The sequence below is a fragment of the Anomaloglossus baeobatrachus genome, chromosome 4, assembly GCF_048569485.1.
Source record: "Anomaloglossus baeobatrachus isolate aAnoBae1 chromosome 4, aAnoBae1.hap1, whole genome shotgun sequence".
Taxonomy (NCBI): domain Eukaryota; kingdom Metazoa; phylum Chordata; class Amphibia; order Anura; family Aromobatidae; genus Anomaloglossus; species Anomaloglossus baeobatrachus.
Genome location: NC_134356.1, coordinates 402,357,544 through 402,429,026, shown reverse-complemented (window position 1 = coordinate 402,429,026; position 71,483 = coordinate 402,357,544). Strand labels below are relative to the sequence as shown.

Below are 71,483 nucleotides of genomic sequence, written 5' to 3'. Positions count from 1 at the left end.
CTGGGTATGACTTTAGAAACCGCTGAACCACGAGGTTGAGCACATGGGCCACGCATGGAACATGTGTCAGCTGGCCTCGCCTCAAAGCCGCCACCAGGTTCCGGCCATTGTCACACACGACCTTTCCTGGCTTTAGGTTCAGAGGTGTGAGCCAGTGATCTGCCTGCTGTTTCAGAGCTGTCCACAGCTCTTCTGCATTGTGGGGTTTGTCACCTATGCAGATTAGCTTCAGCACAGCCTGTTGCCGCTTCGCCGAGGCAGTGCTGCAGTGCTTCCAGCTTGTGACTGGTGTGGAGGGTACAGTGGATGAGGATGCGCAGGAGGAGGAGGAGGCTGAAGAGCATGACATTCCGGAGCTGTAGAGTGTGGGTGAAACACTGACTGAGGTAGGGCCTGCAAACCTTGGTGTGGGAAGGACGTGTTCCGTCCCTCGCTCAGACTGGGTCCCAGCTTCCACAATATTAACCCAGTGTGCCGTCAACGAGATGTAGCGGCCTTGCCCACAAGCACTTGTCCACGTGTCTGTGGTTAGGTGGACCTTGGGTGAAACAGCGTTGTTCAGGGCACGTGTGATGTTTTGTGACACGTGGTTATGCAACGCGGGGACGGCACACCGGGAGAAATAGTGGCGGCTGGGGACCGAGTAACGTGGGACAGCTGCCGCCATCAGGTCACGGAATGCTTCTGTCTCCACCAGCCTAAAAGGCAACATTTCCAGCGCAAGCAGTCGCGAAATGTTAGCATTTAGAACTGTGGCATGTGGGGTGTTGGCAGTGTATTTGCGCCTGCGTTCAAAGGTTTGCTGAATGGATAACTGAACGCTGCGCTGGGACAAGGACGTGCTTGATGATGGTGTTCTTTCTGTGTAGGCAACTGCAGGTGCAGGAGTGGAGGAGGCTTGTTCGCAGGCAGCATGGACAGGGGATTGGCTCGCATGCACAACCAGCGAAGACGTAGCAGTGACATCAGCAAGCACTGCTCCTCGACTCTGTTGTACTTCCCACAAAGTCGGGTGCTTGGCTGACATGTGCCTGATCATGCTGGTGGTGGTCAGGCTGCTAGTTTTGGTACCCCTGCTGATGCTGGCACGGCAGGTGTTGCAAATGGCCTTTTTTGAATCATCTGGATCCAACTTAAAAAACTGCCAGACTCGGGAAGACCTAACATTTGTACAGGCACCTTGTGTCGTCGTGTTGTTCCGGGGAACGGTTGCCTGACTTCTGCCTGGGGCCACCACCCTGCTTCTTACTGCCTGTTGTGATGCTACGCCTCCCTCCCCCTGTGCACTGCTGTCCTCGCTCTGCATATCCTCCTGCCAGGTTGGGTCAGTTACTGGATCATCCACCACGTCGTCTTCCTCTTCCGCACCCTGCTCCTCCTCCTGACTTCCTGACAATTGTGTCTCATCATCGTCCACCACTTGTTGAGACACGTTGCCAACTTCGTGAGAACGTGGCTGCTCAAATATTTGGCCATCTGTACAGACGATCTCCTCATGACCCACTTCAATATGAGCTGGCGAGAGGCCAGAATGTGTGAATGGAAACGTGAACAGCTCTTCCGAGTGTCCAAGTGTGGGATCATTAATGTCCGAGGAGGACGTGTACTCAGCCTGGTGGTAGGAAGGAGGATCAGGTTCAGAAATGTGCGGTGCAGTATCACGGCTACTGACACTTGACCGTGTGGAAGACAGAGTGTTTGTGGTGGTGCCAATCTGACTGGAAGCATTATCTGCTATCCAACTAACAACCTGTTGACACTGGTCTTGGTTCAAGAGCGGTGTACTGCTGCGGTCCCCAAGAATTTGGGACAGGACGTGCGAGCGACTAGATGTGGCCCTTTGTTGTGGCGAAATTAGAGCTTGCCCACGACCTCGGCCTCTGCCTGCACCACCATCACGTCCACTTCCTTGTTCCTTGCCAATGCCCTTGCGCATTTTGCAATGCTGTGCACTGCTGACGTGTATATTCACTACTTGTGCGTTATATCAAAGTTTGTGGAAATTGCACACAAGTGCACCTGTACGCTGCCACCAACAGGCACACACGTGCGGTTTTAAAAACCAAGCACGGACGCAATAAGAACCTAACAGGTTTTTTTGGGGAGCGACAATTACAGACAAGTCAGACACTATCTGGACTGTTTTACACTGTGTACACCAGCCCCAGATATGATGAAGGCTGGTATACGGTCACCACTACCCTGCCTGCCTGCCTGCCTGTATACTGGTACAATAGTCCTGACAAGGACTCTTCTGGTCACTAGCCTGTATTCAGACCTGGCTATACCCTGCCTGTATATAGCAACAATAGTCCTGAGAAGGACTCTGCTACTGTACTCCGACCTGGCTATACCCTGCCTGCCTGTATACAACTAGAATAGTCCTGAGAAGGACTTTTGGTCACACTGTTTGCAGCCCTGCAACTGAAAAAGCTATAAAGGGCCGCAAAGCTTTCCCTGAATCAGCGACACTCTCCCTGCATTGACTGTCTGGATAGCTGTGAGCAGAGCACAGCGCGCCGGCCGGTATAAAGGCTCGGTCACGCTGTGCAGGCCGGCCAATCACTGCAATTCCACAACTAACAGGGCTGTGGCATTGCAGTGGTCTGCCAGCCAATCCCTGCATGAGGGCTGGCTCTCAAAAGAGCGCCAACATGCAGAAATGAAGACCACGAGTACAGCACGAGTATCGCGAGATTACTCGGTCCCCGCCGAGCAGCCCGAGTACAGCGATACTCGTGCGAGTACCGAGTAGTTACAAGCATGCTCGCTCATCACTAATGATTAATCTAGGATTTAGTGGCAGCTATGGGCTGCCATTAACTCCTTATTACCCCGATTTGCCAATGCACCAGGGCAAATCGGGAAGAGCCGGGTACAGTCCCAGAACTGTCGCATATAATGTATGCGGCAATTCTGGGCGGCTGCTGACTGATATTGTTAGGCTGGGGGGCTCCCCATAACGTGGAGCTCCCCATCCTGGGAATACCAGCCTTCAGCCGTATGGCTTTATCTGGCTGGTATTAAAATTGGGAGGGACCGCACGCCGTTTTTTTTTAATTATTTAATTATTTATTTCACTGCACAGTATAGACCCACCCACCGGCTGCTGTGATTGGGTGCAGTGAGACACCTGTCACTCAGCGTGGGGGCGTGTCTCACTGCAACCAATCATAGGCGCCTGTGGGCGGGGAAAGCAGAGAAAACGAGATTGTTTAATGAGCGGCCGGCTTTTTCAAAATAGTAAAAGCCGCCGCAGCAGTGTGAATGCCGTGCAGCGCTGCATCGGGGAACGGTGAGTATGAGAGAGGGCTGCTAACTTCAGTCACTCCGGGGATTAGCGGTCACCGGTGAGTCCTTCACTGGTGACCGCTAATCAGGACGCGACACAGACATAGCCGCAGCATGACAATGAAGTCTGGTGAAGTTCACCCAAGTTCATTCTGATCGTGCGGCTCTGGCTGTGTCTGCTGTCATCTGCCATTCAGCTCTGCTACATGGCTGTCTGTGTCTGCTGTCAGCGGCCATGTAGCAGAGCTGAATGGCAGATGACAGTAAAAAATACGCATTACACACGCTAGTAAAATCACTAATTTATTCAGAAAAAGCATTGCACTTGCGTTGCACTTGGACCTAATGTGAACTAAAATCAGCCGAGTTTTTTTCAGCCCAGTCGGACCGATTTTACTCGCATAGATGTGTTTCCAGCCTTACAGAGAGTTTGTCCATCAAGTCACCATGGCTTGAGTTCAAGCTGTAGGCCATTAAAAAATAAAAAAAGAGTGCAGCAGACAACTGCCTCTGTTACCACTTACTCCGTAATTGTGGACTGTTTGCATGTTTTGTTGGGAGCTTTTTATACATGTCAAGGTATATTATGTGATCAGGTATAAATATTATTAGGAACAGTAATATATATGTCTATATTACTACTGTAATAGTAAAAATGCTTCCTAAAACTGAACATGGACAAAACAGAATTCATCATCTTTCCTCCTCCTCACTCAACCCCCCCCCCACCTAACATATCTATCAATGTCAATGGCTGCTCACTTTCCCCAGTCCCACGTGCTCGCTGCCTGGGAGTAAAGGCCGCTTTACACGCTGCGACATCGCTAGCCGATGGTAGCGATGTCGAGCGTGATAGCACCCGCCCCCATCGTACGGCCGATATGTGGTGATCGCTGCCGTAGCGAACATTATCGCTACAGCAATGTCACACGCACATACCTGCTCTGTGACGTCGCTGTGACCGGCGAACCGCCTCCTTTCTAAGAGGGCGGTTCGTTCAGCGTCACAGCGACGTCACAGCAGCGTCACCGAACCGCCGCCCAATACAAGCGGAGGGGCGGAGATGAGCGGGATGTAACATCCCGCCTACCTCCTTCCTTCCTCATTGTAGCCGGCCGCAGGTAAGGTGAGGTTCCTCGTTCCTGCGTTGTCACACATAGCGATGTGTGCTGCCGCAGGAGTGACGAACTACTTCGTACACCGAGCAGCAGCGATATTTGAGAATGGGGGGCATGTCACCGATGAGCGATTTTGACCGTTTTTGCAACGATTCAAAATCGCTCATAGGTGTCACACGCAAAGACATTGCTAAAGCGACCGGATGTGCGTCACAAATTCCGTGACCCCCAACGAGATCGCTTGAGAGATGTCGCAGCGTGTAAAGCGGCCTTTACTCTAGAGTCTAATCTCTCTTTCAAGCCAAACATCCAAGCCCTCTTCACCTCCTGCCACCTCCAACTCATAAATATTTCCCGGATCCGTACATTCCTTTCCCAAGAAGCTGCAAAAACCCTAGTGCATGCCCTTATTATCTCCTGCCTGGATTATTGCAACTTCCTGCTCTGTGGCCTCCCTTCTAATAGTCTATTCTAAACTATGCTGCCTGGCTAATCCACCTGCCCTCTACTCCCAGCCTCTCCTCTCTGCCAATCCCTTCACTGGATTCCCATTGCCCAACGACTACAGTTCAAAACCCTAACCACGAACTACAAAGCCATCCACAACCTGTCTCCTCCCTACTTCTGTGACCTGGTACTCCCGGTACTTACTTACCACGTAACCTTCGATCCTCACAAGATCTCCTTCTCTAGTCCCCTCTCATCTCCTCTTCCCACCATCACATTCAAGATTTCTCCCGTGCCTCCCCCATACTCTGGAATGCTCTGCCACAACATATCAGACTCTCGTTTACCTTGACAAGCTTCAAAATGAACCTGAAGACCCACTTCTTCCGACAAACCTACAACCTGCCGTAACCCTCAGTCTGATACAGCGCCGCACGACCATTTCTACACTCACCTATTGTATCCTCACACATCCCCTGTAGACTGTGAGTCCTCGCGGGCAGGGACCTCTATCCTCTTGTACCTGTGTGTGTCTTGTATTGTTTATGATTATTGCACTTGTCCCTATTATATATATTACTTTCACATGTAAAGCGCCATGGAATATATGGCGCTATAATAATAATAAATAATAATAATAATGCTTTGCAACAACGTTTCTTCATATCAGGCAGTGGTAAAAGGATGTTTTCTGGTTGTACAATTACACTTTGTATTTCTTTAGTAAAATGCTTCCACAGCAAGCCACATAGAATAATATGACCTGATGTGATGGGTTTTATGTTTTATTCCCAAATTACAGAGCAGGTACTCAATTCTCCATGTAGTTTGTCACCAGATGTGGCACGGCATTGTGATATCCTTCAGGAGGAGTTTCTCTCACTGATCCATCTAAACAGTATGACAGATTTTACTTTTTACGTATTTTTCTTTTTGCGGTATTATTACCTATTAGGAAATGTTTAGGCCATCGTAAGACCTCGATCCTTTATCATCACAGAGAGGGCACTCATGGCTTCACGTAGTCCATCACCAGATGTAGCACAGCAGCCAAAGATTCTCCAGGAGACTCCTTCCCACTGATCCAGCTGGAGGTCCAGAGCTAGATCAGATGGATTTTTTACATTGTCTAAATCCTGTTTGTTAGCAAGTACAAAAAGCGTCACTCCTTCCAAATCCACGGCACCTAATACCACGTGTAAGAGCTGCTTGGCATCAGCGTGTCTTTCAGTGTCTTTGCTGTCCACTACAAACACAACCCCCTGTGTGTTAGCAAAATAATGCTTGTAGAAAGGCCAGGTATTGGGGTTCATGCTGACATCCCACAGCGTATACAACACACCGTCAATGGGCCCCAAGGTCTCCACATTAAATCCAACACTTGGCATGGGGGCAACGTTCTCATTTAACTTCAGTTGATAAAGAATGGTGGTCTTACCAGAGTTCACGGGACCAAGAAGTAAAATGCGGGCTTCCACCGGGTAAACTCCAGAAAGGTACACTTTAAGGCTGGACTCACACGAGCGTATGGCATCCGATGCGAGAGCATTGGATGCGATATGCTAATGACCCACGGCTCAGGCTCTGCTGCGAGCGTGAGCCGAGTGTCATGCGACTGTAACTCGATCTTGCGATCGGGTCACAGCTGTGAAGCTGAGTGCGGGCGCTGCGGAGGAGAGGGAGGGGTTAATCCTCCCATCTCCTCCACTGTCAGCCTGTGCATATAGCGCACTGCACTGGGATAACATCCGAGTGCAGTCCGATGTATCTCTCGCATCCATTCACTTGAATGGGTGCGAGAGATATGGCGGTAGCAGAAAAACGCAGCATGCTGCCGCTTTTCTCGCATCCAGAATCTGAATGCGAGAAAAGCTGACCCAACAGCTCGCACTCAAAGAATAACATTGGTCCGAGTGTAATGCGAGAATTTCTCGCATTGCTCTCGTCCGTATTTGTCGCTCGTGTGAGCATACCCTAATTCTACTAATCAGAGTGCCCATGGTCAGACTGTGTAAGAGCCAATGCTTCCTTAGTCATGGTCTTATGTGGGAAAAGTGACGAGCACAACACTGCACTTCTGGACCAGCAGCCTGCCCTTTGGTTCAGTGTGATCCTGCTCTGCTGGTTTATGGCTTTAAGCGGACTTTACATGCTACAACATATCTAACGATGTATCGGCGGGGTCACGTCGTAAGTGACGCACATCCGGCATCGTTAGTGTTGTTGTAGCATGTGACAGCTACGTGCGATTGCGATTGAACGTAAAACCGTTCATCGCATACATGTCGTTCATTTGCTAAAAATTGAACGTCAGGTTGTTCAATGTTCCCGAGGCAGCACACGTCGCTGTGTGTGACACCCCGGGAACGATGAACAGATCTTACCTGAGTCCCGCCTGCAATGCGGAAGGAAGGAGGTGGGCGGGATATTACGTCCCGCTCAGCTCCGCCCCTTCGCTTCTATTGGCCGGCTGCCGTGTGACGTCGCTGTGACGCCGAACGTCCCTCCCACTCCAGGAAGTGGATGTTCGCCGCCCACATCGAGGTCGTATGGAAGGGTAAGTACGTGTGACGGGAAATAATCGTTTGTGCGACATAGTCAACAAATTGAACGTGCCGCACATACGATGGGGGCGGGTCACATCGCATACGATATCGTATGCTTAATTGTAAGGTGTAAAACAGGCTTTACACATATCACCCATTGGCTGCGGCAGCTTTCATGACTTCTCGAGATCATATTTCAGATTTACTGTGTATTACACTATGTGTTAGGAAAGCAGGATGGTAAGGGAACAACGGTATCTATTACTTAGGAAATACGACCAAACTAATGAAAAAGAAGCTTTCTGTTGCAGCTATGCTACAGTTTGATAAATGCCAGAAATTAATTATAATAATCAAAGAGCATGTCTACTAGGATATTGATACGCAATTTTATTTTTAAAGGGGTTGTCCACTATTTGGATGACTCTTCCTTAAATGCTGTAGTTCCCGTGTAAAAAAAAATAAAAATAAACATAAACTCCTTAGACTTCCCTCTAGTACTGGTGCGGCTCCAGAGATGTCGGTGCACTCCTGCGACATTATTATGCCACATGCTCCAGCTCCTCAGATCACACCGCAGCTCTCATCACTGCTGGATTCACAGCTACTCAGCTCAGTGCAGCTGTACAATGCCCTCCATGATGCTGCTGATTGTGTCTGTGTGCTACACAGAGGAAGAAAAGAAGGAAGCCATCTCTGCATTTGTGCGAAATCATAACAGCTAGTTCCCTCTCACTAGCTCGGCAATAATGAAAAATAGATCCTGAAGAGGGGAAAACTGGTGAAAAATGCAGGATAGGAATCCTATAACAGCTATAAATGGTGTTATTCCCCGTGTACACACACACACAACAGTTATCCGGAAACATTGCCTGAAGTCACAGGCATGCATCAGACTCAGGCCGCGAGCCACATCAGGCCTGCAATATTTGGCCCATGAGAAAATACCAAATGTCTATTAGAGCTGGCCTGCCAGTAGACAGCGCATGCTAATACTAAATACTACAAATCCGGTCTGGCGCTGGTTATGACCAGGCTCGTTCCAACATGCCCCATAGCAACGCACTCCACACATATGACACTCTTCCTAACCGGCAATTCCCTGCTTTTCACCCTTTATCAGCATGCACCCCCTTGTGCTCTCCCATACACCTCAGCCCCCCTAAATACGCCTCTGTACCCGAGTCTATCTCCTCCACAAGCTGGGCACAGGTAAGGCATTGACCAGGTGCGCTTGTGCCATGATTTAATACAGTTTTCCACAACCACAAAGAGAGATGAGTGACCTGGGAAGGGTATATTGTCTAATCCAAAAAGCCCAAGTGATGTAAACATAGTAAAACATACTCCTTGAGGTCATTAATAACTTGCAAATCGAAAGGGGTAGTGTATAGGTAAGTTGTGGCTGTGGGAAGTTCTATGTGGGCAAGACCATTAGAGAGCTGAGACGCAGAGTAGGGGAACACAAGAATGATATCCTCAAAAAAAACGATACACCAGTGGCGAGACACTTCTTCAATGCCTTTCATAATGGTGATCTGGGAAGCTTAAGGGTAATTTGCATTGACTTGATTCCTCCCCCCCTACATGGTGGGAACTGGGATAAGATCATCCTCCAGAAGAAATGCTTCTGGATATACAGTCTGGACACTATGGTGCCGATGGGATTGAATGAATGCCTTTCCTTTATCCCATTCCTAGGCGCACCTTAGAACTAGGGTACCCGGTAGGAGGGATAGCCGGCGGCCAAGTGGGGGCACCACAGGCGTAGGATTATCAAGGTGCCGACCCCCACATGTTAGGTAGGGCCGTTTCTATGATAGGGTCAGTGGTTAGTATGCACTTTAGATACCCAACCCCCCCTCCTGCCCGACTGTATTCCTGACCCCTTGGATATCCCTTAATGCACCTCTTTTGGTTGCCTTCTCGGATTGGCCCCTCACTCGAGTGACCTGTGTGCCTTATGGGGTAGCCCCTTCCCCCTTCTGGCACACGGGTCGCTCTAAAGGTGTGGTACCACTTTGGCCCCATTGGTGACAGCTCTCTGACTGGCCTCTATTAAACTTAAAGTTAACTCTCTTTTGTCCTTTACTCCTGTGGCCGTACATGTCCTGGCCTTGCTCTTTCTATATTCCGTCCTTTTAGCCTGACCAGTGACACTGCTAACATATACCGGCATGTCTATGGGCTTGTACCTCCGTGCCTGATACTATGTGTACTTTCGCGGCTATTACACATGGCGTCCATATTGCTATGGTTACGCCATGCGTTGTTCCATGTGATGGATAAGTTTGCGTTCCACTTACCTGGATGTGACGACATCGGGTAAGGGCTGCTACGCCTCCTTAGCAACGCGGCCACTGGTGACGCGCTGTTTCCGGCCCGGCGGGATTCTGGGAGCACGCGTCATCATTTTCGGACCCTTCTGCGCATGCGCCGGGCTATATATGGAGTGCTTGCCCAGATGCCGAGCGCGGCAATCTTTGAATCGGGTCAGGATATACGCCAGAGTGCGGTGAGTGTTTCTAACCACGGGGCATTATGAATACGGCTTGGTAGGCAGTTTTCTGGGCTTACCCCCTGTGTTTGCTTATTTTTAGTGACCTGGGCATCGGCGGACTGTCATGCTATGGTGATACCTAATGACAGTCTTTTCTGATATCCCACTTGGACTCCCCTGATGATCCACATTTGAAACGTTGGGAGTGAGAACGTTCAACTATATGCCTGATACGGGTTTATGGCCTTTATGGGATCTAATGCGCTGATTGACAGCACCCTCTTATGAGCCGATAACCTGCACCAATGCCCGCTTTTGACCTCTGGAGCTGGTAAGACCGTTCCCATCTAACGTGGGATTTATTTTTTACGGTTTCCGTGGCTACCAGAGCATCTGCCTGTGACACACATGTAAATATTTCTCCACTGAATGGGGTTTTTCGAATATGATATATCACATTGTGTGTTCATGATTATACCTCAGCTGGAGTTATCATTGTATATGAATTGTGTGATTTAACTTATCTCATTCTAAGCTAGCTGAGGCAGTTCTGGGCCTACTTGTTTGATGAGCCCCTCTTTTGGTCCATACGATTGGATCTTCCTTGGTTTTAACTCTTTGTGAGCTCTAGTTCACTTTTATCCGCACATAAAGTAAAAGTTATGTTTTAGGTCTTTTTTTTTATAGCTCCCTTTCCGGTCCAGCTAATTTGTTGATATTACTGTGGATCAATTGTTGGTATATTGCTATATTCCCTGTTTTAACCCCTGTACGTATGCCCTAAAGTGCTGACCCCTAAGTGCCTGTTTGTAAAGGGAACCTGACAGATGATCAGTGGGCAGCACATATCTGCCATTGGTTGTACAATCACAGCCATGTATGGTTGACTCTGAAATGCTGCGGCGTTTCAAAGAAAAATACCCTTTTACTAGCTGGCTAGGGACCAAGCTGCTGTGAAGACTAGTCATATAGGTCTCTAGTGGCTTCTCTCCATCCGTAGAACATCACTAGTAGAGATGAGTGGACTCGCAAGTAACCGGGACCAGCGAGTCCCTGTTAATTTTTTTTTTAAATCCAGTCCAGAATCCCGTTCCCATATGTCTATTGGGACCAGAATCCGGTGATTAAAAAACAATGGTGGTGAAAGGGATGGGGGGTAGGAGTGCGCGCAATGTACTCACTGAGGCTCTGTGTCATGGCGGCAAGCTGCTTCCAGGTCGCGCATTCACTTCTGGTGCTGCGCATTATCTCATCGCATATGCACTGATTTCCCTGCCCGCCGGCTGTCCTGGCATCTGTTATTGATTGCAGTCAAACATGCCCCCAGCCTGTGTGACAGTGCGTCTGCCTGCAACCACTCACAGAGCCTGTCTGCGGGTCAGTATCGAGGTCTAAAAATAAAGAAAATAATTGGTGTAGGGTCCCCCTGTGTTATAATACCCAGCACAGATGAAGCCCATGGCGACAGGCTGCAGCCCCAGCCCTGTGTTTCTTTTGGCTTTGTATCAAAATAAGAGGAACCGCATGCGACTTTTTCAAAATGGTGTCTGATGTGGTTGTCGGAGCAGAATCCTCTCCAAATCCCGACCAGTGTTTGAACATACGATAAAAAGGCCATCAGAGATCCAGCCTTTCTCTACCAGGTCCTGAGAGCAAAATCTCCATTATATGCCAAACAGTGGTATTAAAACACAGAGTCCACAATATCCAGCTGATGATTGGTGGAAAAATGGGAGTGGCCTCCTGAGAGGCTCCGCCTACACGTTCAAACACTGGCCGAGATGTGGAGAGGATTCTGCTCCATTAAACACATCATACACCATTTTGAGTAGCTTCTTATTCAAGTCAATGAGAAAACACGAATCTAGGCCCCGATTCACCATCTGCATTTTTTTTAAGTTTCTTTTCCTTTTTTGGTCTTTTGGAATTTACTAATTTTTTTGCAGGAAATAAATAAAAATGGCTGTGTGTGCCTTTCTTTTCTTTAAAAATTCCAATAAATTGCGACATAGTTTTATGCATACATAAAATCACTGGAGTACGTTGGCTCCAAAGATTGTGACTTATTAAAAGAAAGTCACATCTGGGAAACCTAAAGATAACATTGATGAATTTGTCGCAAATCAAAAAGTCATTAATTAAGAGATATTCATGTATAGAACTGTGGATAACGCAGTGCTGAATGGAGGCTGAAGTGTCTGTGTGCTGAGCTGCTCTGTTCGTCCCCTGACCGCTGCAGTCTGTCACAGGCTGCAGCAGTTCTTTGAGGCACATGGCATTGTGGAGCTGACGCAGACCTCCTGAGCACCCTCCGAGAGATCTGTATGCCTGTTTTTTTCCTTAAGGATACTTTGCACATTGCGACATCGCTAGCATCGGCTAGTGATGCCGAGCGCGATAGCACCCGCCCCCGTCGCAGATGCGATATCTTGTGATAGCTGCCATAGCGAACATTATCGCTACGGCAGCTTCACACGCACTTACCTGCCCTGCGACGTCGCTCTGGCCGGCGACCCGCCTCCTTCCTAAGGGGACAGGTCGTGCGGCGTCACAGCAACGTCACACGGCAGGCGGCCAAAAGAAGCGGAGGGGCGGATATGAGCGGGACATAAACATCCCGCCCACCTCCTTCCTTCCGCATAGCCGGTGGAGGCAGGTAAGGAGATGTTCCTCGCTTCTGCGGCTTCACAAGGAACAACATCGTATCTCCTATTGGTGCGACATTATGAAAATGTCCGAGGCTACACAGATCACTGATTTTCAACGCTTTTGCGATCGTTTATCGACGCATCTAGGCTTTACACGTTGCGACGTTGTTACCGGCGCCGGATGTGCGTCACTTTCGATTTGACCCCGACGATATCACAGTAGCGATGTCGCAACGTGCAAAGTACCCCTTAAGCGGGCTTTACACGCTACGACATCGCTAATGCGGAGTCGTTGGGGGTCACGGAATTCGTGACGCACATCCGGCCGCATTAGCGATGCCGTTGCGTGTGACATCGATAAGCGATTTTGCATCGTTGCAAAAACGTGCAAAATCGCTAATCGGCGACACGGGGGTCCATTCTCAAATCTCATTACTACAGCAGTAACGAGGTTGTTCCTCGTTCCTGCGGCAGCACACATCGCTGCGTGTGACGCCGCAGGAACGAGGAAGCTCCCCTTACCTGCCTCCCGGCCGCTATGCGGAAGGAAGGAGGTGGGCGGGATGTTACGTCCCGCTCATCTCCGCCCCTCCGCTGCTATTGGGCGGCGGTTCAGTGACGTTTCAGTGACGTCGCTGTGACGCCGCACGGACCGCCCCCTTAGAAAGGAGGCGGTTCGCCGGTCACAGCGACGTCGCCGGACAGGTAAGTATGTGTGACGGCTGTGGGCGATGTTGTGCGGCACGGGCAGTGATATGCCCGTGTCGCGCAACAGATGGGGGCGGGTACCCACACTAGCGATATCGGGACCGATATCGCAGTGTGTAAAGTAGCCTTTAGTGTTTTCACTTCTCAGTTTTTTTCTCTATTCTTTAAGGCTATGTGCACACCAGAAAGTAACTTTTTCTTAAGGAAAATCTGGACCCTCTTAAAGAATCCCGCACCCATGGGAAAAAAAAAATCGCACAAAAACCGCAACAAAATCCGCATGCTGTTTTGACGCGGTCTGTTGCGTTTTGGTGCGGATTTTTTTGCGGATTTGCCGCAAATTTACTGCAAGTTGGTCCCTGCGGGTTTTTACCATTATCTATGGCAAAAAACGCAGGTACCTGCGGAAAAGAAGCGACATGCTCATTAATTCCGCAGCGGAAAATCCGCGGGTATAAAAAACGCAGTGTGCACACAGCATTTTTAAAAACCCATAGAATTTGCTGGGGAATGACTACAGCAATGTGAGACACATTTTCTGCAGCAAATCCGCGGTAAATCCGCAGCGTGCGCACAGGGCCTAAAGCAGCAGATTTTCTGCACAAAAGTACAGAAAAGTTGTGTAGAATACAGCGTTTACAATAAATGGGAAATGGCGTAGATGAATTGAAGCAGAAGAACGCTTCACACTAAATCGGGTCACAGTCCGCACCAAAACTACATGAAACTGATTTTGTTTGTTGCTGATAATTTATGGAATTATGAGCCCCAAACATCTGTGAGCTATCAAAGGGAGAGTGTGTGTGTGTGTGTGTGTGTGTGTGTGTAAGGCCCTGTGCACACTGAGGATGGGGGAGGTTTTACCTCAGTATTTGTAGCCAAAATCAGGAGAGGGACAAATCAGAGGAAAGTAGAAACACGGGCACACTTCTAGTTTTCCAAACACTGAGGTAAGATACTGTACGTGTGAACGTGGCCTTACAATGTGATGAGATGAATTTCTCTCGCACAAGTTCTATGTGATACACAAATATATAAATGTTATGTGAAGGTTCCTGTATGCGGAACAGACGAATGGAGAAACACGGTTCAGTCTGGAGGTGATCTACTTCCGGATCAGGAATAGGAAATGCCCACATCAAACATGGCGGAGGCAGACAACTAAGGACACTGACAGATCTCGCGAGATCTCCGCCCTCTGCCCGCTCCACAAGCTCATTTGTGGCGCATGCGCGTCCTGCGCTGTCTGACCTTGCCTGTAGTCACCATGTTGTCCCGCAGCAGCGTCCTTATCTATCAGCCACAATGGTAAGAGTCGGTGCCGGGACTGGGGGCACGTTACTGGCCGGGCACAGGGCAGCGGGAGCCGGGTGTGATCGCTGGGCCCGGGGGTCCTAAGTGTGCAGTGTTATTATGTGACCCCCGGGAACATAGACTAGGCCGCAGCCGGCTCCTGGGCTTCAAGGTGTCCGACTCCATTGTGCGGCTGTAATCCTTAGATTGTAATGAGGCAGCACCCTCCCCTCTGGCGCAGAGCAGGGCAGAGCCATTCTCCTGGGAACAGGCATGGAGGGCAGTAGCTGCAGTGGCCATGAGTGTTTAACCCCTTTTTCCCCTCCATAGTTCATGTATGTGTTTTGTGTGTTTTAGGGGTCAAGTGAGGAACATGGCGACTCTGAAGGACAGTGAGTATGGGTCCGACATGTGAGCTGGGGGAGGGCGTACCGAGCTAAAGGGTCTCAGGAGGGTCATAATAGGTGTGATGGCGAGGCCGCTGTCACCGGGACGCTCGCCGGGGCTCAAGTCACCTCCACCATACGTCTGACCTCCAGGTCACTGTGCATAGACCTGGATAAGGGCTCCTCCTGGTGATACACATTAGTGTTATAGGTGTGATGGCGAGGCCACTGTCACCGGGACACTCCCCGAGGCTCAGGTCACCTCCACCATACGTCTGACCTCCAGGTCACTGAGCATAGACCTAGATAAGGGCTCCTCCTGGTGATTCTCATTAGTGTTATAGGTGTGATGGCGAGGCCGCTGTCACCGGGACACTCCCCGAGGCTCAGGTCACCTCCACCATACGTCTGACCTCCAGGTCACTGAGCATAGACCTAGATAAGGGCTCCTCCTGGTGATACACATTAGTGTTATAGGTGTGATGGCGAGGCCGCTGTCACCGGGACACTCCCCGAGGCTCAAGTCACCTCCACCATACGTCTGACCTCCAGGTCACTGAGCATAGACCTGGATAATGGCGCCTCCTGGTGATTCTCATTAGTGTTATAGGTGTGATGGCGAGGCCACTGTCACCGGGACACTCCCCGAGGCTCAGGTCACCTCCACCATACGTCTGACCTCCAGGTCACTGAGCATAGACCTGGATAATGTCGCCTCCTGGTGATTCTCATTAGTGTTATAGGTGTGATGGCGAGGCCACTGTCACCGGGACACTCGCCGGGGCTCAGGTCACCTCCACCATACGTCTGACCTCCAGGTCACTGAGCATAGACCTGGATAAGGGCTCCTCCTGGTGATTCTCATTAGTGTTATAGGTGTGATGGCGAGGCCACTGTCACCGGGACACTCGCCAGGGCTCAGGTCACCTCCACCATACGTCTGACCTCCAGGTCACTGAGCATAGACCTGGATAAGGGCTCCTCCTGGTGATACTCATTAGTGTTATAGGTGTGATGGCGAGGCCGCTGTCACCGGTACACTCGCCGGGGCTCAGGTCACAGGCCATATGTCTGACCTCCAGGTCACTGAGCATAGACTTGGATAAGGGCTCCTCCTGGTGATACACATTAGTGTTATAGGTGTGATGGCGAGGCCACTGTCACCGGGACACTCCCCGAGGCTCAGGTCACAGGCCATACGTCTGACCTCCAGGTCACTGAGCATAGACCTGGATAATGTCGCCTCCTGGTGATTCTCATTAGTGTTATAGGTGTGATGGCGAGGCCACTGTCACCGGGACACTCGCCGGGGCTCAGGTCACCTCCACCATACGTCTGACCTCCAGGTCACTGAGCATAGACCTGGATAAGGGCTCCTCCTGGTGATTCTCATTAGTGTTATAGGTGTGATGGCGAGGCCACTGTCACCGGGACACTCGCCGGGGCTCAGGTCACCTCCACCATACGTCTGACCTCCAGGTCACTGAGCATAGACCTGGATAAGGGCTCCTCCTGGTGATACTCATTAGTGTTATAGGTGTGATGGCGAGGCCGCTGTCACCGGTACACTCGCCGGGGCTCAGGTCACAGGCCATATGTCTGACCTCCAGGTCACTGAGCATAGACTGGATAATGGCGCCTCCTGGTGATTCTCATTAGTGTTATAGGTGTGATGGCGAGGCCGCTGTCACCGGGACACTCGCCGGGGCTCAGGTCACCTCCACCATACGTTTGACCTCCAGGTCACTGAGCATAGACCTGGATAATGGCGCCTCCTGGTGATTCTCATTAGTGTTATAGGTGTGATGGCGAGGCCACTGTCACCGGGACACTCCCCGAGGCTCAGGTCACCTCCACCATACGTCTGACCTCCAGGTCACTGAGCATAGACCTAGATAAGGGCTCCTCCTGGTGATACACATTAGTGTTATAGGTGTGATGGCGAGGCCGCTGTCACCGGGACACTCCCCGAGGCTCAGGTCACCTCCACCATACGTCTGACCTCCAGGTCACTGAGCATAGACCTAGATAAGGGCTCCTCCTGGTGATACACATTAGTGTTATAGGTGTGATGGCGAGGCCGCTGTCACCGGGACACTCCCCGAGGCTCAAGTCACCTCCACCATACGTCTGACCTCCAGGTCACTGAGCATAGACCTGGATAATGGCGCCTCCTGGTGATTCTCATTAGTGTTATAGGTGTGATGGCGAGGCCACTGTCACCGGGACACTCCCCGAGGCTCAGGTCACCTCCACCATACGTCTGACCTCCAGGTCACTGAGCATAGACCTGGATAATGTCGCCTCCTGGTGATTCTCATTAGTGTTATAGGTGTGATGGCGAGGCCACTGTCACCGGGACACTCGCCAGGGCTCAGGTCACCTCCACCATACGTCTGACCTCCAGGTCACTGAGCATAGACCTGGATAAGGGCTCCTCCTGGTGATACTCATTAGTGTTATAGGTGTGATGGCGAGGCCGCTGTCACCGGTACACTCGCCGGGGCTCAGGTCACAGGCCATATGTCTGACCTCCAGGTCACTGAGCATAGACTTGGATAAGGGCTCCTCCTGGTGATACACATTAGTGTTATAGGTGTGATGGCGAGGCCACTGTCACCGGGACACTCCCCGAGGCTCAGGTCACAGGCCATACGTCTGACCTCCAGGTCACTGAGCATAGACCTGGATAATGGCGCCTCCTGGTGATTCTCATTAGTGTCATAGGTGTGATGGCGAGGCCGCTGTCACCGGGACACTCGCCGGGGCTCAGGTCACCACCATACGTCTGACCTCCAGGTCACTGAGCATAGACCTGGATAATGGCGCCTCCTGGTGATTCTCATTAGTGTTATAGGTGTGATGGCGAGGCCGCTGTCACCGGGACACTCGCCAGGGCTCAGGTCACCTCCACCATACGTCTGACCTCCAGGTCACTGAGCATAGACCTGGATAAGGGCTCCTCCTGGTGATACTCATTAGTGTTATAGGTGTGATGGCGAGGCCGCTGTCACCGGTACACTCGCCGGGGCTCAGGTCACAGGCCATATGTCTGACCTCCAGGTCACTGAGCATAGACCTGGATAAGGGCTCCTCCTGGTGATACACATTAGTGTTATAGGTGTGATGGCGAGGCCACTGTCACCGGGACACTCCCCGAGGCTCAGGTCACAGGCCATACGTCTGACCTCCAGGTCACTGAGCATAGACCTGGATAATGTCGCCTCCTGGTGATTCTCATTAGTGTTATAGGTGTGATGGCGAGGCCACTGTCACCGGGACACTCGCCGGGGCTCAGGTCACCTCCACCATACGTCTGACCTCCAGGTCACTGAGCATAGACTGGATAATGGCGCCTCCTGGTGATTCTCATTAGTGTCATAGGTGTGATGGCGAGGCCACTGTCACCGGGACACTCGCCGGGGCTCAGGTCACCTCCACCATACGTCTGACCTCCAGGTCACTGAGCATAGACCTGGATAATGGCGCCTCCTGGTGATTCTCATTAGTGTTATAGGTGTGATGGCGAGGCCGCTGTCACCGGGACACTCGCCGGGGCTCAGGTCACCTCCACCATACGTCTGACCTCCAGGTCACTGAGCATAGACCTGGATAAGGGCTCCTCCTGGTGATTCTCATTAGTGTTATAGGTGTGATGGCGAGGCCGCTGTCACCGGGACACTCGCCAGGGCTCAGGTCACCTCCACCATACGTCTGACCTCCAGGTCACTGAGCATAGACCTGGATAAGGGCTCCTCCTGGTGATACTCATTAGTGTCATAGGTGTGATGGCGAGGCCGCTGTCACCGGTACACTCGCCGGGGCTCAGGTCACAGGCCATATGTCTGACCTCCAGGTCACTGAGCATAGACCTGGATAAGGGCTCCTCCTGGTGATTCTCATTAGTGTTATAGGTGTGATGGCGAGGCCGCTGTCACCGGGACACTCGCCGGGGCTCAGGTCACCTCCACCATACGTCTGACCTCCAGGTCACTGAGCATAGACCTGGATAAGGGCTCCTCCTGGTGATACTCATTAGTGTCATAGGTGTGATGGCGAGGCCGCTGTCACCGGTACACTCGCCGGGGCTCAGGTCACAGGCCATATGTCTGACCTCCAGGTCACTGAGCATAGACCTGGATAAGGGCTCCTCCTGGTGATTCTCATTAGTGTCATAGGTGTGATGGCGAGGCCACTGTCACCGGGACACTCGCCGGGGCTCAGGTCACAGGCCATACGTCTGACCTCCAGGTCACTGAGCATAGACCTGGATAAGGGCTCCTCCTGGTGATTCTCATTAGTGTTATAGGTGTGATGGCGAGGCCGCTGTCACCGGGACACTCCCCGAGGCTCAGGTCACCTCCACCATACGTCTGACCTCCAGGTCACTGAGCATAGACCTGGATAAGGGCTCCTCCTGGTGATTCTCATTAGTGTTATAGGTGTGATGGCGAGGCCACTGTCACCGGGACACTCGCCGGGGCTCAGGTCACAGGCCATATGTCTGACCTCCAGGTCACTGAGCATAGACCTGGATAAGGGCTCCTCCTGGTGATTCTCATTAGTGTCATAGGTGTGATGGCGAGGCCACTGTCACCGGGACACTCGCCGGGGCTCAGGTCACCTGCCATACGTCTGACCTCCAGGTCACTGAGCATAGACCTGGATAATGGCGCCTCCTGGTGATTCTCATTAGTGTTATAGGTGTGATGGCGAGGCCACTGTCACCGGGACACTCGCCGGGGCTCAGGTCACAGGCCATATGTCTGACCTCCAGGTCACTGAGCATAGACCTGGATAAGGGCTCCTCCTGGTGATTCTCATTAGTGTTATAGGTGTGATGGCGAGGCCGCTGTCACCGGGACACTCCCCGAGGCTCAGGTCACCTCCACCATACGTCTGACCTCCAGGTCACTGAGCATAGACCTAGATAAGGGCTCCTCCTGGTGATTCTCATTAGTGTTATAGGTGTGATGGCGAGGCCACTGTCACCGGGACACTCGCCGGGGCTCAGGTCACCTGCCATACGTCTGACCTCCAGGTCACTGAGCATAGACTTGGATAAGGGCTCCTCCTGGTGATTCTTACAAGTGCACTGTACTTTGTTTACCGTGCCGGAGTTAAACCTAAGGAAGGTTGGGTGCCCACGATCAGTGTTTGCAGCGTTTTGGACGCAGCCTGCTTCAGCATAGTCTAAATTGCTGGGGTGTACAGTACAAGCATAGTGTATGGGATTTCTAGAAATTCTGTGCACACTGTGCTTGTTTTTTCCACAGCAAGCACTGACCTGCGGTGCGTGTTTCCAGACTGCAGCATGTCAATTGTTTGCTGTGGCATTGCCTGCGTCCTCCGTAGGGAGAACACAAGTGAGAGCCCGCAGCACACTGAACCCTGATCGTGGGCACAGGCAGCTGTGGTCTCCTGCAGAGCAGACATGCGGCCCTGCTGGTCAGGACTTGCTGTGTCCATGACGCAGCAAGTCCTGATCGTGGGCACATACCCTTAAAGTCCTCGAAACGTGTTTTGATAGGGAACCTGCCATGTTGGCCTGGTGTCTGATCTGCAGGAGGGGTATTATGGAGCTGGGAACCTGATCAGAATGATGTATGTTTTGTGGAAAGAGTTTTAGTAAAACCTGCATTTTATTCATTTAAATATGTTGTCTGCGTGTGTCCAGTGGGCGGTGTCCTATCCAGTGATTGGCGGTCTTCCCTGTATGACTGTGTGCGGAGATAGCTGTCAATCATGGCGTAGGACCGCCCACTGGACTCATATAATACCGTATATACAAATGCAATAAAGTACAATTGTACTGAATCTGTTCCCACATACCTATCTATCATTCTCCCTCTTCATGCTGTCCATGAATTGGACTGAAAGGAGAATTTCACAGGTTCCCTTTATATTTGTACCCACACAGCAACAAAGAAACTGTCTTGTCAGATCTGCTGCTGGCACTGAAGGGGATCCATTACTAAAGGGGGTTGTGTGAGAAAGATATAGATTGAAAAACGAATATACATCTATCTCAAAATTGGATAATTTGCAATTATGCTTCCCCCACTGCCACGCCGGTGGTCCCCGCTGGTCTTTTCCTAACTTGTCCTTTAGTGAAACGTCATGGGACGTAAAGTGTGATAAATGCAAGTGAAGGTGTCATGGACGGGCTGTGCAGGAAGTACTACTGGACATGTCACAGCAGCTTTACAAGCGTTGGCACAAGTCTCCATTACACCTTTTCTTCTGAGATTGGCATAACAACAAGAACCCCCCCCATAGCACTGTGTACCACCTTCCTCACTGCTGTGAGGGGTCTACGCTCCTATGTCCTTTATCACAACATTTGCTCTTTCCCCTAATTACAATATATTGAGGCTCCACAATGCAGTGCTGCCTATGGCAGACCTAGATGGGGCCTAATGAACCCCAATGACTCGTAACGGGGGCAGCACGGCTTGTGCTGCATGCTGCGCTCTCCTGCCGTCAGATCTTGTGCACATAGTGGGTTTTATAGAGCTTCGCAGATTGATGTGCATTAACCTGCTGCCTTATAGTCACCAGGCGACTGAAATCTATCAAGAATATCCAAAAGATCACAAAGTCCATGAAGATGGTGGCCGCCTCCAAGTACTCTAGGGCTGAGAGGGAGCTGAAACCTGCTCGAGTCTATGGAACCGGAGCTCTAGGTAAGACTGTCTTATAGAACGGCCTGTATATTGTATAATACACTATAGCGCAGTATTTCCCAATGTCATGTGGTCAGGGCATAATGGGAGTTGTAGTTCTACAGCACCTGGAGAGCGGCACGTTGGGAAGCACTGCCATGGAGCATGAGGTGGTGACCATGTCGTCTTTGTTTTCTGTTTCCCATAGCATTGTACGAGAAAGCAGAGATTAAGGCTCCTGAAGACAAGAAGAAGCATCTTATTATCGGCGTGTCCTCCGACAGAGGCCTTTGTGGTGGTATTCATACCTCCGTGTCCAAACTCATTAAACATGAAATTGCCACGCTTTCTAATGAGGGAAAAGAAGTTATGGTTGTTGGACTCGGGGACAAGCTGAGAGGCCTACTGCAGAGGTGTGTATGAGAAGCTTGGGCTCCGTCACAGGTAGACCCTACTGCCGATTACTGCCGGAGCCGTGCTCTGCATTACTCTACCTGGTGGGTGCCTGGGACATTGGCTCACCATTTAGCACATCTCCCAGCTTTTAAGAATAGAGAACTGCATACGACAATTTCTAATTTCCACGAAGCCATTTCCCTACTCTCCCCAGTCTTATATGTGCCCACATAGAATATGTCTCCTAGTATATGATGGCCCCCGCCTATTTGTGTGCTCTGCCTCTCTGCTGACAGTCACATGATCTCAGGATGTCTCGTGACCCGAATGTCCTTGCAGGTCCTTCAGGCTGTACTTAGACTGTATGGAGTATTAGGATGTGGTGTGTCCTCGCTACACCAATGTATATATCTGTATGTGTGTCCTGAGGACATATAGCTGATTGCAGGATGTTTATGAACAGCACCTCCCAATATTCTGCTGCATCTGGAACGGTTGAGTATGGTTGGGATTTTATAACAGTATTGACACCTTTTGGAAAGATTTTCTACTTTTGCTGTTTTTGCCAATATAAATAGAATATGATTGTGGTTTTCACTAAATGAATTATGGCATGTAAAGAATAGAGGCCTTCTGTATAGATAGGATTCAACGTGACCCTGACCGCAGGACTTACACTATTAGCCTCCTTATACCATGATCTCTATGTTCTATTTAAACCCTACATGTATGTTTAAAAATTATATTAAATTATTAAATCCATTAAATCATTATTGCTTTTGCATATTGGACTTGTCATGGACCGCTGTTGATCACTTCTACCTCGTGCTGGGATCACACCCTGCCAATGTGCCTAACATCTCAGGGTGTGCAGGGAGGTGAAGAGGGACGATGGCGACTTCATCTCTCTGCAGACACTGGGATATCAGTCACGCTCACAAGGTGTGACCCCAACACAAGTTAGAAGTGATTGATAGTGGTCCATTGTGGGAGTAGGTGTAACATAGGGATCCTTAAAGGGGTTGTCTACTACTCAGCTGACCTCCCCCCCCCCCCCCCCCCCGTCCCTTCTTGAATACTTTGTTGTGCAGAATAAAAATATCAGAACTCCTGCACCAGACTCGATCCATGTCGGCATCTGGTTTCCTACATGGATGGCGTCTGAGGCGTCCTCCACATCAATCAGTACAGGAGGAGGGTGAAAGGAGGGACAGGAGGCACAGATTAGGACGCCCATCGCACTGGACAATTTACATACAGAGTGGGAGATTTTATAAGAGTATTTTTGGGGTCTACAAGGGGGTCAGAGGGTAACATGCACCTTTTTATATAATGCAGCACAGGCGCTGCTTAAGGTGCTAGTTTTAGTTTAGAAGGCCAAAATTCGGTGACAGGTCCCCTTTAAACCATGTGAGCACTACAGCCAATCAGCGGTTGTTAATGGGCTAAATGTCTGAGTTTTGTCTGAAGGAAGTGGGAGAACTGCCGCCTATTAGCAATTGCTGACTGACTGCAGTGCTAGCATGGCATAATGACACACGACAGGAGTCCTGGTGTCAACATTGCTGGAACTGGTCTTGGGTGGGAGTTAAAGGGATATTCCCATCTCCCAAGATCCTATCCCAATATGTAGTAAGTGTAATAATAAGAATATTAGCAAATACCTCCAATTAGAAATGTAGTCTAGTTCTCCTGATATAGCTATGGCTCTTACCTCATGTGCAGGGCATTGCAGCTTGGGTATCCTTTCTAATGGTCATTGTTGTCTCTTCTTCAAGGTCTCATGGTAAACACTTCCTTCTGAACTTCAAGGAAATTGGCCGGAAGCCTCCTACTTTTGGCGATGCCTCTGTGATTGCTTCCGAGCTGCTGAACTCCGGTTATGAGTTTGACCAAGGCAACGTGGTGTTCAATAGATTTAGGTAAAAAAAAATTGCCTACAGGCTGAAGGCTGCTGTTCAGTATGTTCTGGTGCTGATCTCTTCTCTTCTTGTAGGTCTGTGATCTCTTACAAGACTGATGAAAAGCCATTCTTTTCTCTTGACACTGTTGCAAATAGTGGTAAGTTCAGTTTTTTTTCTATCTGGAGCTCGCATCCAAGTGTGGGAGACTCTGAGGTCTCCGATGCCTGCCATGCTTGTACGCCTATGAAGTCCTGTACAGCATTGGTCTATTTTACAAGCCATCATAGCTTAACGTTGCCTAGGGGATTTAAAGGGAACCTGTCACCAGATTTGTCCCTTATAAGCTGCGCGTGCGGCCACAAACATTGAGTCCTTGTATACAGCATTCTAGAATACTATATGTAAGTGCCCAGGCTACTCTGTATAACGTAAAAAACACCTTTATATTATACTCACCCGTGGGGCAGTCCTATGGCTGTCTCTAGTCTCCTCTTGCAATCGCCGTCCACCTTTCCAGGTCCGTGTGGATGACGCATCCTACTCATCCACACAATATTCTCAATTGTCACCATGCTTCCTTCTCTCTGCCCAGCTGAGGGCAGAGCACAGTATTATAGAGCGCATTTTCAGGCATTCTGTGACCTTTCGCCGCGCCTGTGCATAACAGTACCTTGCTCTGCCCGCAGCAGAGCAGATAAAAGCGCACCTGCGCAGGAGCACAATGGAGGCCTCTGTGTGGATGACGTAGGAAGCGTCATCCACACGGAGCTGGGAAAGAGGACGGCAATGGAAGGAAGAGAGGAGGCTTCGGACCAAGACCAGTGATGCCTGTTGGACCCAATCGTCCCGCAGGTGAGCATAATAAAAGGTGTTTTTGTCTAAGGCTGGGGCCACACGGGGACTACTGCGATCCCCTTGCATGACACTCGGCTCGTGGTGGCAGTACAGCAGAGCCGAGTGTCATGCGTGTGTCCTTGCAACTGAGGTCCGTTCGTGCGAGCAGACTTCAGCTGCGGGGGGCGGGCCGGCACTCAGGAGGGGAGGGAGGGATTTCTCTCCCTCTCTCCTGCGTAGCCGGCTACAGCCATTCTCGCACTGCACTGGCAGTACACCGGTGTACCGCGAGTGCAGTGCGATTTTTCTCTCGCCCCATTCACTTGAATGGGTGCGAGAGAAAGAGTCTAGCATTACAATCGCAGCATGCTGCGATTGTTTTCTCAGTCCGATTAGGGCTGAGAAAATAATCGCTCATGTGTGCTGACACACAGGCTAGAATTGGTCCGAGGGGAATGCGATGTTTTATCGCACTCCACTCGCACTGTTTTTCTCGCCGTGTGGCTTAGGCCTTATACAGAGCGTCCTGGGCTCTTATATACAGTATTTCTTTGTCGCTCCATTGGGAGACCCAGACAATTGGGTGTATAGCTACTGCCTCCGGAGGCCACACAAAGCATTACACTTAAAAGTGTAAACCCCTCCCCTCTGCTATACACCCTCCCGTGCATCACGGGCTCCTCAGTTTTTAAGCTTTGTGCGAAGGAGGCACACATGCAATTCCCGCAGACAGAGCCCTGCATCATAACGTGGGGAGGGCTGGAGCATACGTTGCTATCCTCCTTATCCCTCACTGAGCACTGGGGGGCACCAGTTTTTTCAAAGGTGGTCTTCCTAGGGTGTTGTCCCCCCCTTGGTGCCGCAGTGTATATATGTATATATATATGTGTTTATTTATATGGTATATGATTTCACTGTTCGGCAGCATTATTTGTTTTTGGCTGTATACCCTCACTGATTACTCTGCGGACGACAGACTGTTGTCTGCTCTTAAAGAGGAAGGGTGCCAAGACACTGGCTTATTTTAACCTCTTGTGCGCCTATATTACGGGCACTGCACAGATGACAGCGACAGAGTTTGCATGATGAAAACTTCTCCGGCGTTCCCTGTCCAGGCGGCAGGGACAGAGTTACAGCTTTGCTGAGAAACTCTCTGGGTCATTTTCACTATCCATGTCTCAGCCTATGGACAAATGGTCGGCTAAGAGACTAGGAGTTTGCAGTCCAGACCGGCCCCTTACACAGGCCCGGGCACTGCGGGATCGCCCCAGGCCTCTATCGGTCTGCGACGAAGCGTGTTCCAGGGGTGGCCTCTAGTTATTACGTGGTAAACTCCAGCACGAACCGCAGTCCCAGTCCAGCTAATGCACAGATACTGTCCAGAAGCACACCTTCCCGGACAAGCGTTTTACTGAACGCCTTATAACACACGTTGCCCCTTCCTCTCTGACTTTGTTAACGTTTCGGCTCAGTGTCATAAGGTGCCCTCCAGTCTCTGGACTGGCGGCTAGATCAGTAGTAGCAGTGGCTGGCGGGTCCACGCTCAAAAATGCCACGGACAGACAGATAGCACTCCTAATGGGATCCATCTATGAAGCCATAGGCGCGTCGGTTGCCCCGGCCTTTGCAGGGGTGGGCACTCCAGGCTATCTCAGCTGCTCTGTCTCAGATCAATGCGGTCATCCTGGGCTCCGCAATTAGCGTCTTTGACGTCTCAGGCGAGGGTATTTTCATCCTCCGCCGGGCACAGAGAACCTTTTCTGCATGGCGGTCCAGGTCAGGGGAGTGGTCCCCACATGTCCAAGACCGATGTAGGAGACATTCTGTCTTACGGTCACAGGATAGAGCTCAGTTCTCGTCCTCCGACTCGTTGCTTCACAGCATCTCCGTCCCCCGAGCGAGCCGATGCACGTTTCCAGGCGGTGAACACTCCGAAGGCAGGAGGAGTTGCGATCCTCGTTCTCCTTCAAGAACGTAGTCGCGGCTTTTTACTCCAGCTTGTTCGTGGTACCAGATAGGACGGATCACCCCGCCCCGTTCTGGACTTCACACTGCTCAACGGACAGAGAACCTGACGGTTCCGGATGGAATCTCTCCGCTTGCCATCGCCTTTGATGGCCCAAGGAGGCTTCCTAGCAGCAATCGACATCAGGGATGCTTATCTCCACGTGCCGATTGTATCAGGATATCAGCACTTCCTGCGCTTCGACATAGGGAACGAACACCTTCAGTTCGTGGCACTAACTTTCGGCCTGGTGACAGCCCTATGGGCCTTCACCAAGGTCATGACAACTGTGGTAGCGGTCCTACTCTCTCAGGCAATCTGCTGGTCAAGGCCCCCTCTCGGGTGGCATGCCAGCACAGCCTGAACATGGCTCTAGAGACCCTCCAGAGATTCGGGTGGTTCATCAATTTTTCCTAAAGTCAAAATTGACACCGGCCCAATCACTGACATATCTCGGCATGGAGTTCCATACTCTCTCAGCGATAGTGAAGCTTCCGCTGGACAAACAGCGTTCACTACAGACAGGGGGGCAATCGTTCCTTCGAGCCTAGTCACACCCTTTGAGGCGCCTCATGCACTTCCTAGAGAAGTTGGTGGCAGCAATAGGCAGCTCCGTTTGCGCTGATTCATCTGCGCCCACTTTAATGGGACTTTTTCCGCAAATGGGACAGCAAATCGACGTCCCTCGACAAGGACGTTGCTCCTTCTCGGGCAGCCATGGCCTCCCTTCAGTGGTGGCTTCTTCCCACTCTGGTCAAAGGAAAAAGTCCTTCCTGCCCACATCCTGGCCTGTGGTCACGGCGGACGCGAGTCTGTCAGGGAGTCTTCCTCCGCCACAGGGCTCAGGGTACATGGACTCAGCAGAGTCTTCCCCCCAGATCAATGTTCTGGAGATTAGGGCAGTGTTCTAGCCCTAAAGGCGTTCCAGCCATGGCTGGAAGGCAGGCAGATCCGAATTCAGTCGGACAACGCCAAGGCGGTGGCATACATCGACCACCAAGGCGGCACAAGCAGTCGGCAAGCTTTCCAGCAGGTCCGGCGGATTCTGCTGTGGGTGGAATCCACAGCCTCCACCATCTCCGCAGTTCACATCCCGAGCGTAGAAAACTGGGAAGCAGAATTTCTCAGTCGCCAGGGCATGGACGCAGGGGAATGGTCTCTTCGACCGGACGTTTTTCAAGAGATTTGTTGCCGCCGGGGGAAGCCGGACGTCGACATATTGGCGTCCCGGCACAACAACAAAGTCACGGCATTCATGGCACGTTCTCAAGATCACAGAGCTCTGGCGGCAGACGCATTAGTGCAGGATTGATCGCAGTTTCCCTGCCTCGCGTATTCCTCCTCTGGCACCGCTGCCCAGAGTTACGCAGGATCAGATCCGACAGCCACCGCGCCATCCTCGTCGCTCCAGACTGGCCGAGGAGGTCGTGGTACCCGGATCTGTGGCATCTCACGGTAGACAACCGTGGACACTACTAGACCGGCCAGACTTGCTGTCTCAAGGGCAGTTTTTTCCATCTGATTTCGGCGGCCCTCAACCTGACTGCGTGGCCATTGTGTCCCGGATCCTAGCGTCTTCAGGGTTATCTCAAGAGGTCATTGCCACTATGAGACAGGCCAGGAAACCAACGTCCGCCAAGATCTACCACAGGACGTGGAAGATCTTCTTATCCTGGTGCTCTGATCAGAGTTTTACTCTCTGGCCATTCGCCTTGCCCACTTTCTGTCCTTCCTTCAATCTGGAATGGAAAAGGGGGTTGTCTCTCGGTTCCCTTAAGGGACAAGTTTCGGCGCTTTCTGTGTTTTTTTTTTTTTGTTTTTTTTTTTTTCAAAAGCGTCTAGCCAAACTCCCTCAGGTACGCACGTTCCTGCAGGGGGTTTGCCACATAGTCCCTCCTTACAAGCGTCGGCTAGAACCCTGGGATCAGAAACCACCCTTTGAGCCACTGAGGGATATTATCTTTCACGCCTTTCGCAGAAGGTGGTCTTCCTAGTGCAGTCACGTCACTCCGCAGAGTGTCTGACATGGCAGCGCTGTCATGCAAGTTCCCCTTCCTGGTGTTTCACCAGGACAAGCTGGTTCTGCGCTCGGTTCTGGAATCTCTCCCGAAGGTGGTATCCTCTGTTCATCTCAATCAGGATACCTTCTTACCTTCCTTTTGTTCTCATCCGGTTCACTAACGTGAAAAGGATTTGCACTTGTTAGGTCTGGTGAGAGCACTCAGACTCTACATTTCTCGTACGGCGCTCCTGCGCCGCTCGGATGCGCTCTTGTCCTTGTCGCTGGCCAGAGTAAAGGGTCGCAAGCTCCCAAGTCAACTTGGCTCGGTGGATCAAGGAACCAATTCTTGAAGCCTACCGTTCTGCTGGGTTTCTGGTTCCTTCAAGGCTGAAGGCCCATTCTCCCAGAGCCGTGGGTGCGTCCTGGCAGTTGCTGCACCAGGCTACGGCTCAGCAGGTGTGTCAGGCGACTACCTGGTTGAGTCTGCACGCTTCACGGAGCACTATCTAGTGCATACCTACGCTCGGCAGATGCCAGCTTAGGTAGGCGAGTCCTTCAGGCGGCGGTTGCCCACCTGTAGGAAGGAGCCGTTTTACGGCTCTTTTACCGAGGTATTCTTTTACCCACCCAGGGACTGCTTTTGGACGTCCCAATTGTCTGGGTCTCCCAATGGAGCGACAAAGAAGAAGGGAATTTTGTTTACTTACCGTAAATTCCTTTTCTTCTAGCTCCAATTGGGAGACCCAGCACCCGCCCCTGTTCCCTTCGGGCTGTTTGTTCTCTTGTGTACACATGTTGTTCAGATTGAACTGTTCTTGGTCATGGTTTCAGTTCTCCGAACATCCTTCGGATTGAATTTACCTTAGACCAATTTATGTTTCCTCCTTCCTGCTTTTGCACCAAAACTGAGGAGCCCGTGATGCACGGGAGGGTGTATAGCAGAGGGGAGGGGTTACACTTTTTAGTGTAATACTTTGTGTGGCCTCCGGAGGCAGTAGCTATACACCCAATTGTCTGGGTCTCCCAATTGGAGCTAGAAGAAAAGGAATTTACGGTAAGTAAACAAAATTCCCTTCATTCTAGAGTACTGTATGTAAGAGCTTTACTGTTGGTTGCTGCAGCTTATAGGGACTAAACTGGTGACAGGTTCCCTTTAATAAAAAATGCAAAAAGTCTAAAAGTTCAAGTAACATCTCCGCTTCTTTTCCTGGAACGTAATACAAAAAGTATCTAGCATTGCTGCATTGGGAACTGTTCAAGCTAATATTTGTCCCAAATATAGAAATGGCTAAATTACTTTTTTCTTCGGCGCTCCATTGGGAGACCCAGACGATTGGGTGTATAGCTACTGCCTCCGGAGGCCACACAAAGCATTACACTAAAAAGTGTAAGGCCCCTCCCCTTCTGGCTATACACCCCCCGTGGGATCACGGGCTGCTCAGTTTTCAAGCTTTGTGCGAAGGAGGTCAGACATCCACGCATAGCTCCACTGTTTAGTCAGCAGTAGCTGCTGACTATATCGGATGGAAGAAAAGAGGGCCCATGCTAAAGGGCCCCCAGCATGCTCCCTTCTCACCCCACTCTTGTTGGCGGTGTTTGTTAAGGTTGAGGTACCCATTGCGGGTACGGAGGCTGGAGCCCACATGCTGTTTTCCTTCCCCATCCCCCTGAGGGCTCTGGTGAAGTGGGATCTTACCGGCCTCCAGGCTCTGAGGCCGGGCTCCATCCACAGACCCGGAGATCCTGCTGGATACGGAGCTGGGTACTGTCAGGGACAAGGCCCTGCAACATTCAGGTACTCTGTGTCCCCGTACAGACAGGCACAGACACACTCCAGCGTTGCTGGGTGTTCTAGTGCGCCGGGGACAGTAGCGCTGCGCGCTTGGGTTATACTCACTGCAGCTTAGCTGAGTGAGTTTATGTGTGGGGAACTACCGCGCCGGCCGCCCCCGGAGACTGCGGCGCGGCTGAGACTTGTGGTGCGCCGGGGACTTCGCGCCGACCGTGCTTTTACGACGGCAGCGCTTATAAATCTAGTCCCCGGCTTCTGCGGCCTAGTTACGTTTCGTTCCCGCCCCCAGCCCTGTCAGTCAGGGAAGGGGAGAGACGCTGTACAATAGTCAGCGCCGAGGGCTGGAGTCTTATTTACATACTCCAGGCCTCTCACTGGGCACAGTGGGACGCCAGTTTCCCGCTCTTTGTCTGCAGCACGCCCACGGCCCGCCCCTCTTCACAGGACGCCGGCAGCCATTCCTGCACGCAGTCTGAGCTGGAGAACGGACATAGCCCTGGGAGACCCAGACAGGGGATTCTGGCGACCACACACCCGCTGTTAAGCGGGCGGTAAGCAGCACCTAGGTGCTGACCCCACTAGTGCCACAGTGTTGTTTTGTGCACTTTTGTCTGTACCTATATATTGCACTGTACGGTCGCTTCTTGGCTTATACCCCTATATTGCTCTGAGGAGACAACAGCATGTCATCCGCAAAAAGCAAGGGTGCCAAGGCACAGGCTTTATATGCTGCCTGTACCGCATGTGGGGCTGATCTACCGGCAGGTTCCACTGACCCCCATTGTGTGCAATGTTCGGTCCCTGTGCCACTTCGTCAGCCGGAGTCTATGCTAGTAGTGGCCCAGGCAGAGACGCCTGTGAACCCTGCCCCGGTGACGGGGACAGAGTTTGCAGTTTTTGCTGATAAGATGTCTGTGACTATGACAAAAATTCTAGAAACTTTGCAGCCCAGGCCGGTCACTCAGACCATGGGCACTGTTGATTCAATGTTCCCCGGTCCCCCTCAGTTGGAACTAATCCGTGCTCCAAGGGGGTCCCAGGCATCACAGGCTGAAGGCTCTGACTCGGACGACAGTCCCAGGCAGCCTAAGCGAGCTCGCTGGGAGAGACCCTCGGCGTCATCACGCTGGTCAGGGTCTCAGCGAGAGGATTCTCTGTATGATGAGACAGAGCTAGGTGATCAGGAGTCTAATCCTGAGACCGCTCTCAACCTGGATACCCCTGATGGTGACGCCATGGTGAATGATCTTATAGTGGCCATCAATAGGCTGCTGGATATTTCTCCTCCAGCGGAGGAGGCAGCAGCACAGCAGGAGAAATTCCATTTCAGGTATCCCAAGCGTAAATTGAGTACTTTTCTGGACCACTCTGACTTCAGAGAAGCAGTCCAGAAACACCATGCTTATCCAGATAAGCGTTTCTCCAAACGTCCTAAGGATACACGTTATCCTTTTCCCCCTGACGTGGTCAAACGCTGGACCCAGTGTCCAAAGGTGGACCCCCCAATCTCCAGGCTTGCGGCTAGATCCATAGTTGCAGTGGAAGATGGGGCTTCACTTAAAGATGCCAATGACAGACAGATGGACCTTTGGTTGAAATCTGTCTATGAAGCTATCGGCGCGTCGTTTGCTCCAGCATTCGCAGCCGTGTGGGCACTCCAAGCTATTTCAGCTGGTCTGGCGCAGGTGGACTCTGTCATACGTCCATCAGTGCCGCAAGTGGCGTCCTTGACCTCGCAATGTCTGCGTTTGCGACTTACGCTATCAATGCGGTCTTGGACTCTACCAGCCGTACGTCAATGGCGTCCGCCAACTCTGTGGTTTTACGCAGAGCCTTATGGTTAAAGGAATGGAAAGCAGATTCTGCTTCCAAAAAATGCTTAACCAGTTTGCCATTATCTCAAGACAGACTGTTTGGTGAGCAATTGGCTGAAATCATTAAACAGTCCAAGGGTAAGGACTCTTCCTTACCCCAGCCCAGATCAAGCAAACCTCAACAGTGGAGGGGACAGTCGAGGTTTCGGTCCTTTCGAGGTTCGGGCAGGGCCCAATTCTCCTCGTCCAAAAGGACTCAGAAGGAGCAGAGGAGCTCAGATTCCTGGCGGGCTCACTCACGCCCAAAGAAAGCAGCTGGAGGAACCGCTTCCAAGCCGGCTGCCTCATGACTTTCGGCCTCCTCTCTCCGCATCCTCGGTCGGTGGCAGGCTCTCCCGCTTTTTCGACATTTGGCTGCCACAGGTCAAGGACCGGTGGGTAACAGACATTTTGTCTCACGGGTACCGGATAGAGTTCAGTTCTCGTCCTCCGCCTCGGTTCTTCAGAACTTCCCCACATCCCGACCGAGCCGATGCTCTTCTGCAGGCGGTGTGCTCTCTAAGGGCAGAAGGAGTGGTGATCCCTGTTCCTCTTCAGGAACGAGGTCAAGGTTTTTACTCCAATCTGTTTGTGGTGCCAAAAAAGGACGGCTCTTTCCGTCCTGTTCTGGACCTAAAACTGCTCAACAAGCACGTGAAAACCAGGCGGTTCCGGATGGAATCTCTCCGCTCCGTCATTGCCTCGATGTCTCAAGGAGATTTCCTAGCATCAATAGACATCAAAGATGCTTATCTCCACGTGCCGATTGCTCCAGAGCACCAGCGTTTTCTACGCTTCGTTATAGGAGACGAACACCTTCAGTTCGTAGCCCTGCCATTTGGTCTGGCGACAGCCCCACGGGTTTTCACCAAGGTCATGGCAGCAGTGGTAGCAGTCTTGCACTCTCAGGGACACTCAGTGATCCCTTACTTGGACGATCTACTTGTCAAGGCACCCTCTCAAGAGGCATGCCAACACAGCCTGAACGTTGCGCTGGAGACTCTCCAGACTTTCGGGTGGATCATCAACTTTTCAAAGTCAAATCTGTCACCGACCCAATCACTAACATATCTTGGCATGGAGTTTCATACTCTCTCAGCGATAGTGAAGCTTCCGATGGACAAGCAGCGTTCACTACAGACAGGGGTGCACTCTCTCCTTCAAGGCCAGTCGCACCCCTTAAGACACCTCATGCACTTCCTGGGGAAGATGGTGGCAGCAATGGAGGCAGTCCCGTTTGCGCAGTTTCATCTGCGCCCACTTCAATGGGACATTCTCCGCCAATGGGACGGGAAGTCGACGTCCTTAGACAGGAAAGTCTACCTTTCCCAGACGGCCAAGGACTCTCTTCAATGGTGGCTTCTTCCCACCTCATTATCACAAGGAAGGTCCTTCCTACCCCCATCCTGGGCGGTGGTCACGACAGACGCGAGTCTGTCAGGGTGGGGAGCAGTTTTTCTCCACCACAGGGCTCAGGGTACGTGGACTCAGCAGGAGTCCACCCTTCAGATCAATGTTCTGGAAATCAGGGCAGTGTATCTTGCCCTACAAGCCTTCCAGCAGTGGCTGGAAGGAAAGCAGATCCGAATTCAGTCGGACAACTCCACAGCGGTGGCATACATCAACCACCAAGGCGGGACACGCAGTCGGCAAGCCTTCCAGGAAGTCCGGCGGATTCTGATGTGGGTGGAAGCCACGGCCTCCACCATATCCGCAGTTCACATCCCCGGCGTAGAAAACTGGGAAGCAGACTTCCTCAGTCGCCAGGGTATGGACGCAGGGGAATGGTCCCTTCACCCGGACGTGTTTCAGGAAATCTGTTGCCGCTGGGGAAGGCCGGACGTCGACCTAATGGCGTCCCGGCACAACAACAAGGTCCCAACTTTCATGGCACGGTCTCGCGATCACAGAGCTCTGGCGGCAGACGTCTTAGTGCAAGATTGGTCGCAGTTCCAGCTGCCCTATGTGTTTCCCCCTCTGGCACTCTTGCCCAGAGTGCTACGCAAGATCAGGTCCGATTGCCGCCGCGTCTTGCTCGTCGCCCCAGACTGGCCGAGGAGGTCGTGGTATCCGGATCTGTGGCATCTCACGGTCGGCCAACCGTGGGCGCTACCAGACCGGCCAGACTTACTGTCACAAGGGCCGTTTTTCCATCTGAATTCTACGGCCCTGAACCTGACTGTGTGGCCATTGAGTCCTGGATACTAGCATCTTCAGGATTATCTCAAGAGGTCGTGGCCACCATGAGACAGGCTAGGAAGCCCACGTCTGCTAAGATCTACCACAGAACGTGGAAGATTTTCTTATCCTGGTGCTCGGCACAGGGAGTGTCCCCCTGGCCATTTGCATTGCCTACTTTTCTTTCCTTCCTGCAATCTGGTTTGGAAAAAGGCTTATCGCTCGGCTCCCTTAAAGGGCAAGTCTCAGCGCTATCGGTATTTTTTCAAAAGCGTCTAGCACGACTTCCTCAGGTACGCACGTTCCTGCAGGGGGTTTGTCACATCGTCCCTCCGTACAAACGGCCGTTAGATCCATGGGATCTGAACAGGGTACTAGTTGCTCTCCAGAAGCCGCCCTTCGAGCCTCTGAAGGATGTTTCACTTTCTCGACTCTCACAGAAAGTGGCCTTTCTGGTAGCGGTCACGTCTCTTCGGAGGGTATCCGAGCTGGCAGCGCTGTCATCTAAAGCTCCCTTCCTGGTTTTTCACCAGGACAAGGTAGTGCTGCGCCCGATTCAGGAGTTTCTCCCTAAGGTGGTATCCTCTTTTCATCTCAGTCAGGATATCTCCTTACCTTCCTTTTGTCCTCATCCAGTTCATCGGTATGAAAAGGATTTGCATTTGTTGGATCTCGTGAGAGCACTCAGAATCTACATTTCCCGCACGGCGCCCCTGCGCCGCTCGGATGCACTCTTTGTCCTTGTCGCTGGTAAGCGCAAAGGATCGCAGGCTTCCAAATCCACCCTGGCTCGATGGATCAAGGAACCAATTCTTGAAGCCTACCGTTCTGCTGGGCTTCCGGTTCCATCAGGGCTGAAGGCCCATTCTACCAGAGCCGTGGGTGCGTCCTGGGCATTACGACACCAGGCTACGGCTCAACAGGTGTGCCAGGCAGCTACCTGGTCGAGTCTGCACACTTTCACCAAACATTATCAGGTGCATACCTACGCTTCGGCGGACGCCAGCCTAGGTAGAAGAGTCCTGCAGGCGGCGGTTGCCTCCTCGTAAGGGAGGGCTGTTTTGCAGCTCTAACTTGAGGTATTAATTTACCCACCCAGGGACTGCTTTTGGACGTCCCAATCGTCTGGGTCTCCCAATGGAGCGCCGAAGAAGAAGGGAATTTTGTTACTTACCGTAAATTCCTTTTCTTCTAGCTCCAATTGGGAGACCCAGCACCCGCCCTGTTTCCTTCGGGATTTTTGGTTTTTTCGGGTACACATGTTGTTCATGTTGAACGGTTTCAGTTCTCCGATGTTACTTCGGATTGAATTTGTTTAAACCAGTTATTGGCTTTCCTCCTTCTTGCTTTAGCACTAAAACTGAGCAGCCCGTGATCCCACGGGGGGTGTATAGCCAGAAGGGGAGGGGCCTTACACTTTTTAGTGTAATGCTTTGTGTGGCCTCCGGAGGCAGTAGCTATACACCCAATCGTCTGGGTCTCCCAATTGGAGCTAGAAGAAAAGGAATTTACGGTAAGTAACAAAATTCCCTTCTTTTTTTTTATAAAAGTAGTAAAGCCTAAATCTATATAAACTTAGTATCAAGATAATTGTACTGACCTGTAGAAGAGTTGACGTATAATTTTAATTTCTCTGGAAAATGAACCTGAAAAATCTAAAAATAGAGCAATTGCTTTTCTTTTTTCCTTTACACATTGTCCGTGGAATTTTTTACTTTTTACCATGTAATGAAAAAATGGGAATAGTCATTCTAAACCAAAATTAGTTCTGTAAAAAGAAAAATAAAAGCTTTCGTAAGACTGTTGGCATGAAAATGAAAGACCCAGAGCTTTGTTTTTATAGGAATTACAAATAAGGGATAACATGGTATTTCAGTAACTGATCTGACATGTTGTGTTATCTATTATTATAGCGCCATTTATTCTATGGTGCTTTACATGTGAAGGGGTATACATAGTAAGGACAAGTGCAATAATCATAAACCATACAAGGTATGGGCTGGTACAGGAGGATAGAGGACCTGCCTGCGAGGGCTCACAGTCTACAAGGGATGGGTGAGGATACAGTAGGTGAGGGTAGAGCTGATTGTGCAGTGCTCTACTGGTCTGAGGGTTACTGCAGGCTGTAGGGTCGTCGGAAGAGTTGGGTCTTCAGGTTCCTTTTCTGTTATAGATAAACATGCCTGTAACTGGCTATGACATCTGATCCCTGTAGTTTAACCCCTTTGATGTTATCAGACAAGAGCAACTGGGGATTCTAAGTGGTTAGCAAAGGGTAAGGCTAGGTTCACACAGTGTTTTTTTGACGCTGCGTTTTTCTGCGTTTTTGCGGCAAAAAACGCACAAATGCACCCGCGGCAAAAAAAACACGGCAATAAACGCACACGTTTTTGCTGCGTTTTGCTGCGTTTTTGCTCACTGCGTCTTTATGCGTTTTTTTATCAGTGAACAAAAAAAAAGGTCTGATGTAATTTCCTTCTTCAATATGTTCTTCATTCTCCACTAGTGTATGCAGGAGAGCAGACAGCAGCTGTCGAACTACAAGGCTCAGCACCCTCCTTCCAGGACTGTATGCAGGATTTCTTGGCTCCCCCAAACAAAAAAAATGACGTGGGCTTCGCCATATTTTTGTATGCTAGCCGGGTACAGCAGGCAGGTACGGGCTGCCCCCAACCCCCAGCTGCCTATTTGTACCCGGCTGGGAACCAAAAATATAGAGAAGCCCTTTTTTTTTTTTTTTTTGTAATTATTTCATGAATTAATTAAAAAAAAAAAAATGACGTGAGCTCTGCCTAATTTTTGTGTCCAGCCGGGTACAACTAGGCAGCTGGGGATTGGAATCCACAGTGCAGGGTGCCCATGCTTTCGGGGCACCCCCGCTGCGAATTGCAGTCCGCAGCCACCCCAGAAAATGGCGCTTTCATAGAAGCGCCATCTTCTGGCGCTGTATCCAACTCTTTCAGCTGCCCTGGTGCCGGGTGGCTCGCTGGGTAGTAATGGGGTTAGGGCTAACTGTATATTATCAGCTGGCCCTAAGCCCGAAATTCATGGTGTCACGCCAATATTAGACATGGCCACCATGAATTTCTAGTAATGATAAAAAAAACCACAACACACAGAAAAATATTTTTATTAGAAATAAAACACAACACAATTAGTGCCTCCATCTTTATTGAAATAAAGAACCCCCCCCCCCCTCCGCAGTAATCCTGGGTCAAGGGTCCCGCGCCGTCCAATCCAGACCCAATATCATCTGATCGCTTTGCCTTCCAGCAAACCGATCAGATGATGTCAGGATCAAGGACGTGAATCACATCACACATCAGCTGATTGTATAAAAGCCGTTTATACAATCAGATGATGCATCGGTGCAAAAAAAAAAATACTTATGTGCTGATTACCGGCAGCTCCTGGAGAGAGTCTGATCCCGTCCGATTGCTGCAGGAGCTGCCGGTAATCAGGGATGAAGTCTCCTGACGCATCCGCTGATAGGTTAAACCGGCCGGCCGCTGGCGTCACCCCGAGACTTACGATCAGCTGATACGTCAGGTGACTGCATCAGGTGATCCATCGCCAGGTCCTGCATCATGCAGGCATACGTACCCGGGGAGACTGCAGACAGGTGAATATAACATTTTTTTTTTTTCTACTGTTTACTTTTGTTTTCGCAGCCGCTTCCACCTCCTGCCCGTACATGACACCGCACGGCAGCTGACATGCACAGGACTGGAGGTGGAAGCGGCGGTGACGGTACCGGGAGGATTCACGCTTCTGTGTTTACTGACAGAAGGAATCCTCTTCCTGTACATGTCACTTTACTACCCACCTCCTGCGTTTATAGCTGCGTTATTGGTCTTGGAAACACACCAAAACGCACCTATTTGCGTTTCTCATTGCGTCTTTCAACATCCCATTGCACTCAATGGATGAAAAGCGAAGTGAAAAACGCGGGAATAATTGACATGCTGTGTTTTTGTGGCAGCACAAAAACGCAGCTGAAAAAAAACGCTGTGTGCAGACAGCAAAAATGAAAACTCATAGACTTTGCTGGGGAAGCAGAGTAATGCAGTTTTCTGAGCAAAAACGCACCCGAAAATGGCGCAAAAACGCCGCGAAAAACGCACTGTGTGAACTTACCCTAACAGGCACTCTGTCAACTATCTGTGTTCCACCCATCCCAATGCAGGTTGTCTATAGGTTTTCATTACAGTCAAGGGCTATACAAGGTATTGTCATTTAAAAGAGCTGTCCAGTACTTTTATATTGATGGTCTATGTTAAGGATTGGTCAGCACGATTAGATCAGTGGGTGTTTGACACTCGGCACCTCTGTCAAGCAGCTTGTCTCATTACCGGCAATGGCTCGTTGCAGTTAGGTGTGGACCAAACCTACACATTGGCCATGGCCAGGAATTGCACATTCATGCTTATTCATTTGAATTTGGGTGGATCTGCTGTCCCCCCATGCAACCATTATGCAGTGGACACCGCTGTGTAGGTCTGCTCCGCAACTGATCACTTCTGTCCTCTGCCGGCTCCTAAAACAGCTGCTTGCCAGTTATGCCGCGTGTTGCACCTCCCACCTAAGGAATAAAGTACCCAACAACCCCTTTAAGTACTTATTTTATCATCACAGGGGCATAGTGGGATAAAACAAAAACAAAGTTTAAAAAACATATATTCATAGATCTTGCCTATTAAAAAAAAAAAATAATCCTGCAGTCAATGAAAAAAAAAATTAATGACTTTTCTTTCTTCATCGTTCCTTATGGGAGACCCAGACCATGGGTGTATAGCTACTGCCTCCAGAGGACACACAAAGTACTACACTCAAAACGTGTAGCTCCTCCCTCCGGGCTATATACACCCCCTGGATGACAATCTAACCAGTTCAATGCTTTGTGTTTCAGGAGGTCACACACACACATGCATTCTCTGATTTTTCATTTTTAAGATTTTGTTTTTAAAGATATGGAAGAAAAGCGGGTCCAATCTGGACTCCCGGCATGTCCCTTCACACCCCACTGTGTCGGCGGTGCTGTTAAGGTTGACTTTGCAAGGCTGGAGCCTTCACATGCCGCGCTCCTTCAACATCCTTTTCAGGCTCTGGTTTGAAGTGGGAGCCGTCTCGGTCCTCTCTGCTGTGCAGGAGACCGGTCTCCATCCGCAGCCCTGTCAGGTTCCTGCTGAACGGAGCGTTTGACCTTCCCTCAGGGACATGGCCCTGCGTCTCAAAAGCCAAGTATTGAGACGTTTTTCAGGGGTCCCGGGTACTTTTATTGAGGGGAGAGTATGTTTTTTGTCTTTTACTGTAATTCCGGCCGGTTCTCGGTGTTTTTCCAGAGAACCGCGCCGGGGGTGCCTGCTCGTCGGCCGCATGTTAAAATCAAGGCCCCGGCTTCAGTTTGGGCCTAGTTTCGGTTTCGGCTTCCCTGCATGTCATTCATGCAGATGCATAGCGTGGCGCCGCCCACCGGCCGGCCAGCAGAGGGGAGGACACTCCTCTCTGTGGAGATGTTCCCTCCCCTGTATCTCTCCTTGGCCCTCCGGTTTCCCGCTCTTGGGCTTCTCCCCGCCCCCCTCCTCCTTCCAGCGCCATTTTCTCAGCGTTCTTACACTGATCGGCGCTGGATGCTGCAGCTGCTACTTTTGGGAAGGCTGACGCTTCACTGGGGGTCTGAGCTGTGGAATCCGGAGGGCACACAGAGAGCGGTCTGGTAAGCCACAACCTCTGGTTGTGGGCTTTTTATTATACACTCTCAGGGCATTCTACAGGAGTGTATTCTTGCTGCAGAGCCTCCACCTCAGCAGCATGTCTGTCACTAGGAGCAAGGCTGCAAAGCTGTACGCTATATGCACTGCATGTAAGCTCATTCTGCAAGAGCCAAGCACATACCCACATTGTGATGCCTGCTCTAACATGGTGGTCCCTCAGCCTGGAGCCTCCTCAGGGGTTCCTCCGGCCGCTCCAGCCCCGGTGACTGATCCCCCGGCTTGGGTAGCATCTTTTTCCAGAGCTATTTCCCAGTCTTTTGCCGACTCTATGGGACAACTGTCCCGGACACTGCTGACCATGCATCAGCCTCCTTCTCAGGGCGCCTCTGCTGCTCCGAGCTCTGCAGAGCCCTCAGAGCATGTTCTAGGACCCCGTCCTCCTAATTGGAGACGTAGGGACCCTTCTCCTTCCTCGTCCCACGGCTCTGATTCACGGGCCGAGGTGCAGGGCGAGGAGGATACTTTTACTGTGGGTTCAGACGCTAGCTCTAGGTACCCCATTGCCTTGTCTGAGGATGATGCGGATGTTAGTGACTTGATTGCGTCCATTAACTCCGTTCTGAACCTCACTCCACCAGTGTCAGAGGAACAAGCCTCTCTGGTGGAGATACATCAGTTTGCCTCACCTAAGAAAGCTCGGAGTACGTTTTTTAACCACTCCAGTTTTCAGGCCACTGTCACCAAACCCAGGGCCTGTCCTGACAAACGCTTTCCAAAGCGTAGTTCTGATGATCGTTTTCCCTTTCCACCAGATGTGGTGAAGGAATGGGCTCAGTCCCCAAAGGTAGACCCTCCGGTGTCTAGAATCTCAGCCCGCACAGTCGTAGCGGTGGCCGATGGCACCTCTCTTAAGGATCCCACTGACTGCCAGGTTGACCTTCTGGCCAAGTCTGTATATGAGGCGGCAGGAGCCTCCTTCTCCCCGTCTTTTGCGGCAGTGTGGGCTCTTAAGGCAGTTTCTGCCTCTCTGGCGGAGATACATTGCTTCACCAGGGACTCTCTGCCTGAGATGGAGGCCTTAACTTCTCAGGCTTCGTCTTTTTCATCCTACGCCATGTCTGCCATTCTGGAGGCTTCTCACCGCACGGCGGTGGCCTCCGCTAACTCTCTCGCGATCCGCAGGATCTTGTGGCTTCGAGAGTGGAAAGCAGACGCTTCTTCTAAGTACCTTGCGGGCCTCCCTTTAGCTGGGTCCCGGCTGTTTGGTGAACAACTGGATGAAATAATTAAGGAAGCTACTGGAGGGAAGAGTACTTCCTTGCCACAAGCTAAAGCCAACAGACCTGTCCAGGGCAGGAACCAATCGAGGTTTCGTTCCTTTCGTTCCTCTAACTGGTCAGCCTCTAAGCCCTCAGCCTCGTCCACTACCGCAGCCAAGGATCGTAAACCCATCTGGCGCGCGAAGCCGCGTCCTCACAAGTCCGGAGGAGCCGCTGCCACTAAGGCAGCTCCCTCTTGACTATCTGGCTGCGCCAGCAACGTCCTTGGTCGGTGGCAGGCTCTCCCGCTTTGGCGACGTGTGGTTTCATCACGTCTCCGATCAGTGGGTGCGGGATATAATCTCCCACGGTTACAGGATAGAATTTTCTTCCAGCCCGCCAAACAGATTTTTTCTGTCCACCCCCCCCCCCCCCTGCTCCAAAGCCGCCGCCTTCTCTCAGGCCGTGGCATCCCTGCAGGCCAACGGTGTTATTGTTCCGGTTCCCGCTCGGGAACGGTTCAGAGGTTTCTACTCCAACCTCTTTCTAGTCCCCAAGAAGGACGGTTCCTTCCGGCCCATCCTGGATCTCAAGCTTCTCAACAAGCATGTTCAGGTGCGGCGTTTTCGCATGGAGTCTCTGAGATCGGTCATTGCATCAATGACCCAAGGAGATTTTCTGGCATCCATCGACATCAGAGATGCCTATCTGCACGTGCCTATCGTGGTTTCACACCAGCGTTGGCTCCGCTTTGCAATCGGAGAGGAACATTTCCAATTCGTGGCTCTCCCCTTCGGGTTAGCCACGGCCCCTCGTGTTTTCACCAAGGTTATGGCAGCAGTGGTTGCGGTCCTGCATCTTCAGGGGTTGGCAGTAATCCCCTACCTGGACGACCTTCTAGTCAAGGCCTCATCCAGGGCAGACTGCCAGCGGAGTGTCTCGCTCACTCTCGCCACGCTTGTTCAGTTCGGGTGGCTTGTCAACCTGCCCCAGTCCACTCTGACCCCGACCCAGGGGCTTCTGTACCTAGGGATGAAATTCGAGACTCTGCCGGCACTTGTGAAGTTGCCCTTGGTCAAACAGCAGTCCCTTCAGCTAGCGGTGCGCTCTCTGCTGAGGCACCGCCGTCATTCCATCAGACACCTCATGCAGGTGCTAGGTCAGATGGTGGCGTCAATGGAAGCGGTTCCATTTGCACAGTTCCATCTGCGTCCCCTGCAGTTGGACATTCTCCGCTGTTGGAACAAGCGGACCTCTTCCCTGCACAAGCTAGTGGCTCTGTCGCCACAGACCAGGAGCTCTCTTCAGTGGTGGCTTCGGCCCCTCTCTCTGTCACAGGGACGCTCCTTCCTGACTCCGTCCTGGGTGATTCTCACCACAGATGCCAGCCTCTCCGGTTGGGGAGCAGTTTTTCTCCATCACCGAGCACAGGGCACTTGGACTCCGTCCGAATCAGCCCTCCCGATCAATGTGCTGGAGATCAGAGCTGTGTTTCTAGCTCTCCTAGCCTTTCACCACCTGTTGGCGGGCAGGCACATTCGAGTCCAGTCGGACAACGCGACAGCGGTTGCCTACATCAATCACCAGGGCGGAACTCGCAGCCGCCTGGCGATGTTGGAGGTTCAACGAATCCTCCAGTGGACGGAGGACTCAAAGTCCACCATATCAGCAGTCCACATCTCAGGCGTAGAAAACTGGGAGGCCGATTATCTCAGCCGTCAAACCGTGGACAGCGGCGAGTGGGCCCTACACCCGGCAGTGTTCAGGTCAATCTGCCGCAAGTGGGGTACTCCGGAAGTGGATCTAATGGCATCCCGGCACAACAACAAGGTTCCGGTTTACGTGGCTCGCTCCCACGATCCTCAGGCCTTCACAGCGGATGCGCTGGTTCAGGATTGGTCCCAGTTCCGTCTGGCTTGCGTGTTTCTCCCGCTAGCTCTCTTGCCCAGGGTTCTGCGCAAGATCAGAATGGAGGGCCGTCGGGTCATAATCATTGCTCCGGACTGGCCCAGGCGAGCTGGGTACCCAGACCTGCTCCGCCTGTCTGTAGAGGTACCGTGGCATCTCCCAGACCGCCCAGACCTTCTCTCTCAAGGTCCGTTTTTCCGCCAGAATTCTGCGGCTCTCAGATTGACGGCGTGGCTCTTGAGTCCTTGAATTCCCTCTGAGGTCATCTCCACTATGACTCAGGCTCGAAAGTCTTCTTCGGCCAAGATTTATCACAGGACTTGGAGGATCTTCCTGTCCTGGTGTCGCTCTTCCGACCATGCTCCTTGGCCGTTATCCTTGCCGACCATCCTGTCTTTTCTACAGTCTGGTCTACAGCTAGGACTGTCCCTCAATTCCCTCAAAGGACAGGTGTCGGCTCTGTCGGTATTATTCCAGCGGCGTATCGCCCGACTGGCTCAGGTGCGCACCTTCATGCAGGGCGCAGCTCACATCATTCCTCCTTACCGGCGGCCTTTGGATCCCTGGGACCTTAATCTGGTCCTCACGGCCTTACAGAAACCCCCCTTTGAGCCTCTTAGGGAGGTTCCCTTGTTTAGACTTTCACAGAAAGTTGTTTTTCTAGTAGCCATAACTTCTCTCAGGAGAGTTTCTGATTTGGCTGCGCTCTCTTCGGAATCCCCCTTTTTGGTGTTTCACCAAGACAAGGTGGTTCTTCGTCCGACTCCGGACTTTCTCCCTAAGGTGGTGTCTTCTTTCCACCTTAACCAGGACATTTCATTGCCCTCTCTTTGTCCGGCCCCTGTGCATCGCTTTGAGAAGGCGTTGCACACCTTGGATTTGGTGCGGGCGCTCCGAATCTATGTGTCACGCACCGCCGTTTTTAGGCGGTGCACCTCACTTTTTGTGCTAACCACGGGTCAGCGCAAGGGTTTCTCTGCTTCTAAACCGACCCTAGCTCGTTGGATTAGGTCGGCTATCGCCGATGCCTACCAGTGTTCTCAGGTGCCTCCCCCGCCGGGGATTAAGGCTCACTCGACCAGAGCTGTCGGCGCCTCCTGGGCTTTCAGGCACCAGGCTACGGCTCAGCAGGTTTGTCAGGCTGCCACTTGGTCCAGTCTGCACACTTTTTCGAAGCACTACCAAGTGCATGCTCATGCTTCTGCAGATGCGAGCTTGGGCAGACGCATCCTTCAGGCGGCTGTCGCCCATTTGTGAAGTTAGGTTTTGCCTACTTCTCAGTTTGGTTTATTTCCCACCCATGGACTGCTTTGGAACGTCCCATGGTCTGGGTCTCCCATAAGGAACGATGAAGAAAAAGAGAATTTTGTTTACTTACCGTAAATTCTTTTTCTTATAGTTCCGACATGGGAGACCCAGCACCCTCCCTGTTGCCTGTTGGCAGTTTTTGTTCCGTGTGTTTTCACTGGCTGTTGTTGTAGACAGAGTTCCGGTTTTTCCGAGTTTTACTCTATCTCTACTTATGGGTGGATGTCCTCCTTCAGCTTTTGCACTGAACTGGTTAGATTGTCATCCAGGGGGTGTATATAGCCCGGAGGGAGGAGCTACACGTTTTGAGTGTAGTACTTTGTGTGTCCTCCGGAGGCAGTAGCTATACACCCATGGTCTGGGTCTCCCATGTCGGAACTATAAGAAAAAGAATTTACGGTAAGTAAACAAAATTCTCTTTTTTTGTGAGAAGTAAAACATAAAACAAGTAAAATTGCTTTAATTGCCCTGACTTGCAGAATACAGATTGTAGTTAAAAGTACATAAGTGGAACTGTGAAAATAAAATTCCCCCCCAAAATGAATCTTTTTATTTGCTGGGAATGACTACCAGCAAGAAACAATGAAACCTGGCTCCTCTGACGGGGGGCAAGAGTGACCATGACTTTATTTGAAATATCTATGTGCAATTCGTCTTTTCTTGCAGAGAGCATCACGGTGTATGATGACGTGGACGCAGATGTGCTGAGGAATTACCAGGAGTTTACCTTGGCTAATATCATCTACCTGACATTGAAGGAGTCCACCACGAGTGAGCAGAGCGCCAGGATGACTGCTATGGACAATGCCAGCAAGAATGCTTGTAAGTCAATGACTAAGATAAAACCTAGAGGTGAACCGTACCTGCTCGTGGTTTTTCCCCCTCTAATACGTTGTTTCTGTGCAAAAATTGAAGGAGTTGAATACATTTTATTTTTTTTCCCTTTTTCAATAGCCGAGATAATTGACAAGCTGACGTTGACTTTCAACCGCACCCGTCAAGCCGTCATCACCAAGGAGCTGATTGAGATCATCTCTGGTGCTGCTGCCCTGTAAGTACATGGCGTGCGTTCCTCAAAGGCTGATGTCTGGTTTGGCACAACATAAGATTGTAAGCAGCTTAGTTAGCAGAACACTTTATTCCCATCTGGAGAATAATCATTGGGACATTTTAACGTAGACTACCAACTAGACTACAGTATAAGACGTGCACTGTTAGTATATGCAGTTTTCACTTTTGTGCCGTGTGTATATTTGTTATGGCTGAATGCTGTGGTCTGCATGTGATGGCTCACTGACACCACCATATTAATCTAACTAGATCTATTCCATTCAAGTCTACGGGTGTGTGGAAATCAGCGGACTGCACTCGGATATCATCTGAGTGCAGTCTGACTTCCGTGGACTCGCAGAACAGAGGAGATGGAGAAATTTTGGTCTCCATTTTCATCTTTGCGTGCTCCTATTCTCTCTTCCAAGAGAATCTGATCACATTATGCCAATACTCTAATCAAACTCGGATGAGAGAATCTATGGTCGTGTGACCCTTGGCTAGAACCTACAAATACAAAGAGCTTGTGTAGATCTAACTACGGGACGTAACCTGTCATGTATAACTCAGTGTTTGGCTTTTGCATGGTGTGCCTTAACCTGCCTGTTTTATTTCTAACACTTTTACCAGGGGATGAACAATACAAGCATGAACGGTTGTCAGGTAATGTCTTCAAAACGTGTAATAAAAGTCAATTTGGGTAATTTCCTAGTTGTACAGGGGATTAGCGGGAGCTGTTCACCTTTTGACATGTCATCAGCTTAGGCTACTTTCACACATCCGGTTTGAGCACTGCGGCTCAATCCGGCTGTGAAACCTATGCAACGGATGCGGCGAAAACACCGCATCCTTTGCATACGTTTTTACATGCGGCCGGTCCGGTTTTTTCCGGTTGCGGCACGCTACTGAGCATGCGCAGTGGAAGAAACCGCATGCGGTGGCCGGATGCGTTTTTTTTCCGCATCGCGCCGCATCCGGCGTCCATAGGCATGCATTGAAAATGCGCCGGATGCGGCGCGATGCGTTTTTTTTTTTTTGCCGGAGGAAAGAAACGTTGCAGGCAATGTTCCATCCGGCCGCGGCATCGGCTAAATGTGCCGCATGCGGCAAAAACCGGACCAAACGCAAGCCCATGCGGCACAATACGGCACTAATGTAAGTCTATGCAAAAAAAAACGCAACAGGCGGCAATAAAAAACGTTTGCGGTTTTTCTGCAGAGTGCCGTATTGTGCCGCAGAGCAAAAACCGGATGTGTGAAAGTAGCCTTAGTGTATCGTTATTCTTCTGCATTGTCATATCCCGATTTAACATCGCTCAGGCAAGCCCTACCTGAAGTCTGACGCTGTGCTCAGTGATCCGGTCTCCAGTACTGTTCTGAGGGGTGGCCACAGACCGCACTCGGCAATAATATTACATGTGCGGCTGCAGAACCGTTTGAGTTCAGCGCTGTTAATCAAGATATGACCGTCATTGACTCTGCACTCAGTGTCACTGCTGGCCCTTAAGATTGGCTATTGCGCCACTCAGCTGGACTACCGAAAGAAGCCGGCACTAACCTTGTGAGCTCAGCTACACGAAACCCCCTTGTTTACATACAAAAAAGTTTTTTTCTTATTTTTATGACAAACATTTAACAGAAATATTGCAGTTATGATTCTTAGGCTAAATCCCTACAAAACCTAGAATAAATATGAAATGAGCAAATGCAGTGTAGTAAGTTAATAGTAATAAAATATGTAAATAACATAGGGTACTTAGATGACACTATTTTGATTAAAAAAAAAAAAAAAAGTGTAAAAGCCATCCCACCACGACAAGGCATACCCAATCAGGATGGACCCTACCTGTCAGCAGACCTCAAAATAGTCTGGGTAGAGCAGGGCCCAGGCCGTACTGTTTTACACTGGTTGTGACAAGCTATATAGACAAGATGCATAGCCCAAAAAGGGATCCATACCCTTGTATAAGAAAGTGGTTTGGCTATTGCTTTGGGGGGAGACCATCTCTTTTTAGCCCCTTCACCCCGGGCGATTTTTCCGTGGTTTTTTTTTTTTTGGTTTTTTTTTCCTCCCCTTCTTCCGAGAGCCGAAACATTTTTATTTCTTTGTCGCTCCATTGGGAGACCCAGACAATTGGGTGTATAGCTTCTGCCTCCGGAGGCCACACAAAGTATTACACTTTAAAAAGTGTAACCCCTCCCCTCTGCCTATACACCCTCCCGTGCATCACGGGCTCCTCAGTTTTTATGCTTTGTGTGGAAGGAGGCACACATCCACTCATGCTCCCATTTTAGTCAGCAGCAGCTGCTGATTTTATCGGTTGGAAGAAAAGAGGGCCCCCACAGGGCTCCCGGCATGCTCCCTTCTCACCCCACTAAGTCGGCGGTGCTGTTAACGTTGAGGTACCCATTGCGGGTACAGAGGCTGGAGCCACATGCCGTTTTCCTTCACCATCCCTTAGAGGCTCTGGGAGAAGTGGGATCCTAACCGGTCATCCATTCACTGGGACCGGGCTCCCTCCGCAGCCCCTGTGGGAATCTGCCGGACAGGAGACTTTGTATCATCAGGGACAGGGCCCTGCATCTAAAGGTACTCTGTGTCCCCATGGGGACGGTGCATGGAGCGCTTGTTTCACAGACGCTGCAGCTGCTGCTGGTTTTGTGACGACCGGGACGGCCGCGGTATTAAATTTAGTCCCCGGCTTCATGCGGCCTAGTACCATAACTCCCGCCCCCGGGCCTGCCAGTCAGGGGTAAGGGCGGGACGGTCGACCTGACGTCGGCAGTGAGGGCTGGAGCATACTTTAGGTTTCCTCCCCCCCCTCACTGATCACTGTGGGGCACCAGATTCCCGCACTTTACTAGTCGCCGCCCACGGCTCCCTCCTCCCCTGAGAGCTCCGGCAGCCATTTTTACAACACATTCTGCCGGTGGAGGATTTCAGGAACGAGCCCTGCAGCTCTGGGAGACCCAAGGCAGGGAATCTGGTGGACACACACCGCTTTGGGCGGTCGGTAAGCCACACCGGTCACCCGGTGCTGGTCCCCCTAAAGTGCCGAAGTGTGTGTGTATATATATATATATATATATATAATTTTTTCTCTGTTCGGCCGAGTAGTTTGGCTTTTGGCTATATACCCTCAGTGATCACTCTCCTAGGAGACAACAGCATGTCGTCCACAAGGAGCAAGGGCGCTAATGCAAAGGGTTATTTTGCAACCTGTACCTCTTGTGCGGCTATGTTACCTGCAGGTTCCACCTACCCTCACTGTGAGCAATGCTCGGCCCCTGTTGCACTTGCTCAGCCGGAGCCTCGGGCACTAGTGGGACCCTCGGCTCAGGCAGACCCGCCTGCTTCCCCTGTCCAGGTGGCAGGGACAGAGTTTGCAGTTTTTGCTGAGAAGCTCTCGGAGTCGCTTTCACAATCCATGGCTCAGTCTATGGACAAATGGTCTGCTAAGCTACTAGAAGCCTTGCAGTCCAGATCGGTCCTTACACAGGCCCCGGGCACTGTTGGATCGTCGCCTCCAGGCCCCTCTCGGTCTGCGCCGCAGCGTGCTCCCAGGGTGGCCCCTAGGTCTCACGTGGAGGACTCCGGCACGGACCACAGTCCCAGACCGGCTAAGCGGGCTCGCTGGGAATCTTCCCCGACTTCCTCACGCTGCTCGGGGTCTCAGCTTGAGGACTCTCTGGAGGATGAGGCGGACGTCGCAGCTCAGGGCTCTGACCCTGACGTTGCTCTCAATCTTGATACACCTGAAGGGGACGCAATAGTAAATGACCTTATAGCGTCCATCAACCAGGTGCTAGATCTTTCTCCCCCCAACTCCACCTATAGAGGAGTCTGCTTCGCAGCAGGAGAAACACCAGTTTAGGTTTCCCAAACGTACACGGAGTGCGTTTTTCGATCACTCTAACTTCAGAGATGCTGTCCAGAAGCACAGAGCATTTCCGGACAAGCGCTTTACTAAGCGCCTTAATGACACACGTTACCCCTTCCCCTCTGACGTAGTTAAGGGTTGGGCTCAATGTCCCAAGGTGGATCCTCCAGTCTCTAGACTGGCGGCTAGATCTGTAGTATCAGTTGCAGATGGCTCATCGCTCAAGGATGCCACTGACAGGCAGATAGAGCTCCTGGTGAAATCCATCTATGAAGCCATAGGCGCGTCCTTTGCCCCAGCCTTTGCAGCCGTGTGGGCACTCCAAGCTATCTCAGCTTGTCTGTCTGAGCTTAATGCGGTCACACGTACCTCTGCTCCGCAAGTTGCGTCTTTGACTTCTCAGGCGTCGGCTTTTTCGTCCTACGCCATGAACGCCGTCCTGGACTCTGCTAGCCGTACAGCGGTAGCATCCGCTAATTCGGTGGCAGTCCGCAGGGCCATGTGGCTACGCGAATGGAAGGCAGACTCTGCTTCCAAGAAGTTCTTAACCGGTTTGCCGTTTTCTGGCGACCGATTGTTTGGCGAGCGATTGGATGAAATTATTAAGGAATCCAAGGGAAAGGACTCGTCCTTACCCCAGTCCAAACCGAAGAGACCTCAGCAACGGAAAATACAATCGAGGTTTCGGTCCTTTCGGCCCTCAGCCAAGTCCCAATCCTCCTCGTCCAACAGGCCAGAGAAGGGCCAGAGGAACTCTTATGCGTGGCGGTCTAAGTCACGTCCCCAAAAAACCGCCGGAGGCACTGCCTCCAAGGCGGCCTCCTCATGACTTTCGGCCTCCCCAAACCGCATCCTCGGTCGGTGGCAGGCTCTCCCGCTTTTGCGACGCCTGGTGGCCACATGTCCAAGACCGATGGGTGAGAGACATTCTGTCTCACGGTTACAGGATAGAGTTCAGCTCTCGTCCTCCGACTCGTTTCTTCAGAACATCTCCGCCCCCATCTCGGGCCGGCGCACTTTTTCAGGCTGTGGGCGTCCTGAAGTCAGAAGGAGTGGTGATTCCCGTTCCCCCTCAGGAACATGGTCACGGTTTCTACTCCCAGCTTGTTCGTGGTGCCAAAGAAGGACGGATCATTCCGTCCCGTTCTGGACCTCAAACTGCTCAACAGGCATGTGAGCACCAGAAGGTTTCGGATGGAATCTCTCCGCTCGGTCATCGCTTCGATGTCACAAGGAGACTTCCTAGCATCAATCGACATCAAGGATTCTTATCTCCATGTGCCGATCGCACCCGAGCATCAACGCTTCCTGCGTTTCGCCATCGGGGACGAACACCTTCAGTTCGTGGCACTGCCTTTCGGCCTGGCGACAGCCCCACGGGTCTTCACCAAGGTCATGGCATCCGTTGTGGCGGTCCTACACTCTCAGGGCCACTCGGTGATCCCTTACTTAGACGATCTCCTAGTCAGGGCACCCTCCCGGGTGGCGTGTCAACACAGCCTGACCGTCGCTCTGGAGACTCTCCAGCGGTTTGGGTGGATCATCAATTTCCCAAAGTCCAAGTTGACACCGACCCAATCACTGACTTACCTCGGGATGGAGTTTCATACTCTCTCAGCGATAGTCAAGCTACCGCTGGACAAACAGCTTTCGCTGCAGACAGGGGTGCAATCTCTTCTTCGGGGCCAGTCACACCCCTTGAGGCGCCTCATGCACTTCCTGGGGAAGATGGTGGCAGCAATGGAGGCAGTCCCCTTCGCGCAGTTTCATCTGCGCCCACTCCAATGGGACATTCTCCGCAAATGGGACAGGAGGTCGACGTCCCTCGACAGGAACGTCTCTTTCCCTTGCAGCCAAAACCTCTCTTCAGTGGTGGCTTCTTCCCACTTCTCTGTCGCAGGGAAAATCCTTCCTGCCCCCATCCTGGGCTGTGGTCACGACGGACGCAAGTCTGTCAGGGTGGGGAGCGGTTTTTCTCCACCACAGGGCTCAGGGAACCTGGACTCCGACAGAGTCCTCCCTTCAGATCAATGTTCTGGAGATAAGGGCAGTGTATCTAGCCCTAAAGGCGTTCCATCGGTGACTGGAGGGCAGGCAGATCCGCATACAGTCAGACAACGCCACGGCGGTCGCGTACATCAACCACCAGGGCGGCACGCGCAGCCGTCAAGCCTTCCAGGAAGTCCGGCGGATTCTGCTGTGGGCGGAGGCCACAGCCTCCACCATCTCCGCAGTTCACATCCCGGGCGTAGAAAACTGGGAAGCAGACTTTCTCAGTCGTCAGGGCATGGATGCGGGGGAATGGTCTCTTCACCCAGACGTGTTTCGAGAGCTCTGTTGCCGCTGGGGAACGCCGGACGTCGATCTCATGGCGTCACGGCACAACAACAAAGTCCTGGCATTCATGGCACGGTCTCAAGATCACAGAGCTCTGGCGGCGGACGCATTAGTTCAGGATTGGTCGCAGTTTCGACTGCCTTATGTATTTCCCCCTCTGGCGATGCTGCCCAGAGTGCTGCGCAAAATCAGGTCCGACTGTCGTCGCGCCATTCTCGTCGCCCCAGATTGGCCGAGGCGGTCGTGGTACCCGGATCTGTGGCATCTCACGGTGGGTCAACCGTGGGCGCTCCCAGACTTGCTGTCACAAGGGCCGTTTTTCCATCTGAATTCTGTGGCCCTCAACCTGACTGTGTGGCCATTGAGTCCTGGCTCCTAGCGTCCTCAGGGTTATCTCAAGATGTCATTGCCACCATGAGACAGGCCAGGAAACCAACGTCCGCCAAGATCTATCACAGGTCTTGGAGGATCTTCTTATCCTGGTGCTCTGATAATGGTTTTGCTCCCTGGCCTTTTGCCTTACCCACTTTTCTTTCATTCCTTCAATCCGGAATGGACAAGGGTTTGTCTCTCGGCTCTCTCAAGGGACAAGTATCGGCGCTATCCGTATTTTTTCAAAAGCGTCTAGCCAGGCTTCCGCAGGTCCGCACGTTCCTGCAGGGAGTTTGCCACATAGTCCCACCTTACAAGCGTCCGCTGGAACCCTGGGACCTTAACAGGGTGCTAACGGCTCTTCAGAAACCACCTTTCGAGCCGCTGCGGGATGTCTCTTTATCACGTCTTTCGCAGAAGGTGGCATTTCTAGTGGCAGTTACATCGCTCCGTAGAGTGTCGGAGCTGGCAGCGCTGTCATGCAAAGCCCCCTTCCTGGTTTTTCACCAGGATAAGGTGGTTCTGCGTCCTGTTCCGGAATTTCTCCCTAAGGTGGTATCCCCTTTTCATCTCAATCAGGATATCTCCTTACCTTCATTTTGCCCTAATCCAGTTCACCAATGTGAAAAGGATTTGCACTCATTAGATCTGGTGAGAGCACTCCGGTTCTACGTGTCTCGCACGGCGCCCCTGCGCCGTTCTGATGCGCTCTTTGTCCTTGTCGCTGGCCAGCGTAAGGGTTCGCAGGCTTCCAAGTCAACGTTGGCTCGGTGGATCCAGGAACCGATTCTTGAAGCCTACCGTTCTTCTGGGCTTCCGCTTCCTTTGGGGCTGAAAGCCCATTCTACCAGAGCCATGGGTGCGTCCTGGGCATTGCGGCACCGGGCTACGGCTCAGCAGGTCCATGGGTGCGTCCTGGGCATTGCGGCACCGGGCTACGGCTCAGCAGGTGTGTCAGGCAGCTACCTGGTCTAGTCTGCACACTTTCACGAAACACTATCAGGTGCATACCTATGCTTCGGCAGACGCCAGTCTAGGTAGGCGAGTCCTTCAGGCGGCGGTTGCCCACCTGTAAGAGGGGGTCGTTTCTTTGTCGCTCCATTGGGAGACCCAGACAATTGGGTGTATAGGCTATGCCTCCGGAGGCCGCACAAAGTATTACACTAAAAGTGTAAAGCCCCTCCCCTTCTGCCTATACACCCCCCGTGCTCCCACGGGCTCCTCAGTTTTTTTGCTTTGTGCGAAGGAGGCAGACATGCACGCATAGCTCCACAGATTAGTCAGCAGCAGCTGCTGACTATGTCGGATGGAAGAAAAGAGGGCCCTTAACGGGGCCCCCAGCATGCTCCCTTCTCACCCCACTCTTGTCGGCGGTGTTGTTAAGGTTGAGGTATCCATTGCGGGTACGGAGGCTGGAGCCCACATGCTGTTTTCCTTCCCCATCCCATTTAGGGCTCTGGGTGAAGTGGGATCCTAATCTGTCTCCAGGCACTGAGACCGTGCTCCATCCACAGCCCCTGGGGACTCTGCTGGATAAGGAGCCGAGTATCGTCAGGGACATGGCCCTGCTACTTTGAGGTACTCTGTGTCGCCGTGGGGACCGCGCACAGAAACACTCCAGCATTGCTGGGTGTGTTAGTGCGCCGGGGACCGCGGCGCTGACCGCACTTGTGCCTTCACACGCCGCAGCGTGGCTGGGTGTGTTAGTGTATTGGGGACTACCGCGCTGACCACCGCTGCCATTGTTATACATGCGGCTGGGACTGTTAGTGCGCCGGGGACATCCGCGCCGACCGCGCTTATACGGCGGCCGCGCTTATAACTATAGTCCCCGGCTTTTGCGGCCTAGTCTCATTTTCTTCCCGCCCCCAGGCCTGCCAGTCAGGGGAAGGGCGGGACGCTGTACGGAATGTCAGCACTGAGGGCTGGAGCATGCTTTGCATACTCCACCCCCCTCACTGTGCACAGTGGGGCACCAGTTTCCCGCACTTTCTAGGGCACGCCCACGGCCCCCTCCTCTCCTCAGGACGCCGGCAGCCATTCCTGTCAGCTCTTCTGACGCTGGAGGGGGGAGACAAGCTCTGGGAGACCCAGGCAGGGATTCTGGTGGCCACACAACCGCTTTGAGCGGCCGGTAAGCAGCACCTCTGGTGCTGGCCCCACTTGTGCAGAAGTGTATTTATAGGCTATATTTCTTTGTCGCTCCATTGGGAGACCCAGACAATTGGGTGTATAGGCTATGCCTCCGGAGGCCGCACAAAGTATTACACTAAAAGTGTAAAGCCCCTCCCCTTCTGCCTATACACCCCCCCGTGCTCCCACGGGCTCCTCAGTTTCACCTGCGTCCTCTTCAATGGGACATCCTACGCAAATGGGACAGGAAACCGACGTCCCTCGACAGGAACGTCTCCCTCTCTCAGGCGACCAAAGCTTCCCTTCGGTGGTGGCTTCTTCCCACTTCATTATCGAAGGGGAAATCCTTCCTACCCCCATCCTGGGCGGTGGTCACGACGGACGCGAGTCTGTCAGGGTGGGGAGCAGTTTTTCTCCACCACAGGGCTCAGGGTACGTGGACCCAGCAAGAGTCCTCACTTCAGATCAATGTTCTGGAGATCAGGGCAGTGTATCTTGCCCTGAAAGCGTTCCAGCAGTGGCTGGAAGGCAAGCAGATCCGAATTCAATCGGACAACTCCACAGCGGTGGCTTACATCAACCACCAAGGGGGAACACGCAGTCGGCAAGCCTTCCAGGAAGTCCGGCGGATTTTGATGTGGGTGGAAGCCACGGCCTCCACCATCTCCGCAGTTCACATCCCAGGCGTGGAAAACTGGGAAGCAGATTTTCTCAGTCGCCAGGGCATGGACGCAGGGGAATGGTCCCTTCACCCGGACGTGTTTCAGGAGATCTGTTGCCGCTGGGGGATGCCGGACGTCGACCTAATGGCGTCCCGGCACAACAACAAGGTCACGGCATTCATGGCACGTTCTCACGATCACAGAGCTCTGGCGGCAGACGCCTTAGTTCAGGATTGGTCGCAGTTTCAACTCCCTTATGTGTTTCCTCCGCTGGCACTGTTGCCCAGAGTGTTACGCAAGATCAGGGCCGACTGCCGCCGCGCCATCCTCGTCGCTCCAGACTGGCCGAGGAGGTCGTGGTACCCGGATCTGTGGCATCTCACGGTCGGCCAACCGTGGGCACTACCAGACCGACCAGACTTGCTGTCTCAAGGGCCGTTTTTCCATCTGAATTCTGCGGCCCTCAACCTGACTGTGTGGCCATTGAGTCCTGGATCCTAGCGTCTTCAGGGTTATCTCAAGAGGTCATTGCCACTATGAGACAGGCCAGGAAACCAACGTCCGCCAAGATCTACCACAGGACGTGGAAAATATTCCTGTCGTGGTGCTCTGCTGGGGGTTTTTCTCCCTGGCCATTTGCATTGCCCACTTTTCTGTCCTTTCTTCAGTCCGGATTGGAAAAGGGTTTGTCACTCGGCTCCCTTAAGGGACAAGTCTCTGCGCTCTCTGTGTTTTTTTCAGAAGCGCCTGGCCAGACTTCCACAGGTACGCACGTTCCTGCAGGGGGTTTGTCACATCGTCCCTCCTTACAAACGTCCGTTGGAACCCTGGGATCTGAACAGGGTGCTGATGGTTCTTCAGAAACCACCGTTCGAGCCAATGAGGGATATTTCTCTCGCACGCCTTTCGCAGAAAGTGGTTTTCCTAGTAGCAGTCACTTCACTTCGGAGAGTGTCTGAGCTGGCAGCTCTGTCATGCAAAGCCCCCTTCCTGGTGTTTCACCAGGACAAGGTGGTTCTGCGTCCGGTTCCGGAATTTCTCCCTAAGGTGGTATCCCCCTTTCATCTCAATCAGGATATCTCCTTACCCTCTTTTTGTCCTCATCCAGTTCACCAATGTGAAAAGGATTTGCACTTGTTAGATCTGGTGAGAGCACTCAGACTCTACATTTCTCGTACGGCGCCCCTGCGCCGCTCGGATGCACTCTTTGTCCTTGTCGCTGGCCAGCGTAAAGGGTCACAGGCTTCCAAATCAACCCTGGCTCGGTGGATCAAGGAACCAATTCTCGAAGCTTACCGTTCTGCTGGGCTTCCGGTTCCCTCAGGGCTGAAGGCCCATTCTACCAGAGCCGTGGGTGCGTCCTGGGCTTTGAGGCACCGGGCTACGGCTCAGCAGGTGTGTCAGGCGGCTACCTGGTCGAGCCTGCACACTTTCACGAAACACTATCAGGTGCATACCTATGCTTCGGCAGATGCCAGCCTAGGTAGGCGAGTCCTTAAGGCGGCGGTTGCCCACCTGTAGGACGGAGCCGTTCCGGCTCTATTATGAGGTATTATTTACCCACCCAGGGACTGCTTTTGGACGTCCCAATTGTCTGGGTCTCCCAATGGAGTGACAAAGAAGAAGGGAATTTTGTTTACTTACCGTAAATTCCTTTTCTTCTAGCTCCAATTGGGAGACCCAGCACCCGCCCCTGTTTTTTTGTGTACACATGTTGTTCATGTTGAATGGTTTCAGTTCTCCGATATTCCTTCGGATTGAATTTACTTTAAACCAGTTTATAATTTTTTTCCTCCTTCTTGCTTTTGCACCAAAACTGAGGAGCCCGTGGGAGCACGGGGGGTGTATAGGCAGAAGGGGAGGGGCTTTACACTTTTAGTGTAATACTTTGTGCGGCCTCCGGAGGCATAGCCTATACACCCAATTGTCTGGGTCTCCCAATTGGAGCTAGAAGAAAAGGAATTTACGGTAAGTAAACAAAATTCCCTTCTTTTCGGCTCTTTTTATCGAGGTATTCTTTTACCCACCCAGGGACTGCTTTTGGACGTCCCAATTGTCTGGGTCTCCCAATGGAGCGACAAAGAAGAAGGGAATTTTGTTTACTTACCGTAAATTCCTTTTCTTCTAGCTCCTATTGGGAGACCCAGCACCCGCCCCTGTTCCCTTCGGGCTGTTTGTTCTTTTGTGTACACATGTTGTTCATGTTGAATTGTTCTTTTGGTTCATGGTTTTCAGTTCTCTGAACATCCTTCGGATTGAATTTACCTTAGACCAATTTATAAGTTTCCTCCTTCCTGCTTTTGCACCAAAACTGATGAGCCCGTGATGCACGGGAGGGTGTATAGGCAGAGGGGAGGGGTTACACTTTTTAAAGTGTAATACTTTGTGTGGCCTCCGAAGGCAGAAGCTATACACCCAATTGTTTGGGTCTCCCAATAGGAGCTAGAAGAAAAGGAATTTACGGTAAGTAAACAAAATTCCCTTCTTTTCGGTCAATATGGTCATGTGAGGGCTCATTTTTTGCAGAACGAGCTGTACTTTTAAATCCATACGTTTTACCATATAGTGTACTGAAAAACTGCAAAAAATTTCCAAATGTGGAAAAATTGCAAAAAAAAGTGATTGCACTATTGTTTTTGAGAGATTTTATTCACTGTGTTCACTTTATGGTAAAACTGATGTGTCGGTGCGAGTTTGTAGACACCAAACATGTATGACCCCAAACATGTATAGGTTTACTTTAACTTTTATTTAAGGGGTGAAAAAAAAAATGGCATCACATTTTACGTCATATTCCGTGACCCGTAGCGTTCTCATTTTTCGGAATCTATGGCTCTGTGACTGTATTTTTTTTCTTTTTTGCGTCTCAAGCTGATTTTTTTTTAACGGTACCATTTTTCCACAGATGCTACGTTTTGATTACTTGTTGTTGCATTTAGCGCACAATTTGTGGCGACCAAAAAACGTAAATTTTGGCGTTCAGAATTTTTTTTTTGCCACTACGCCGTTTACTGATCAGATTAATTGATTGTATATTTTGATCGGGCATTTCTGAATGCCGCGATACCACATGTGTATATTTTTTTAATTTTTGTTAACCCTCAATGGGGCGAAAAGGGGGTGATTTGAACTTTTTAGGTTTTTTTTAATTGTAAAACTTTTTTTTTTTTCTTTTACTAGTCCCCCTAGGGGACTATATGGATCAGCAATCTGATCGCTCTGCTATATTTGCTGATCACTGCTGCACAGCTGTGAATAGCATTTCATGTCTCACCCAGCTCTCGGCTAGGTGAAACTGAAAGTGACTCATGTTAGCTACAGGCGTCTTCACATGACCCTGTGCTACCATGACAACCACCGGAAGTCACGTTATCACGTCACATGACTTCCGGTATCGGCCTCTAAGTAAATGTTTACCGCCGATGCCATTATAATGGCGCTATCACATATTGACATTGCCATTTAAGCGGTTAAACTGCACGGGAAGATAACGATTCTGCTTCTGCCTAGCAGGTACACATCTCAGCTGTGAAAATTAGCTGAGATGTGCGCCGATTGCTGCAAGCTGCTAGCAGCAGACCCCGTGCAGTAAGGCCGGAGTCACACTTGCGAGAGTCTCGCATTGCATCGCATCACCTGGCATGGCTTGACAGGAGTGGGTCGGCTGCATGTATATCTATGAAACAGACGCTCTAGTCCAGAGAGATGCAGGCTGTGCCGAGTGATGCGATGCAAGACTCGTGCGAGTCTCTTGCTAATGTGACTCCGGCCTAACTAACACTATGACCGCTAGGACGTAAGATTACTGCCCGCAGTCGTTAAAGGGTTAAAAAAATACAATAAAACCTAAAAGTTCAGATCGCCCCCCTTTTCGCCCCATTGAAAATTAAAGGGTTAAAAAATACATATTTGGTATCGCCACGTTCAGAAACGGCCTATCTATCAAAATATAAAATCAATTAATCTGATCGGTAAACTGTGTAGCGGCAAAAAAATTCCAAACGCCAAAACTACGGTACGTTTTTTTTTTTTTTTTTTTTGGTCGCCACAAATTTTGCTCAGAACGTAATAACAGGTGATCAAAATGTAGCATCTGCGCAAAAATGTACCATTTAAAAAATGTCAGCTCGAGACGCAAAAATAAGACGTCACTGAGCCATAGATACAGAAAAATGAAAACGCTATGGGTCGTGGAAAACTTATGCCACTTTTTTCGGACAAACTTCTGTTTTCTTTTAACCCCTTAGATAAAAGTAAACCAATTCATGTTTAGTGCCTACGAACTGACACCAAAGTGAGACATCACAGTGACATGTGAGTTTTACCATATAGTGAACACTGTGAACAAAATCTCAAAAACAATCATGCAATCACTCTTTTTGCAATTTTTCCGCATTTGAATTTTTTTGCCGTTTTTCAGTACACCATATGGTGAAACTCTTGGTTTCATTTAAACGTAGAGCTCGTTCTGCAAAAAAACGAGCCCTTGCATGGCTATATTGACTGAAAAATAAAAGTTAAGTCTCTCTGAAGAATGACAAAAAAAACAAAAACGGAAAACGAAAAATCGTCCGGTTGTGAGGGGGTTAAGGTAGAAAGCCTATTTAGTTAGCATTGCAAAGGTTGAATTTTACTGTTACAATTCAAGGGAAATTGCCAACAGAACTGGCATTCTGTATCTACCGTATGTGAAGGGGAATGAACTGCAGAATATGAAAGATGTTTTATATTTTCCGAAGGCCACTTTGGAAATCTTTCTGTGTCTTCCATATTTGGAGCCACTCCTAGTTTTGACTTACAAATACTGTCTGGGATACTTCCATGTGTAGTGCCTATAGGCCCCATAACGTGTGTTTAGTCCACGTTCTGTATAAAGAGTGTAGTGGAGCTTTACGTGCTTGTGTGCTGTAACAAAAAAATGTGAAGGATTTAAAGAGGTTATCCACTACTTTTACGTCGCCTATATATATATATATAGCCTATGCTTAGCATTGGTCATCACTGTGTGATCGGCCGGTGTCAGACACCCAGTACCCTCACCGATTAGACGTTTTCAGTGCCGGCAGCCAGAAATGCTCAGTTTCGGGGCTGCCCCGTCTTGTGAGAGTGGTTGCAAACGAGTAATGCACATCCACCTCCAATTGAATTGAATTGAATTGAATTGAATTGGAGGCAGATGTGGAGCACTCGGCCGTGACCACTGTCACAAGGAGGGGCAGCCCCGAAACTGAGCATATTTCAGCTGCAGCTGCCAGTGCAGAGGAAGAATGATCGATGGGAGTGCTGGGTGTCAGACCCCGGCCGATCAGACATTGATAACCTGTCCTAAGGATAGGACATCAGTGTAGTGGACAATCCCATTATACTAATGTAATTGTTGAGAACTGCATTTCAATAGAAATCCATATATGCATAAATGAATAAATACAAAACAATTGGACTTTTTTTTTTTTTTTTATAACTAGCTGTAGTACTCGGGCGTTGCCTGGGATAGTGACTGTCTCTCTTCCAGTCTCTGTCTATCTCTTTCTGTGTGTGTGTGTGTGTGTGTGTCTGTGTCTGTCTCTTTCCCTTTCCTTGTGTCTGTCTGTGTGTCAGTCTCTGTCCATGTCTCTGTCTGTATCAGTCTCTCAGTCTGTCTCTCTATCTCTGTCTGCTTCCCACCCCCCCTCTGTCTCCTCACCCCCCCCCCCCTGTCTTTCTGTCTCGCCCTACCCATCCCACCGACATCTTATTACCGCACACATAAGCTTCTTATATTAACTATTTATTTTGTTCCTATAGCAACCAATTACAGCTCCTATTAATAAGCTGTAGCTCCTATCTCCATTGACATTAATGGAGACAGGTGTTTTGGAGAGTAACTGTAAAGCGCAGGGGTTAAATTTTCCTGTCAAAACAGTCTGACGTTCCCTGAGTCACATGGGGTGTCTGTGCAAAATTCTGTGATTGTAAATGTGACGGTGCGAATTCCTTTAGCGGACACACACACACACACACACACACACACACACACACACACACACACACACACACACACACACACACACACACACACACACCCCTTTTATATATTAGATTTTAACAACCTAGCATACTGCGCTCCTACATGTGCTTATATTTACCTTGCTACAAATGCCATCCCTCTAATCCTTTTTGGTAGGCTTTTTCTTGTTTGTTTGTTTGTTTTTTCTCATCCGGTTTATAAAAATACTAAAATATTTAACCAAAATTCTTTTGTCTTTCAGATAATGTACCATCACCGTGACCGGATGTCAGCGTCTCAAGGGATTGGTTTATTTGTGGAGAGAACCAATATTTGTAAATTCTATTACAATAAATTGCTTACCTGGAATGATTGTATAGCTGTGCAGCTGTGTGTCGCTTTATTCAAGTCTATGCTAAGCTTTAACAGTTCAAACATGAATCAAACTTCTTCTATAGTCTCGCATCCAGAGATCATGACCTGTCATTAAAGGGAGTTTGTCAGCAATTCCCACTCCCAATTATTTAAATGTGCATGTAGTTATTTCAGAAACAAGTCCAGCAAAACCTTTACATGGCCAAGTCCGTTCCTGAGAAATTCTGTTTGAATTGATATACAAATGGCTATTCCAGCTCTATTCCCTGCCCAGTGACCCCTTTTCCTTGACTGACAGCTCCTTTTGCCTGAAGTCACACAATAAAGGCTGTCAGTCAAGCAAAAGGAGGTGGTGTGGGAGGGGAATAGAACTGGAGTGACAGAGGCTTCAGATCTACAAATAACTTTTAAGTCACATTTGGGTTGTGAAATACTGCTGACAAATTCCTTTTTAAAGGGCTTGTCTATGACTTGGGAAAAATTCCCTTTAAAAATCAATGTTTCCGCCAATTGAATTAATAGCCATACTCCTGACCGGTGCCGATCCAGCAGTGTCGGCACTGGCTTACAAGGGGCTCGCGTGACCTACCACATCATTCCTGCAGCCAAACAGCAGCCGCTTCACTCTCCCCTCCTTCAGACAAATCAGACATCTGGGCAGCCACAGATTTGACTTCACCCGGATGTAAATTACATCCAAGGAGGGGGAGAATGAAGTGGCCACAGAGATCCTGTGACATAGCTGTGTCACCCGAGCCTGGGAGAGCCAGTGCTGACACCGCTGGAACAGCAACATATGTGACAATGGCTGCTTTTATTTTACTTACTGGAAATGTAGCTATTTAGAAGGGGTGGTCTGAGTAGTGGTCAATCCCTCTTTAAAGCTATTCTTTATCCTACAATGATGTTATTGCACTAGGGTTTGGCATCACAGGGTCTGACTGATAAAACAGTACCAAACCTGAGAAGTAAAACCTTGCAGTGCAGATTAAGAGTGAGGACGTGAGCAGCAGTTTCCCCGCACGGTGGCAGCAACTACATTCAAACTGCATCTACTTCATTTTGGAGATTGTTGATGTTCCCAAGGGTTAGCCCCACCACAGATCATAACGTTACGACCCTTCCCTGTGATACGCCTTTAATGTTGGAGATGGATATCCATCTTTGGGACCCCACTTGCTAAGTTCTCTATGTACGGAAATAACAGCCCATGCAGCGTTTCGGAGGAGCTAGGTCTCTTCCTAAAGATTTTAGTAAAACCTAGTGTTGTCGCTTGATGTACATCCTCTTTTTAAAATTTGGCTTCTACTCATCGCCACTCATTAGTTGTAGTTGGATTCCAGCTACTTTCGCCTTATTATTTTTGAACATCTCTAATTTCTGTTGGACCATGGGTACCACCTATTTGGATCAGACATGATAGTACCAAGCATCACCTGTTAGGATCTTTGATCTGTCGTTCTTCGGTCGCTGCAGGCTTCAATAAGGATATTCACCGCTCTGTGATTTGCTTCTGCTCCTGGTTTTGCCTTTCAAATAAAAATGCAAAATGCTGTGTAAACATGAACTCGGGCCAATTAAAGAGGGCCATCTCGTTGACCTAATTTTAAGACATTTTGGCTGCTTATTTCAATATTGTCCCTTGGACTATCACCTTATGCAGGTATATTAAGGCAGTGTTCATATGGCAGTATTCAGCATCATTATTTTACATAAAAAATAAAAAAAATAAAAGAATCGAAATACCAGCAATGGTAGAAATCTTTTAGGCTGGTTTCACATCTCCAGAAAATTAGAAAAAGTAGTTCAGCTCACCATTCCTATAGTCCAGATCAGGATCGGTGTGGTGCACGGAGCTGCCCTGGCCTCAGGCAGAACAGACAAGCAAAATAGAGTATCATCTCCAGCACTTCAAAGAAGGTTAAAAAATATTTATTGAAGTTCTAATAAAAAAGATCTATCGATGATGAAAACAAATAAGTGGGACACATTAAGAGAAATCTGACATGTTTTGGCTGGTGGTGCCTTATTCCAGGATGCTTCATTCACAACCGCATGTGTCCGCATGGTGTCGTACTTCCATTGTAAATTAATGTAACTGTACTTCATTTGTTCCGGATCCGGCTTCCGGCAAAATACCGGAGATGTGAAACCGGTCTTATCTACCAACCAAACACTTCTGTGTGAAAGTGATCCATCTATGTACACTGTAAAATAGAGTTAGGCTATGTGACCTCGGGACTATGTACCTGTGGATATATCCGCAGGTTTCCCGCAGCTGATCCCCGGACTCCGCAGTAATCCATAGTGCCGGGATTCCAGCGAAATACTGCGGTAAACCTGCGGACATTCGTACGACTTACCTGCTGAAGTTCCGGCCTCTATCTCCATAGTGGAGGGCCGGGATTTCAGCAGATATTTCCGCAGGAATAATTGACGTGCAATTACGTGCGGCTGCGGGAAATCCGCAGCCGCACATACCGCAGCATGGACACAGCACTCCCCATGTCCCATAGGGTAACATGGCGAGTGTCTGTACTTACTACAACCTGCGTATTTATCTAGAAACTCCAGATAAATCCGCAGGTTTTCCGCGGCAAAATCCGCAGGTACAGAGTCCCGTGGGCACATGGCCTAAGAAGGCACCTAAAAGCTCACAGGGGCTGTAGATCTATGTGCTCCACTTCAGAAAAGAGAACGAAAGCCAAAGTCTAGCTATAATGTATTTGTGATCAATTTATTTCTGTGGGACGCTACAAAAAGTCACTATAATACATTTGGACTTTATGCTGAAACAAGTTAGGCAGATTGTAGTCACTAATGATAAACAAGTACTACGATGATTGGAGGCTAGGTACTCAAAATTAGCAGGTTAGATGCTCTTACGGGCTCAACTTGAATACTGAGTACAATAGAAGTCAATGGGAAACTCAAGGATTTTTCTGAAAGATCTTCTGGAAAAATGCTCATGTTTCAATTTATTTCCATTATGCTTGGTAAATGAGTAATGACTTACTCAAGTACCAAGCCCCTGAGCATGGTAGTGCGAGTAATGACTTACTCAAGTACCGAGCCCCTGAGCATGGTAGTGCGAGTAATGACCTACTCAAGTCCCGATCATGGTAGTGCTTGCTCATCACTATTAATCACTTTGTATAAAACAGCAATTCAACTTCATGAAAACAAAGTTTAAATTCACATCCACATGTGACCTGCTATCGCCATAAAATGACAGATTGTAGGGAGCAGAAACCAACTAAATTTATACAGTGACCGTCTCTTCATATTATGGGATGCGCTCCCTATAGAATGCAAGGGCTTCAATCACAGAAGTAGGCAAGGAGCAACATAACAACCACAAAGGGTTGGGGGTGGGGGTTTTGCCTTAAAAAAAAAAAATCACAAGTAAAATCCTGAATATGGCCTAATTTATCCCTATTTTAGTTGTGATTTGTTTTATCTGCAGTCTAATGTGTTGGAACGTGTGCTTATTAGTCTGAGCTTATTAAGTATGCTCTCTTTTGTGGACCAACTGGGAGAGGAAAAATTTTTTTTTTTTATCTTTGTGGCTAAAACTTGTCCACTTTTAATTGTTTTTTGTTTTTTTAATAGAAAATCACATAGTACTCAGATGCCATGCGTGTTATTTGAGTGTTATCTCTTATGTATAATTTGTAGGAGTAGATTGGAAACTTTCTTTTCGTGTGACACTACTGTTAGGCACATTAATAGTAGAAGTGTACACCGGAACAAAAAAATAACACATCAAAATCAATCTGAATCAGAGCTTTATGGCGCCTTTTAAAGATGTTGCCTACAACATTGCTGTTGTTGGTGCACGTAATTCTGTCTTAATTAAAATAGCGCCAAAATCTGCGCATGAGCGTACCATGATCTCTGGCGCCATTTTATTGAAGACACTGTGATCAAGTCAAGACTGAGATGTATTGGCACAGATTTTTTTTTTTTTTTTACATCTGCGCACGCGCCCCTGCCGCGGTAAGTCCTCACAGCAGTGTCTTCGATTCAATGGTGCCAGAGATTGCAGTACACGCAGGCAGGAACTTTGTTGATACTTTAATGAAGGCAGAATTAGAGTGGCAATGCGCTCAAGCCACCAAGAGCAGCAGTGGTGGCTCAATATTCAAATAAAAGGGGGCAAGCCCGGAGGAGGATGACGGAGGTGGAATACACGCCGAGGACCAGACCCACAAAGGCCCAGCCCCGTTGCACCTGTTAAAGTGCGGTGTCTTTCAGCAACTTTGATTGAAGATTTTTCCGCAACCAAGCATTGGATCTTTCTATAACCGGTATGGCTGGATGCAGCTTCTTACTGCTAGTATAGCACTGCCTTTAGTTCATACAGAAAAATCCTGGTGGTTGGTTCTCTTTAATGACAAAATTCACAACAGATGTTTGATCCATGAATCGCCCAATAAATTTTCAGGGTTCAATTAGAATTGGTATTTAAACAGTCCTCCTCATGCTGTTCACACTTTGACTTCATGAGGCCAAGACGACTTCTAACAATTGTGAACAATGCCCTTTGGAACCGGATGATGGATGGATGGAACCACACAACTCCAGGCACATTTAAGGGAGGTGACAAAAACACAAGTGTTAAGTCATACCATGCAAAACTGTTTACATCAGCATGGTCTGCGTGCTAGACGACCTGCAATGGTACCTGACCATACCACACCAGGCACATGCTTTATTGTCTTGCTGGACGAGGGACCAGTGGGCCTCTGCTGTTCACTGAAGAAAATCAATTCACGCTCAGCAGAAATGATGGCCACCAATGGTGTTGGAGACGTGAAGGAGAGCACTATGTATCAGCCCCTGTTGTCAACAGACGAGCCTTTGGTGATGGTTGTGTTACCATGTGGGCAGGTGTATCTAGACACTACAGAACAGCCCTACACTTTGTGAGTTTTACAGTGACGAGCTCCTACTACTTGAATAATATCATTAATCCAGTTATGGTGCCTCTGCATGAACAACACAGGCCTAATTTAATCTCCTAAATTAATGCTCCAACTCATCGAGGTCACAAAATTAGGAACCGACTGCTGGAAATTGGGGTACCTCAAGTGGAGTGGCCTGCATTTTCTCCAGACTTGGATCCCATAGAAAACCTAAGGGATCAGCTGAGTTGCCGTATAGAGGCTCGTAGTTTTGTAACCCAGAACCTCAAGGACCTGAGGGCCACCCTTCAAGAACAGTGGGATGCCATGTTTCAATTAATTTTTGAGATGAGGAAATCACCCTTGCATACTTCTACTTAAATGCCTCACCTTCATAATAAAATATCATTGCAGAGTGAACTTTCTGTGTTTTACATTAATTTCACCCTAAAGCTAAATATTCGGAACTTTTTGAGAGCAGTGTATCTTGTTACTCGCAAGGAATCTAACCTGGGGAAGCTGAGTGACAATCCAAACGCGGACACAAGGCTGTGTTCATTGGGCGCCAATGGAGCCCTCTTATACTCCTATATAGCATCTCCAGTATTAGTTTAGAACGGGTGGGGAACCTTTTTTCTGTCGGGGGCCATTTGAAAATTTGTACCATCATTCAGGGGCCGCACAACTTGAAAACTGCCCTACCATATTTGGTCAAACAACTCACGGTGGCGGCTGGAGCTGCTTTTCTTTGGTACGGCTGTGATATTAGGCGATATTGATCTTCTTGCTTCTCACAACTGCTTTACCAGGTTTCTGTCAGCTTGGACTGCTGAGGGCATATACATCACAGGAGATGCTGGGGGCATATGCATCACAGGAAACGCTGGGGGCATGTACATCACAGAAGACGCTGGGGCATATACATCACAGGAGAGGCTGGGGGCATATACATCACAGGAGATGCTGGGGCATATACATCACAGGGGAGGGCTGGGAGGAATATGTATCACTGGGAGGCTGGGGTTCATAGACCTCACCGTAGACATTGAGGGCATATACATCACTGGGGAGGGCTGGGAGAAATAAAAATCATGAGGGAAGCTGGGGGGCATAATCATCACCAGGGGTACAGACATCACTGGTGGTATATACATCACTAGAAGGCACAGACCTAGTTGGAAGTCACAAACATCCCTGGTGGCATATACAGCATTGGGAGGGGGGGCACACAGCCCTGAGGAGACTAGAGGGGCACACACAGAGGCCTGGAGAGGCTGGAGGTGCACATACACAGAGGCCTGGGGAGGCCAGAGGGGCACACACAGAGGCCTGGGGAGGCTACATGGCCACACACAGAAGCATGTGGAGGCTGCAGGGGCACACACAGATGCTTGGGAGGCTGCAGGGGCACACACAGAGGCCTGGGGGGCAGACACAGAGACCTGGGGAGGCTGCAGTGGCACAAACAAAGGCTTGAGGTGGCTGAAAGGGCACACACAGAGGCCTGAGGCGGGAGGGGCACACATAAAGGCCTTGGGAGGCTGCAGGGGCACACACAGAAGCCTGGGGAGGCTGCAAGGTCACATACAGAAGCCTGCTGAGGCTTCAAGAGCACACACAGATGCCTGGGATGCTGCAGGGGCACATACAGTGGCCTGGGGAGGCTGCAGTGACACACACAGAGGCCTTGGGAGGCTGCAGGGGCACACACAGAGGCCTGTGGAGGCTGGAGGGGCACACACAAAGGCCTGGGGTAGATGGAGGGGCACAAACAGCCCTGAGGAGGCTCGAGGGACACACACAGAGGCCTGGGGAGGCTGGAGGGGCACAAACAGAGGCCTGAGGAGGCTGGAGCGGCACAAACAGAGGCCTGAGGAGGCTGGAGCGGCACACACAGAGGCCTGGGGAGGCTGCAGGGACACACACAGAATCCTGCAGAGGCTGCAGGGGCACACACAGATGTCTGGGAGGCTGCCGGGGCACATACAGAGGCACTGAGAGGCTGCAGGAGCACACACAGAGGCCTGAGGAGGCTGGAGGGGCACATATAAAGGCTTGAGGTGGCTGAAAGGGCACACACAGAGGCCTGAGGAGCCGGGAGGGGCAGACACAAAGGCCTTGGGAGGCTGCAGGGGCACACACAGAAGCCTGGGGAGGCTGCAAGGGCACACACACAAGCCTGCTGAGGCATCAAGAGCACACACAGATGCCTGGGATGCTGCAGGGGCACATACAGTGGCTTGGGGAGGCTGCAGTGACACACACAGAGGCCTGGCAAGGCTGGAGGGGCACACACAAAGGCCTGAGGAAGCTGGAGGGGCACACACAGCCCTGAGAAGGCTGGAGGGGCACACATAGAGGTCTGGGGAGGCTGCAGGGACACAGACAGAAGCCTGGGGAGGCTGCAGGGGCACACACAGAATCCTGCAGAGGCTGCAGGGGCACACACAGATGTCTGGGAGGCTGCAGGGGCACATACAAAGGCACTGAGAGGCTGCTTGAGCACACACATAGGCCTGGGGAAGCTGCAGGGGCACACACAGAGGCCTGGGGAGGCTGTAGGGGCACACACAGAGCCCTGGTGAGGCTGCAGGCGCACAGACAGAGGCCTGGGGGCACAAACAAAGCTCGGGGACACTGGGGCAGCTGCTCTTCTTCTGTGGGAGGAGAGGGCATTGTAGGCTTACCCCACGCACAAAGTATTCCTCCAGTGTATGCACGGTTGAGCCTAGAATGTATGGGCTCCTTCTAGGTTGGTGGGCGTGCATTGCGTAGGGTTTAAAGAGCCAGCAATATGCGGCTGCCACCCGAGCACTGATGTACATTGGAATCTGCACGGGGGCCGCAGAAAAGGTCATCGCAGGCTGCATACGGCCCTTGGGCCAGAGGTTCCCCACCCGTGGTTTAGAAAAACATGGTGCACAGTAGCAGCCTCTTCTAATCTCAGCACTCCTGGGATGGTCAGTATTAGATTAGAAAGGCATATACTGCAGTGTATGGCCTCTTCTAACCTCAGTACCCTTGGTATCTTTTGTATTATAACAGAAAGACAGAGAGGACAGGAATGTGAGCAGCCTCATCTAATCTCAGCACTCCTGATATCTCCAATTTTAAATCAGAAAAAAAGGCTGGACAGCAGTGTGAACAGCCTCTTCTTACATCAGCACTGCAAGTATCTCCAGCATAGATAGGCAGGTTAGACAACAGAAAGAACAGTCTCTTCTTACCTGAGCATTAGCCCTGGTATCTACAGTATTAGATTAGAGAGACATGTTGGTCAGCAGTATGACCATCTACTTTTTATCAGCACTTCTGGTATCTCCAGTATCTGATCATAAAGACATGCTGGCCATCAGTGTGATCAGCGTCTTCTTACCTCAGTATCTTTAGTACCTCAAGTATATTATCATAAAGACAAGATGGACAGCAGTGTGAACAGCATCTTCTTACCTCAGTAGTCCAGTATTAGATCAGAAAGACAAGGTGGACAGCAGTGTGAGCATCCTCTTCCTACTTGAATTGTAAAGCACTGTGGATTATGTCAGCACTATATAAATAAAAATTATTATTACCTCACATCCCATGGCATCTCTAATATTGGATAAGAAAGAGAAGTTGGATAGCAGTGTGAGCAGCCCTTTCTTACCTTTGCACCCTAGGTATCGCCAGTATAAGATACGACAGACAATATGGACAACAGTGTAAGTGGCTTCATACCTCAGCATCCCTGGTATCTCCAGTATTAGATCAACTGAGTGCACAACAGTGTGAGCAGCCTCTTCTTACCTCATCACCCTGATATCTCTAGTATTAAATCTCATAGACAGGGTTAACAGCAGTGTGAGCAGCTTCATTTTAGCAGCACCTTTAATGTCTCCAGTATAATATCATAAAAACAAGATGGACAACAATGTGAGCAGTCTCTTCTTAGCTTAACATGCCAGTATCTCCAGTATTATATCAGAACGACAGCGTGGACAGCAGTGTGAGTGGCTTCCTCTTATCTTAGCAGCTCTGGTATTTGCAGTATTGGATCATAAAGACAGGGTGGACAGCAATGTAAGCAGCCTCTTTTTATCAGCACCTCTGATATCTCCAGTATAATATTTTAAAGACAAGAAGGACAGCAGTGTGAGCAATCTGTTTGTACCTCATCACCCTATCTCCAGTATAAAAACTCATAGACAGTGTTAGCAGCTTCTTCTTTATCAGCCAGCACCTCTGGAGATGAGCGGACTAGTTGATGTTCGGGTTCAGCTGGACTGTAGATTAAGTTCTGCTCTGGACCCAGACTTGACCTGAACCCTATTGGAAGTCACTGATTGGGCAGTTTGGGTCTCTGCCCATATGCAGCCAGCCATAAACAGAGCACTTCAGGCATAGGGGCACACATAAGATTACTTGCATTAGCATACGTAAAGCACCCAAACCTGAACACTAATTTTTTCTTTTAAGTTTGTATACGGTACGAGCAGCAAACTTTAGAGTTCGTGTCCGCTCTGCTCTACTCACCTCCAGTGGTGGCACTATTCTAGCAGTGTCAGCACTGCCTCTCCCGCTACTCACATGACATAATGTCACAGGATCCCTGCAGCCAATCAGCGCCGGCTTCACTTTCCCCTTCTTCAGAAAAATCCGACTTCCAGAGGAAGTAGCAGAGTATAGGCAGCGTTCAATTCATTTGGATTTCTGATTTGTCTGCAGGAGGGGAAAGTGAAGCCGGCACTAATTGGCTGCAGGGATCCTGTGACATTATGTCATGTGAGCTCCGGGAGAGGCATTGCTGACATCACTAGAACCATGCTGGCACCGAAGGGGAGTATGGGTGATATTGTTTTACTGGGGGAAAACATAACGATTGAGAAAGGGGTGGTCCAAGTAATGGACAGATCCAGCATGGACCCATAGACGGGCGTCCAGTGCCCCCACCCTAGATATGCCCCCACAGTCCCCACCCTGCATGTGCCCATACCTAGATATGCCCCTACAGTCCCCACCCTGGATGTGCCCCATCCTTCCTACAGTC

General features: G+C 50.4%; 2 protein-coding genes across 4 annotated transcripts; one reads left to right on the top strand and one right to left on the bottom strand.

Moving 5' to 3' along the window:
* Nucleotides 1-5,818: 5,818 nt before the first annotated feature.
* Nucleotides 5,819-6,244, bottom strand: LOC142302449 (ADP-ribosylation factor-like). The gene has a single exon (XM_075343510.1). It carries the CDS (start codon nt 6,242-6,244, stop codon nt 5,819-5,821), a length of 426 nt encoding a protein of 141 aa, XP_075199625.1.
* Nucleotides 6,245-14,465: 8,221 nt separating this feature from the next.
* ATP5F1C (ATP synthase F1 subunit gamma) lies at nt 14,466-61,552 on the top strand. 3 transcript variants are annotated; one of them, XM_075345316.1, is made up of 10 exons: nt 14,466-14,566; nt 14,909-14,943; nt 21,492-21,623; nt 21,811-22,015; nt 23,777-23,920; nt 23,995-24,059; nt 45,422-45,577; nt 45,710-45,806; nt 46,436-46,468; nt 61,438-61,552. In XM_075345316.1, exons 1-9 carry the CDS (start codon nt 14,487-14,489, stop codon nt 46,440-46,442), a joined length of 921 nt encoding a protein of 306 aa, XP_075201431.1. In that variant the 5' UTR covers nt 14,466-14,486; the 3' UTR covers nt 46,443-46,468; nt 61,438-61,552. The 3 variants fall into 3 exon arrangements, with proteins under 3 accessions (XP_075201431.1, XP_075201432.1, XP_075201433.1); XM_075345317.1 differs by lacking the exon at nt 46,436-46,468; XM_075345318.1 differs by lacking the exons at nt 46,436-46,468; nt 61,438-61,552 and having other exon boundaries at nt 45,710-45,810.
* Nucleotides 61,553-71,483: the final 9,931 nt, after the last annotated feature.

Coding starts and splice junctions, on each gene's coding strand:
- LOC142302449 (XM_075343510.1), bottom strand. CDS start 6,244: ATGCCAAGTGTTGGATTTAATGTGGAGACCTTGGGGCCCATTGACGGT.
- ATP5F1C (XM_075345316.1), top strand. CDS start 14,487: ATGCGCGTCCTGCGCTGTCTGACCTTGCCTGTAGTCACCATGTTGTCC. Junction 14,944..21,491: donor CATGGCGACTCTGAAGGACA/GTGAGTATGGGT, acceptor GCTGCCTTATAG/TCACCAGGCGACTGAAATCT. Junction 23,921..23,994: donor GTGGTGTTCAATAGATTTAG/GTAAAAAAAAAT, acceptor CTCTTCTTGTAG/GTCTGTGATCTCTTACAAGA.